Raw genomic sequence first — 72,089 nt, 5'->3', positions numbered from 1 at the left:
TAATTTAGACTCTACGAAATATGAAATGCATTATGAAGGAAATCGTGTACTGTTGCCTACACGGAAAAGGGGTCTTTCTGACCAAAAGTGCACCAGTGTCCCAAAGTATTAATCGAAATCAAGCATAAAAAACAGCGTTAGCATTAATAAAACAATTTTTCCCACGAATTAAGTTGCACGTAAATGTGTGTATTTTCTCACAAATGATGTTCAGAAAATCTCAAACAGTACATAGGCATACAACTACAATGTTTGAAACATTATTAAATAAAGACAACATTTCTGTATATTCATAACTTTTAATTAGCCATAATAAAGAAAATAAAGAAAAATAGGCTATCCGTTTATGGTTGTTGTGTGTTAAATCGCTGTCTTTTCGCACGAATTAAGTAGCACATAAATTCGTGTCTTTTCAAGCAGAAACGCACGAAATCTGATGAAATACATTATGCTACCTGTGGTTTTCTCGAGCACGGTTATATGTCAAACATTTAAACGGCGACGGATAGCGGAAAGCAAACCCCGTATTGAGTCAATACTGTCATCGATTGGTAAACATAATCCTTAACGTAAATATCCCAGGTTCGTACACAACGATTTTCCTTACATGTTGACTTTGCGCGCAGCCTTGGCGGCGAGCTGCATCCTGTAGGCTTTGCCACGGGTGGATTTGCGAGCGGTTTGCTTGGTTCTGGCCATGGCGCTAGCTTCCTTCTTAGACAGTCGGAGTATAGCCTCGAAATGCCCATGTGAAATGTATAAAGCCGGCAGTGGCATCTGCTGATTGGACACCATCTCCCCACCACCCCGATTGGCCCGTTACGGAGGCCTCCTCTGTCGGCTATCGGAAGGGATGCTTTGCTTCTCTTTTTTTTTGACTGCGCACCCAAAACAGTACACTGCGCACCCAAAACAATACACTGCGCGCCCATAAAACACACTGTACGCCAAAAAACAATACACTTTGCGTGCGCCCGCAATAATACACTGCGCGCCCAAAACAATAGATCACTGCTGGCCTTTACACGCAATAATAGTCGCCATAGTCAAGAGTGAAATCTTGTGTTATAATTTAATGCTAGCCTGCTATGTCAAACGAGGCCAATAGTACACTGCGCGGATGCAACTGCACACTCCGCGCAGGCAAAAGCACAATGTGCGCGCAAAAGTACACTGCCGGCCCTTTATGCGCAATAATAGTCGCTGAAGTCAAGAGTGAAATCTTGTGTTATAATTTAATGCTAGCCTGCTATAGCAAACGAGGCCAATAGTCCACTGCGCGCAGGCATTAGGACACTGCCGCGCGATAATATTCGCCAAAGTCAAGAGTGAAATATTTTGTTCTAATCACCACATGTTCAGTAATGGCATTTCCCCCCTTTATTCAAATTACAACCTCTCACTTTCAGTTATTTGAAATGAAATAATCTCTCAAATATCACTATATCTAAAACAAGCCATAGAAAGTTGGTTGCAATTTCAATTAAATCATCCAGAAACGACAGAACAAACTCAAATACACTAATAGGAGAAAATATATATTTATTGATATTGTATGTTGTATAGCCTTACTTGTTGGTATCTCAGACGACCAGAACCTTAATAATAATCACCATACTTACTTCACATAGCACGGACATATAGTAGACTACTGACACTCACTCCTATGGAAAGGGTATGGGGACTGGACACGCCGGGACCCAGACCCTACTGTTGTCGATCTCACATATTAATGTCGTGTTCAGGGTGCTATCAGAGTTATCGGAAATAACTAGTTCCGACTGGGAAGTTTCACTTGAATGACCCTCCAAGTAGGAATTACAAGTGAGAAATAGTGAAAATGTTGTTGCCAATCTTATTGGTTTAAGAATTGTTCCGACTTCAAAACCACTTGAACACAATCATGTGGGAGTTACAACTTCCCATTTTCCACGAGAATGTGAAGTTGGCATAATACAGCATTCAAGTGCTAGTCGGTACTAGGAAACGGACATTTCTGACTTGCTAACTGGTTGAACGCGTTACAATAGCCTAAGTATATAATATGATTGACATAACCACAATAGAAAGGCCTTGGAAGTGCCATAAGTGAAAGCCGACATATTTCATTATTTTTACATTAACCTCTTTAACATGTATTAAATGAATAATGAAGAAAATTGTGTAATTTAGACTCTACGAAATATGAAATGCATTATGAAGAAAATCGTGTACTGTTGCCTACACGGAAAAGGGGGCTTTCTGACCAAAAGTGCACCAGTATCCCAAAAGTATTAATCGAAATCAAGCATAGAAAACAGCGTTAACATTAATAAGGGTGGCAGGTAGGTTAGTGGGTAAGAGCGTTGTGCCAGTAACCGAAAGGTCGCTGGTTCTAGTCCCCGGGCCGACTAGGTGAAAAATCTGTCGATGTGCCCTTAAGCAAGGCACTTAACCCTAAATGCTCCTGTACGTCGCTCTGGATAAGAGCATCTGCTAAATGACTAAAATGTAATAAAACAATTTTTCCCACGTAAATGTGTGTATTTTCTCACAAATTATGTTCAGAAAATCTCAAACAGTACATAGGCATACAACTACAATGTTTGAAACATTATTAAATAAAGACAACATTTCTGTATATTCACAACTATAATAAAGAAAAATAGGCTATCCGTTTATGGTTGTTGTGTGTAGCTTACTGGTTAAATTGGTGTCTTTTCGCACGAATTAAGTAGCACATAAATTCGTGTCTTTTCACACAGAAACGCACGAAATCTGCTGAAATACATTACGCTACCTGTGGCTTTCTCGAGCACGGTTATATGTCAGACATTTGAACGGCTACGGATAGCGGAAAGCAAACCCCGTATTGAGTCAATACTGTCATCTATTGGTAAACATAATCCTTAACGTAAATATCCCAGGTTATTACACAACGATTTTCCTTGCATGTTTTGCTAGGTCCTGCAGGACATCACCCCCTTCATCTTCCTGGAATAAAAAAATCACACACAAACACAGACATTCTTTCAATGTTGGGAACACATTTTACATGAACATTTAAATCAAGATGGATTACGAGATGCCCAGGCTGATGCGCAAAGGCAACTATGCCGAGCGTGTGGGCGCTGTCGCACCAGTCTACCTGGCTGCCGTGCTCGAGTGCCTGACTGCTGAGATCCTGGAGTTGGCCGGAGACATTGCCCGTGCAAACAAGAAGCCTCACATTACACTGATTAACTCTATAGTATTATCCCAGTTTACGGTCTTGCCTACACCTAGCGAACAGTTTTTTAATTGATATGAAAAATAAATATTCCATTTGATTTGGAACAGCAAGCCAGACAAAATTAAACGGGCCTATTTATAAAATGAATATCAATAGAGAGGACAGAATTGATTAAATATTTTAAGCTTGGACCTACCACTAAAAGCTTCAGTCATACAAAAGTTATACTTAAATCCAAACTGGTTCTCTAGAAATGTGTAAGACTGTCTCACCACGTTCAATAAATGGCATTTCCCCCCTTTATTCAGATTACAACCTCTCACTTTCAGTTATTTGAAATGAAATCAATTCTCAAATATCACTATATCTAAAACAAGCCATATAAAGTTGGATGCAATTTCAATTTAATCATCCAGAAACGACAGAACAAACTCAAATACACTAATAGAAAAATACATATGTCTTGATATTGTATAGCCTACTTGTTGGTATCTCAGACGACCAGAACCTTAATAATAATCACCATACTTACTTCACAAACAATAATTATACTAGCTGCCTGCACATAGCACAGACATATCACTGTAAACCCGAATAAGTAAGCAGAACTTTAAGAAAGTGAGGCAATCCGTTGCCACTGTTTTTTTGAGTTCATAAACTCAAACATTTGAGTATATCATTGCTTATATATTTGGAGTTCATGTTAAATGTAATTTTTAATTATAATTAAATGTACTGATTAAGCCAACTCAAACATTTTCAGTTTATGCTACTCAGAATATTTATTCATCTTTCTCATTGCAATATCTCAAGAGAACTTAATAATTTCAAGCATGAAAATGAAACATAAATATCCTGAGTTAACTTAACATTTATTCGTTTTTTCAATCAATCTTCTGATTACCCATAACTCAAAACCATAGACTTGTTACAACTCAAAATCATTTACCACCAAACTTAAAATATTTGTGGCAACTGATTGCCTTAAAAATAATAAGTACTCTTGACTTAAAGGTCAAACAAAAAAACATCATCTATTCAGATGTTTAGTATAAACTTTTCTTGCCCAGTCTTTTAGCAAAAAAATATGAAATAAAAAAACATTAATAAAAAATAACAATTAACAAGTCTACTTCTGGGCATTTCGTTTATACTTTAAGATGAACTATGTAATAGTAGAACATATTCAAACTCAGAAAAGCAAAAATTACATTAAGAAAATATCATTATATCACAAATAGCTTATAAACTGTTAATACAACATTACCAGGAGGGCATCAGCAAGTCTTGGGTGGTGACCAAACATTTGTTTAGAAATATTATTTGCCCACACCTGTGCCTTTTAGCACAAAATGAAACAATCTATTTAATAATAATAGTAATATAACAATAATAGTAATACAAATAATTAAGAATTAAAAAGAGATTTAAATAAACAATTACAAAGCCACGCTTTTGGCCATCTGGTTGTAAACTTGCAGTGCAGCAATGTATAAACAAATTGCTTGTAAATTCTTCACAACTAAAACTGCTAAAATTTAAAAACGGTACATTAACATGTACAAAGGCAGTGTTTAGCCTTCCTTTGGCTATCTGGTTCAAATCTAGCAACTTCAGGGTGCACTGTATAGTTTTAGAAAATTAATTCAAACTCGAAAAGCAAAATTAACAATATGAATAAGACAATAAAAAGTATTTAACCATTTCCATAACTGAATAAACATCCCATCCTCAGAAGAAAATAAAGTCCCTATAACACTGTTTCCAACTAGAAAGGTGGCTACTTTAAAGTAAAGTAGCCTGAAACTTTGAGGACAGTTTATTTATTTATGAAAATGTATCAATGAAGAGCTTTCCTTTCTGATAAAAATGTACTTCCCAAAGCTATATAGTACACCTTTTAAAAACAAAATGCCATAGTGTATAAATATGGAGGATATATTTATTCATAATTCAAATTGAAAGTCCAAAGAGAAAAAGAAGCAAGATCAAATTAATAGTATTATTTTACTACGCTACTAGGAAAAATCATGCCATAATTAAATGTATGATGTAAAAGCTTAAAATGGAAATACTTCAATTAAAATCTAAAATATAATTGTTTTATTTTAGCCTATCCCCTTTATAATTTTCAATTCGACATTTTATCTTTTGAATTTTACGTTTTACATTTGACATTGACATTTTCAGATTCACCTTTTACATTTTGATTTAAGCTTTTCATTTAGAAGTGACAGGTGTCAATTTAAATGAGGAGGCATGGCCCAACTGCTGGTGGGAGGGTCTGAAACGACTTCCAGCTGACAGTTGAAGCTTTGCATTTTCAATTTGACTTTTTAAATTTAATTATGGCATGATTTTTCCTAGTAGTGTAGTAAAATAATAATATTTTTAATTTGATCTCGCTTCGTTTTCCCTTTGGCCTTTCAATTTGAATTATGAATAAAAATATCCTCCATATATAAACACTTAATTCAATCCTGAATTTCAGTTTAACAACAATTAAATGTACATTAAAACGTACAAAGACACTGTGTACTTTGTGCCATTTGGCTGAAAACCCGTTGAGTAGAGCAGCAACTTTAACATAAACAGTTGAACAGTATTCAACATGGACCTGACATGACATATTCTCATTATGGACTATGCTCTAACAGAGTGAGCCATCAGAATCCACCACTCCTTTTTGGATCTTCAGTTACACATACAACATCAGCTCATTTTTAAGATTCTGCAGCTTGGGTGACAGTTTAGAGTCATCAAGACCAAGTAAGATTTTCTGTGTGAACTCAAAAGTGTTTGTCAGTCCCTTGGGATAGCTGAGATGTAGTGCATAAATCAGGCCGAACATTACCAGGAAGGCATCAGCAAGCCTGGGGAGATTGACAACCACATCACCCTCTAGGACGACAGAGACTCTCACTGGGTGGTAGTGAACTGGGCTTGTGGCATCATCACTGACTGTTGTAAAGAGGACCACTGATGCATCCCACAGGTCTGGCTCATCCATATCATCCTTTAAAAAATGAAAGGGAGAACATATACTAATCACATTTACTGAAACTATGGCAATTTTGATTACAGTTGGATGTAGGGGTGGAACGGTACATGTATTTGTATTGAACCGAAATGGTACGGGCGTCTCGGTACGGTACATGAATTTACACGGAGAATACACAGTATAAAAATAAATAAAAATTGAGTGCAAATTAATTAATGTAATGCGGAACTACTGTTAGACAAGCGGTTCTTTAGGGACACCTAATCTGTAGCCCTGCCCTTAGCTCTGAAGCTCCCGAGCCCCGCCTACATGTCGAGTCAATCAGTCCAGTCCAAATGAAGAGTCCACATGAAGCGAACTAGTCCCTTCCAAATACAACCAAACACGGACGTAGCTGTATCCCTTCTCGCCTCGACCACAAATGGCCTCCAGGCCCGTTTGATTCGCTGTTTGCTCCGGTATTAGCTGTTAGCTCCGCCGTTAGCTTCGCCGTTAGCGTGTGAAGCTAACACCAAAACTCACATCATCCCCTGTCACCTGCAGCTGGCCTTCCGTAACGACGAGGACCCAACATCCGGGCGTTGCTACTCCCCAAGAAGACCGATAATGCCGTCAAAGCCAAGTAAATTCGCTACTGCGGCTTCAACTGCGACTACTCAACCCCCAAAGGCTATTTTAAGTGCCAACCAATTGAGTGGGTGTATACACAAAGAACCAGACACCTGGATAGTTCTCGTTGAGGTTCCCCCCGGAAGAGAAATTGTTTCTGACTGCAACAGTGAGTCCTACAACATCTTTAATTATATCAACCCCCTCTCCACTAAGCACCCCAGTTATTTTATGGACACATATCACTTCTTAGAAAATATCAAACACATAGCTGTTCCCTCCCAAACATATACACATATATACAGTATCTCACAAAAGTGAGTACACCCCTCACATTTTTGTAAATATTTGAGTATATCTTTTCATGTGACAACACTGAAGAAATGACACTTTGCTACATTGTAGAGTAGTGAATGTACAGCTTGAATAACAGTGTACATTTGCTGTCCCCTCAAAATAACTCAACACACAGCCATTAATGTCTAAACCGCTGGCAACAAAAGTGAGTACACCTCTAAGTGAAAATGTTCACTCGTTAGTGTTACAAGGTTTCAGGTGTGAATGGGGAGCAGGTGTGTTAAAATTTGGTGTCATCGCTCTCACACTCCCTCATACTGGTCACTGGAAGTTCAACATGGCACCTCATGGCAAAGAACTCTGAGGATCTGAAAAAAAGAATTGTTGCTCTACATAAAGATGGCCTGGGCTATAAGAAGATTGCCAAGACCCTGAAACTGAGCTGCAGCACGGTGGCCAAGACCATACAGCGGTTTAACAAGACAGGTTCCACTCAGAACAGGCCGACCAAATGGTCGACCAAAGAAGTTGAGTGAACGTGCTCAGCGTCATATCCAGAGGTTGTCTTTGGGAAATAGACGTATGAGTGCTGCCAGCATTGCTGCAGCGGTTGAAGGGGTCGGGGGTCAGCCTGTCAGTGCTCAGACCATACACTGCACCAAATTGGTCTGCATGGCTGTCGTCCCAGAAGGAAGCCTCTTCTAAAGATGATGCACAAGAAAGACCGCAAACAGTTTGCTGAAGACAAGCAGACTAAGGACATGGATTACTGGAACCATGTCCTGTGGTCTGATGAGACCAAGATAAACTTATTTGGTTCAGATAGTGTCAAGCGTGTGTGGCGGCAACCAGGTGAGGAGTACAAAGACAAGTGTCTTGCCTACAGTCAAACATGGTGGTGGGAGTGTCATGATCTGGGGCTGCATGAGTGCTGCCGGCACTGGGGAGCTACAGTTCATTGAGGGAACCAAGGTCTCTAACATCCACCAGCTCCGTGATGTCATCATGGCGGAGTGGAAGAGGACTCCAGTGGCAACCTGTGAAGCTCTGGTGAACTCCATGCCCAAGAAGGTTAAGGCAGTGCTGGAAAATGATGGTGGCCACACAAAATATTGACACTTTGGGCCCAATTTGGACATTTTCACTTAGGGGTGTACTCACTTTTGTTGCCAGCGATTTAGACATTAATGGCTGTGTGTTGTGTTATTTTGAGGGGACAGCAAATTTACACTGTTATACAAGCTGTACACTCAATACCTTTCATTGTAGCAAAGTGTCATTTCTTCAGTGATGTCGAATGAAAAGATATACTCAAATATTTACAAAAATGTGAGGGGTGTACTCACTTTTGTGAGATACTGTGTGTGTGTGTGTGTGTGTATATATATATATATACACACACAGTGGGGGAAAAAAGTATTTAGTCAGCCACCAACTGTGCAAGTTCTCCCACTTAAAAAGATGAGAGAGACCTGTAATTTTCATCATAGGTCAACTATGACAGAGAAAATGAGAAGAAAAAAAATCCAGAAAATCACATTGTAGGTTTATTTTTGAATTTATTTGCAAATTATGGTGGAAAATAAGTATTTGGTCAATAACAAAAGTTACTCAATACTTTGTTATATACCCTCTGTTGGCAATGACACAGGTCAAACGTTTTCTGTAAGTCTTCACAAGGTTTTCACACACTGTTACTGGTATTTTGGCCCATTCCTCCATGCAGATCTCCTCTAGAGCAGTGATGTTTTGGGGCTTTCGCTGGGCAACACGGACTTTCAACTCCCTCCAAAGATTTTCTATGGGGTTGAGATCTGGAGACTGGCTAGGCCACTCCAGGACCTTGAAATGCTTCTTACGAAGCCACTCCTTTGTTGCCCGGGCGGTGTGTTTGGGATCATTGTCATGCTGAAAGACCCAGCCACGTTTCATCTTCAATGCCCTTGCTGATGGAAGGAGGTTTTCACTCAAAATCTCACGATACATGGCCCCATTCATTCTTTCCTTTACACGGATCAGTCGTCCTGGTCCCTTTGCAGAAAAACAGCCCCAAAGCATGATGTTTCCACCCCCATGCTTCACAGTAGGTATGGTGTTCTTTGGATGCAACTCAGCATTCTTTGTCCTCCAAACACGACAAGTTGAGTTTTTACCAAAAAGTTATATTTTGGTTTCATCTGACCATATGACATTCTCCCAATCCTCTTCTGGATCATCCAAATGCACTCTAGCAAACTTCAGACGGGCCTGGACATGTACTGGCTTAAGCAGGGGGACACGTCTGGCACTGCAGGATTTGAGTCCCCGGCGGCGTAGTGGGTTACTGATGGTAGGCTTTGTTACTTTGGTCCCAGCTCTCTGCAGGTCATTCACTAGGTCCCCCCGTGTGGTTCTGGGATTTTTGCTCACCGTTCTTGTGATCAGTTTGACCCCACGGGGTGAGATCTTGCGTGGAGCCCCAGATCGAGGGAGATTATCAGTGGTCTTGTATGTCTTCCATTTCATAATAATTGCTCCCACAGTTGATTTCTTCAAACCAAGCTGCTTACCTATTGCAGATTCAGTCTTCCCAGCCTGGTGCAGGTCTACAATTTTGTTTCTGGTTCCTTTGACAGCTCTTTGGTCTTGGCCATAGTGGAGTTTGGAGTGTGACTGTTTGAGGTTGTGGACAGGTGTCTTTTATACTGATAACAAGTTCAAACAGGTGCCATTAATACAGGTAACGAGTGGAGGACAGGGGAGCCTCTTAAAGAAGAAGTCACAGGTCTGTGAGAGCCAGAAATCTTGCTTGTTTGTAGGTGACCAAATACTTATTTCCACCATCATTTGCAAATAAATTCATAAAAAATCCTACAATGTGATTTAATAATAATATGCCATTTAGCAGACGCTTTTATCCAAAGCGACTTACAGTCATGCGTGCATACATTTTTGTGTATGGGTGGTCCCGGGGATCGAACCCACTACCTTGGCGTTACAAGCGCCGTGCTCTACCAGCTGAGCTACAGAGGACCAAATACTTATTTTCCACCATCATTTGCAAATAAATTCATTAAAAATCCTACAATGTGATTTTCTGGAAACAAATTTCTCAATTTGTCTGTCATAGTTGACGTGTATGATGAAAATTACAGATTTTTTTTTATCCACAGAGGGTTCTCCCCAACAAACTGGCAAAGTACACAGACTTACTAGAGAACAACAGAAAGCGTAAGTCCTCCTCTTCCAGTGATACTCTTGTGTAAAATGCAAAAATCACAGCCTTCGCTGCCCCAGGACGGGTAACACAAGCAACGCTTGACAAGCTGGTGCTAAATTTTGTATGTGAGGCCAACCAACCATTTTCTGTGGTTGAGACGCCATCCTTCAAGACTTTGATAGAAACCTTGCAACCTCAAACAGTAATGACAAGGAAAACGTTATGCACAAGAATACAAGAAGCTGCAAAACACAAGAAGAGCATAATCATCAAAAAGCTGAGTGCTGTGAACTATGTTGCTACCACAACAGACTGCTGGTCTGCCAGACAACGTAGCTACTTAGGTGTCACCTGTCACTGGATAGACAACACCTCACTGGAGAGGCACTCCGCTGCATTGGCTTGTAGACCTGTCAAAGGCTCGCACACATTTGATGTCCGTGCTGCTGCATTAGAGGAAATACATTCTGAGTACCACATCAGGGAAAAATTGACCATGGCGACAACAGACAGTGGCTCAAACTTCCTGAAGGCCTTTCGATTATATGGTGAGGAGAAAAAGGAGGAAGCCATCAATGTACAAGAAGAGAGTGACTCCACCCTTGATGATGCAACAGAAGATCAGAGTGAGTCAGAGGTGGAGTGTCAAGATGTGTCTGCTATTCTGGATGACAACACAGGCCTTGAGTACCAACTTCCAAGGCAGCAAAAGTGTGCATGCCATCTCCTCAATCTTATATCCACAGTTGATGCCACTGCTGCAGGAGGAGCTGCAAACGAAACCTACAAGAGGCTGTCTCGGTCTGCTTTTGCAAAGTGTCATGCTCTTTGGAATAAAACCAGCAGGTCAACCATGGCTCATGAAACAGTGGAACGTGAATGCAAGCTGCTGTTTCTCCGACCCAATCAGACACGCTGGAGCTCCCTGTTCCTCGCTGTAGAAAGGATTGTGCGCATTCACCGAGAGCAAGGAGAACAAGCAATTCGCAATGTCTGCACAGCATTAAAGATAAAGATGTAAGTTGACAAAATGTATATTTTGTTTTAAAAGAATAATAAAAATAAATAAGCCTTGCTGATTAATGGGTGATTCCACTTGTCTCAAGTAACTAAGTTTTCTTTGCATGGTGGTGTGACAATTGTGGATGACTTGAATTAAATAATTTAAATAATTTATTTTATTTTTTATTTATTTGTGCATTTAACATGTACAATGCATAATAAACACATCGTACCAGAAATAGCTATAAGTAATTGTTTTATCGTTACATCTTTTATAGGTTCAATCCAGCTGAAATTGGGTTTTTGGTCAAGTATGCTGCTGTGATGAAGCCTGTTGCCATGGTCCTTAATATCCTCCAAGGGGAATCATCTGTGCATATGGGCCTCCTGCTGCCAACACCTTACCAGTTGCGGGACAAGCTGAAGAGGTTGGAGTCAACTTGCAAAATGTGTACACCTCTTGTTCACGCCCTGCAGCAAGGGATCCAGAAACGTTTTGGAGACGTCATGAAAGAGCCTGAGCTGATTGCAGCAGCAGTACTCCTACCAAGATTCAGAACATCCTGGACCACAGAGGAGAACATCTTAAATGCTGGTAAATATAATTGTTTATCAATTCAAATGTGAACCAGTAGACATTGACCTATATAACTCTGTATAATATTACTGTAATTTAGGATTATAGTGTGTCAGTGACAAACCACAGGGTGGCAATATAGTTAGAAGCTCAGGTAGCTTTTAATGTCAAACATCAGCAGCTTGACAGCCTATACAGTAGAAGGGTAAGAATAATGTGCAGACTTAATTCGTTTGAAAAACGATTTATCTTGCCCTAAAACCCACAGGCCTTGACTACATCAGAAATCACCTCAACACCGACTTGGATGATGTCACCAGCGCAAACAGCGGCCTCTCTGATGAAGACGACTTCTTTGCATCCATGGAGTTGGGAAAATCACAAGTAGGAGAGCTGGAGAGGTACCTTTCATGTCTGTCCCCTGCAGGTATGGATCTACTCCACACCTTTCCTCGCATCAAGAAGCTTTCACTCAAAGTCAACACAGGTCTTCCTGCATCTGCAGCCTGTGAGAGACTTTTCAGTCATGCAGGACTCCTGTTCACTGCTAAACGATCACAGCTTCACAGCAAGAACCTTGAGAGCCAGCTACTGTTGAAGCTTAATAGTGACATCACTGAGCGATTCTTTGGTGAAATAGTTTGTTTCTGCATGTTTTGACACACACACACACAAACTCCCAGTGGGGCCTTCAATATAAAAGGGTTTTCATGTTACTGTGCCAAAGAGTTCCTGGAGTGTTGACTGAAGTCAACCAGTCAAAGGGCCAGTGTCAGCCTAAATGTTAGAATATTGCCAAATCTGTTGTCTGTCTGTGGGAGTCTAGATGGGGGAAGCTGCTCCTCTCTCAGCTGCTTTTGAGCAAAGCGTGTAATTCCCTTAACTGTGTAATGGTTGTGCTAGAGAGCACAGAGCTATTAATGTATAACTCCATTGTAAAGACACATCATACATGCTTTATGCTGCTTATCTTGGGGGGGTGGGGACAAGTGACTTTTTTTTTGCTGACTTTTCTTGTTAGATATTGGAGCTGGAAGTAAACATAATGCCCCATCTACAACTACATCACTCTCCTCTGATGCCTTTTAGAGAACATGCATTCAGCTTAATTTGTGTTCTGGGATCAGTGGCGGCTCCTGAAAAAATTCTCAGGGGGGGCAATTTTTCTGATGATTTAGGTGACCTACACACATTTAAAAAAAGATATGTCCAGCAACAACATGAAGACAGGGGCAGCATATAAGTCAATGCCAGAAGCATTTATTGACTGATCTCAAAAGTGTTGGCTTACAAAAGCAAAATAAGTTATCACAGTAAAAATAATCAAGGGTGTACTTTCACATTCCTCAACACTGCATAAACAATATGCATTTCCATAAACAAATGAAATATCAGCTGAAAATACAGCATCTTGGTATTTGTTCAGATTGCAGGATCAACAAGAGCTTTTACCACATTTTTTGCCTCATGGTTGAATTGGAAATATGTGCATCTGAGCATAATTCACAACAAGCAAGCAGGAGCTTTTGATAGAGGCTACTGAAAACATTGATGCAAGTTATTGGTAATAATAATTTTTTATAGACTTCCATATTCTGCCCTCTTGTATAGATTTGTGAAAATGAACAGTGATAGACATTTTGCCTGAAAACAGAATTTGAAAATAATTTCTAGAAAAGGTAAACACAGCTATCTGTATGGCTTTGTAAAAATGAACAACCATATTCTGGCCAATTGTATAGATTTGTAAATATGAACAACCATATTCTGGCCAATTGTATAGATTTGTAAAAATGAACATGAACAGATTATTATTTATTTTTTACTTTTTTTTAAATGAAAAATAACTATTTTAAACAACATCAACTGTGAACTGATTTGGGTGTGTGTGTGTTAAAGAGACAGACAGGGAGGGACAAAGAGAGAGAGGCTACATTACTTGTACTGAAACTGTTCTCTTCTCTCTTTCAATGCAGCAAAGCGGTCAATGACTTTCTCATTGAAATCAGGCATGCTGAGGACTAGTTCACTCTCCATGGAAAGCATGGCCAGTGCATTCAGACGTTCCTGGCCCATTGAATTTCGCAGGAATGTCTTAACTCGTGTCAAAGTTGAGAAACATCTCTCAGCTTCAGCTGTTGTCATGGGAGTAGTTATGAGGATGTTCAACAGAGTCACAGTCTCAGAGAACGTCTCCTGGAGGTTGTAGCTCATGAGAACCTGGTACAGTGCCAGTGCACTACAGTTTGACTTTCACGTCATCGGCAAAAAGACCGTTCAGTCTCTCCAAAAGCACACTGGCGATTGAGACTGAGGTTGATTCCGAGATGGGAAGGAACTCAAAAAAGCGCTCCTGCACTTTGTGGTTGCTATCTATGTACCTCAGCACAAGCACCAGCTGTGTCTGTGTAGAAACGTCCGTGGTCTCGTCAGCTTGGATAGCTACGAAGTTCGCCGACTTCACCTCCTCCACAATATGTTCCCTCATGACCGCTAGCATACACTCCAGTAGCTCGTTTTGAATGGTCTTTGATGTGAACTTCTTTCAAAGAGACAATCGAGTTGCACTGAACGCTAGCCATGTTGATAGTAGTACGTGAATTGATTGACGCTGCTACCCGCTCTTTTCTTAGTTACGTTCATGGTTATGTTACGTATGACGAAAGCGCGTAGGTGCAAGCCCTCAGAAACCCATAGAGATTGTATTGAAAGCTCTGATATTTGAAAAAAATAGATTTTACATGATAGTCTATGAGAGACCCCTGGGCAATTTTCAACCTGACTGAAATCGCCCCAAAAGGGGGGGGGGCCATTTGAAGCACGACTTTAGCCTGATTGGACATTTAGCGGCAGATCAGACATCTAGATTAGAACACTGATAACTACTGTTGCCGTGATATAATTGATTAGAAAAAAAATCCCTTCCTTTTCCTGTTTGGCAGTGCGTCGCCCATATCGCCCTAATGAACACACCGCCCCTTTCTGGGATACTAGGCCTGCAATATTGTTTTATTTGGCCATCTATCATGGACTGGTGCTTTTTCAGTTGATGTGTATTGCTGCTCTTTTCCTCTGCTCAGTGAGATGTGCAGTGTGGCCTAATCACAGATCAGAGTATTAATTTCTAGGCACACAGAAAAGGGCTGTTGCTTGCCATGCAATACAAAGGTACTGAGTAGGCCTAATCAACACCTATTGATTATTTTATGTTGACCGCTTCCTTCTGGTGTGCAGTTTTCTGTTCAGCATACCTGGTATGAAATGTTTGTGTTTCCTTCTGTTGTTCTGTCACTGTGGAGACACACACATACACAGTTTATGAGAGTTTATGGGCTGCCTCATTCTAGTTCTGCCTGGTAAAAAATAGTATAAAGGTTTTGAAATGTGTGTTACTTGTGCTTATTTTTTTATTATTATTATTTTATTTGATAAGTACTTGAATTTACCGGAATTATTTTAATTTAAGCTATTTTGTAATTCATTTTAATTTATTTTATTGTTGGATGAACTATAATTTGCCTAAAGATGATTATTTTGTATTTTTGTCTGTCTGATTGTTGCCTTGTGTTAAAAAATAAACTCAAGTAACTCAACAGTTACTCAGTACTTGAGTAGTTTTTTCACCAAGTACTTTTTTACTCTTACTCAAGTAATTATTTGGATGACTACTTTTTACTTTTACTTGAGTCATATTTGTTATATCTAGCCTAGCTGTAGAAGAACGGACATCTGCACAATTTCACATTGTACATCACTCTGTCGTTTAATGACATGTGCCACACATTCTGACAACCCATTCATCCGTAAAGCAGCACACTGTCGTAAACCATAACAACGTACAGTATGACGTACAGCACGTCGTACCATACATAACATTTCCCCCCCTTTCCAAAACCAGGGACTGGTACCATATATAAAATGTCCATAGGGCAAGAACCTAGAGTGATACCTGTAAGAAATAAACATTAACCCTTAAACGGATGGACTCTCCAAACTAGCCAGTTCAGTCCATTAACCTGGAGGTTGACTAAGACACCTAACGGAGCCTAAGAATGAAAAGAGGTTAAGTAGTCCCCCAGATAAGCAGGGCGAGTTCGTGCCCGCATAGGCCTTTCTTCATCCGCCACCGCTTGTGGATCTGGCCCTTGGGGAGCCCACAGAGGCTGGGGCTCGGGTGGTAGTGGTGGAGGAGGTCCATCCGGTGGCGTCTCTGGCCTGCATGTCTGTTTTGTGTGCCTTTGTGTTCCTCGAGGGGCAGGGACTTTTCTGAGGCGGCTGGCGTGCCAGCGTGATCCATTGCTCATCATGAAATATGGCGGGCCCCAGTTGTCGACTGACCTGCAAGGGGTCCGACCTGAATGAGGGCATTTTGTTGCACTGCTGAGGCCGTCGGGCTCGGACCCAGTTTGACACTTGGATGATCGACAACTTCGAGCTAGTAGCAGGGGCCGAACGACACACTCACTTTCGCAAAGTGATTGTATTTTGAACAGTTCTTGCATATTTTCCCATGGGCTGGGCAGTTTGAAGCCCTTGAATTGTGAGAGCTAGCCCCACAGTTGCCACAGCTACTTCTGTTGGTTTGTCTGTGTGCCTGCTGCACGGGCATGCCGGTGTCTGTGTCCATGCAGCTATCGACGTGGGAGGGCGTGCGCAGCGCGTGATCGTTGTAGTGCGCCTGCTCGGGCTGAAGCTGCTGTGTGAGAATGGCTGGGGGCCGAGTGTATGCTGCAGAGCTGTCTGTTAGCATTGAAGAGCATTCCAACGCCGCTTCAACGTGGAGTGCTATTTTAATAGCTCCATCTAGTTGTAAAGTGGTTCCTGGCGCTGACGGAAACATGGATCACCACTGAAAACACTGCTACTCCTACTGCTCTCTCCTCGTCTGACCATGTGTTCTCGCATACCCCGAGAGCATCTGGTCAGAGGGGTGGTGGTACAGGAATCCTCATCTCTCCCAAGTGGACATTCTCAATTTTTCCCCTAACCCATCTGTCTATCTCCTCATTTGAATTCCATGCTGTCACAGTCACTAGCCCATTTAAGCTTAATATCCTTGTCATCTATCGCCCTCCAGGTTCCCTTGGAGAGTTCATCAATGAGCTTGACGCCTTGATAAGTTCCTTTCCTGAGGATGGCTCACCCCTCACAGTTTTGGGGGATTTCAACCTCCCTATGTCCACATTTGACTCATTTCTCTCTGCCTCCTTCTTTCCACTCCTCTCCTCTTTTGACCTCACCCTCTCACTGTCCCCCCCTACTCACAAGGCAGGCAATACGCTTGACCTCATCTTCACTAGATGCTGCTCCTCTACTAATCTCACTGCAACTCCCCTCCATGTCTCCGACCACTACTTTGTTTCCTTTTCTCTCTCGCTCTCCTCCCACACTACTCACTCTGCCCCTACACAGATGGTAATGCGCCGCCGCAACCTTCGCTCTCTCTCTCCCACTACTCTCTCCTCTTCCATCCTATCATCTCTTCCCTCTGCTCAATCCTTCTCCCTCCAATCTCCTGATTCTGCCTCCTCAACCCTCCTCTCCTCCCTTTCTGCATCCTTTGACTCTCTGTGTCCCCTATCCTCCCGGCCGGCTCGGTCCTCCCCTCCAGCTCCGTGGCTTGATGACTCATTGCGAGCTCACAGAACAGAGCTCCGGGCAGCGGAGCGGAAATGGAAGAAAACTAAACTCCCTGCCGACCTGGCATCTTTTCACTCCCTCCTCTCTACATTTTCTTCATCTGTTTCTGCTGCTAAGGCCACCTTCTACCACTCTAAATTCCAAGCATCTGCCTCTAACCCTAGGAAGCTCTTTGCCACATTTTCCTCCCTCCTGAATCCCCCCCCCCCCCCCCCCCTCTTTCTCCCCTCTTTCTCCAGATAAAATCCTGCGACTTGTGACTGCAGGCCGCCCAACAACCTGCCCGCTTGACCCCATCCCCTCCTCCCTTCTCCAGACCATCTCCGGTGACCTTCTCCCCTACCTCACCTCGCTGATCAACTCATCCTTGACCGCTGGCCATGTCCCTTCCGTCTTCAAGAGAGCGAGAGTTGCTCCCCTTCTCAAAAAACCAACACTCGACCCCACTGATGTCAACAACTACAGACCAGTATCCCTTCTTTCTTTTCTTTCCAAAACTATTGAGCGTGCCGTCTTTAGCCAACTCTCTTGCTATCTCTCTCAGAATGACCTTCTTGATCCAAACCAATCAGGTTTCAGGACTGGTCATTCAACTGAGACTGCTCTTCTCTGTGTCACGGAGACTCTCCGCACTGCTAAAGCTAACTCTCTCTCCTCTGCTCTTGTCCTTCTAGACCTGTCTGCTGCCTTTGATACTGTGAACCATCAGATCCTCCTCTCCACCCTCTCCGAGCTGGGCATCTCCGGCGCGGCTCACTCCTGGATTGCGTCCTACCTGACCGGTCGCTCCTACCAAGTGGCGTGGCGAGAGGCTGTCTCCGCACCACGTGCTCTCACCACTGGTGTCCCCTCGGGCTCAGTTCTAGGCCCTCTCCTTTTCTCCCTATACACCAAGTCACTTGGCTCTGTCATATCCTCACATGGCCTTTCCTATCATTGCTACGCTGACGATACACAACTAATCTTCTCCTTTCCCCCTTCTGATAACCAGGTGGCGAATCGCATCTCTGCATGTCTGGCAGACATATCAGTATGGATGACGGATCACCACCTCAAGCTGAACCCTGGCAAGACGGAGCTGCTCTTCCTCCCGGGGAAGGACTGCCCGTTCCATGATCTCGTCATCACGGTTGACAACTCCGCTGTGTCCTCCTCCCAGAGTGCGAAGAGCCTAGGCGTGACCCTGGACAACACCCTGTCGTTCTCCGCCAACATCAAGGTGGTGACCCGCTCCTGCAGGTTCATGCTCTACAACATTCGGAGAGTACGACCCTGCCTTACACAGGAAGCGGCACAGGTCCTAATCCAGGCACTTGTCATCTCCCGTCTGGACTACTGCAACTCGCTGTTGGCTGGCCTCCCTGCCTGTGCCATTAAACCCCTACAACTCATCCAGAATGCCGCAGCCCGTCTGGTGTTCAACCTTCCCAAGTTCTCTCACGTCACCCCCCTCCTCCGCACACTCCACTGGCTTCCAGTTGAAGCTCGCATCCGCTACAAGACCATGGTGCTTGCCTATGGAGCAGTGAGGGGAACGGCACCTCTGTACCTTCAGGCTCTGATCAGTCCCTACACCCAAACGAGGGCATTGCGTTCATCCACCTCTGGCCTGCTGGCTCCCCTTCCTCTGCGGAAGCATAGTTCCCGCTCAGCCCAGTCAAAACTGTTCGCTGCTCTGGCACCCCAATGGTGGAACAAGCTCCCTCACGACGCCAGGACAGCGGAGTCACTCACCACCTTCCGGAGACATTTGAAACCCCACCTCTTTAAGGAATACCTGGGATAGGATAAAGTAATCCTTCTACCCCCCCCCCCCAATTGCAAAGTGGTTATCCCACTGGCTATAGGGTGAACGCACCAATTTGTGAGTCGCTCTGGCTAAGAGCGTCTGCTAAATGTCGTTAATGTGCCCTTGAGCAAGGCACTTAACCCTAATTGCTCCTGTAAGTCGCTCTGGATAAGAGCGTCTGCTAAATGACTAAAATGTAAATGTAAATGTAATGTAAATTATCCGATTCCAAAAGCAGTTTCTCCCATGTCTTTTCACATAACGTCCCCTCTATCAACTGATCCCTGATGATCTCGTCCTGAAGTGTCCCGTAGTTACAAGAGCTAGCCAAATCCCTCAGATTAGCCACGTAGCTTTGAATGGACTCACCCGGCCGTTGGTGTCTCTTCCGTAGCCGGTAGCGTCGCTCTTTCCCGGCGAAGTGGTTGGAAATGTAGACGTGCGCGTATATAATAATAATATGCCATTTAGCAGACGCTTTTATCCAAAGCGATTTACAGTCATGTGCGCATACATGTTTACGTATGGGTGGTCCCAGGGATGGAACACACTACCCTGGCGTTACAAGCGCCATGCTCTGCCAATTGAGCTACAGAGGACCACGTATAAATAGATCAATTATGCCTTTTTGATGGAAATATTGAGGTGGGATTTTGGAGATCAGTTCATAATTTACGCGCGCTCTCTGCAAATAAGGCGGGCCAGCTCGATGTCCTAGGGCACGATATGCACCCTCTTTGCGTGGATGGCACACAGTTTGGTGTCCTCAAATAGACCGACCAGGTAAGCCTCGCTGGCCTCCTGCAGGGCCATCACGGCGGAGCTCTGGAAGCGCAGGTCGGTCTTGAAGAACAGGGCGATGTTTCTCCCCAGGCGCTGGAAGGGCACATTGCGGATGAGCAGCTCAGTGGAGCTTTGGTAACGACGGATCTCTCTGAGACACGGTGCCGGGCCTGTAACGGGGAGGCTCTCCTGCGCGCAGCCTTGGCGGCGAGCTGCATCCTGTAGGCTTTGCCACGGGTGGATTTGCGAGCGGTTTGCTTGGTTCTGGCCATGGCGCTAGCTTCCTTCTTAGACAGTCGGAGTATAGCCTCGAAATGCCCATGTGAAATGTATAAAGCCGGCAGTGGCATCTGCTGATTGGACACCATCTCCCCACCACCCCGATTTGCCCGTTACGGAGGCCTCCTCTGTCGGTTATCGGAAGGGATGCTTTGCTTCTCTTTTTTTTTGACCGCGCACCCAAAACAGTACACTGCGCACCCAAAACAATATACTGCGCGCCCATAAAACACACTGTACGCCAAAAAACAATACACTTTGCGTGCGCCCGCAATAATACACTGCGCGCCCAAAACAATAGACCACTGCCGGCCTTTACACGCAATAATTGTCGCCAAAGTCAAGAGTGAAATATTGTGTTATAATTTAATGCTAGCCTGCTATGGCAAACGAGGCCAATAGTACACTGCGCGGATGCAACTGCACACTGCGCGCAGGCAAAAGCACAATGTGTGCGCAAAAGTACACTGCCGGCCCTTTATGCGCAATAATAGTCGCTGAAGTCAAGAGTGAAATCTTGTGTTATAATTTAATGCTAGCCTGCTATGGCAAACGAGGCCAATAGTACACTGCGCGGATGCAACTGCACACTGCGCGCAGGCAAAAACACAATGTGCGCGCAAAAGTACACTGCCGGCCCTTTATGCGCAATAATAGTCGCTGAAGTCAAGAGTGAAATCTTATGTTCTAATCTAATGCCAGCCTGCTATGGCAAACGATGCCAATAGTCCACTGCGCGCAGGCATTAGGACACTGCCGCGCGATAATATTAGCCAAAGTCAAGAGTGAAATCTTTTGTTCTAATCACCACATGTTCAGTAATGGCATTTCCCCCCTTTATTCAAATTACAACCTCTCACTTTCAGTTATTTGAAATGAAATAATCTCTCAAATATCACTATATCTAAAACAAGCCATAGAAAGTTGGTTGCAATTTCAATTAAATCATCCAGAAACGACAGAACAAACTCAAATACACTAATAGGAGAAAATATATATTTATTGATATTGTATGTTGTATAGCCTTACTTGTTGGTATCTCAGACGACCAGAACCTTAATAATAATCACCATACTTACTTCACATAGCACGGACATATAGTAGACTACTGACACTCACTCCTATGGAATGGGTATGGGGACTGGACACGCCGGGACCCAGACCCTACTGTTGTCGATCACACATATTAATGTCGTGTTCAGGGTGCTATCAGAGTTATCGGAAATACCTAGTTCCGACTGGGAAGTTTCACTTGAATGACCCTCCAAGTAGGAATTACAAGTGAGAAATAGTGAAAATGTTGTTGCCAATCTTATTGGTTTAAGAATTGTTCCGACTTCAAAACCAATTGAACACAATCATGTGGGAGTTACAACTTCCCATTTTCCACGAGAATGTGAAGTTGGCATAATACAGCATTCAAGTGCTAGTCGGTACTAGGAAACGGACATTTCTGACTTGCTAACTGGTTGAACGCGTTACAATAGCCTAAGTATATAATATGATTGACATAACCACAATAGAAAGGCCTTGGAAGTGCCATAAGTGAAAGCCGACATATTTCATTATTTTTACATTAACCTCTTTAACATGTATTAAATGAATAATGAATAAAATTGTGTAATTTAGACTCTACGAAATATGAAATGCATTATGAAGAAAATCGTGTACTGTTGCCTACACGGAAAAGGGGCCTTTCTGACCAAAAGTGCACCAGAATCCCAAAGTATTAATCAAAATCAAGCATAGAAAACAGCATTAGCATTAATAAAACAATTTTTCCCACGAATTAAGTTGCATGTAAATGTGTGTATTTTCTCACAAATGATGTTCAGAAAATCTCAAACAGTACATAGGCATACAACTACAATGTTTGAAACATTATTAAATAAAGACAACATTTCTGTATATTCATAACGTTTAATTAGCCATAATAAAGAAAATAAAGAAAAATAGGCTATCCGTTTATGGTTGTTGTGTGTTAAATTGCTGTCTTTTCGCACGAATTAAGTAGCACATAAATTCGTGTCTTTTCACACAGAAACGCACAAAATCTGCTGAAATACATTATGCTACCTGTGGTTTTTTCGAGCACGGTTATATGTCAGACATTTAAACGGCGACGGATAGCGGAAAGCAAACCCCGTATTGAGTCAATACTGTCATCGATTGGTAAACATGATCCTTAACGTAAATATCCCAGGTTAGTACACAACGATTTTCCTTACATGTTGTGCTAGGTCCTGCAGGACATCACCCCCTTCATCTTGCTGGGAAAAAAAATTACACACAAACACAGACATTTTTCAATGTTGGGAACAAATTTTACATGAACATTTTAATCAAGATGGATTAAGAGATGCCCAGGCTGATGCGCAAAGGCAACTATGCCGAGCGTTTGGGCGCTGTCGCACCAGTCTACCTGGCTGCCGTGCTCGAGTGCCTGACTGCTGAGATCCTGGAGTTGGCCGGAGACATTGCCCGTGCAAACAAGAAGCCCCCATTACCTACTCCCCAAGAAGACCGTCAAAGCCAAGTAAATTCGCTACTGCGGCTTCAACTTGACAACTCAACCTCCAAAGGCTATTTTAAGAGCCAACCAATTGAGTGGGTGTATACACAATTATGTCGACTATTACTTACATACATGGCACTATATCATGTTCCCATATGAGGCCATGAATGAACAATAACACCTACTAGGCCTCGTTTGCCATAGCAGGCAAGCATTAGATTAGAACACAAGATTTCACTCTGGACTTTGGAGACTAATATTCCGCATAAAGGGCCGTCAGTGTGCTGTTGCGCGCGCACAGTGTGCTTTTGCCGGCGCGCAGTGTGTAGTTGTGTGCAGGCAGTGTACCATTGGCCTCGTTTGCCATAACAGGCTAGCATTAAAATATAACACAAGATTTCACTCTTGACTTTGACGACTATTATTGCGCGCAAAGGGCCAGCAGTGTGCTATTGTACGCACGCGCTTAGTGGACTATTGTTTTGGGCGCCCAGTGTATTGTGTTGGGCGCGCGGTCCTAAAAAAAAGAAGCAAAGCATCCCTTCCAGTAACCGACAGAGGAGTCCTCCGCAATGGGCCAATCGGGGTGGTGGGGAGATGGTGTCCAATCAGCAGATGCCACTGCCGTCTTTATACATTTCACATGGGCATTTCGAGGCTATACTCCGACTGCAAATCCACCCTTGACAAAGCCTACAGGAAGCAGCTCAACGCCAAGTCTGCGCGCAGGAGCGCCTCCCAGTTATAGGCCCGGCACCGTGTCTCAGAGAGATCCGTCGGCCACTGAGATGCTCGTCCGCATTGTGCCCTTCCAGCGCCTGTGGAGAAAAATCGCCGACCTGCGCTTCCAGAGCTCCGCCGTGATGGCCCTGCAGGAGGCTAGCGAGACTTACCTGGTCGGTCTGTTCGAGGACACCAAACTGTGTGCCATCCACGCAAAGAGGGTGACCATCGTGTCCTAGGACATCCAGCTGTCCCGCCTTATTGGCAGAGAGCGAGCTATAAGGAATAAGTCAACTCATCATTCAAGTAATATAGGGAGGGATCTTAGCACCACCTGCTGGATCAGAAGTACTCTTTACCGTAGGCTCAGAGAGCCATCATCTCTCAACCGGTGCAATTTTCATAAGTATGTGGTAAAAAAATAAATACAACAGCTCATCATATAGGCAGTGGTTTCAAAACTCTAAGCACATGTTCAAGTAGAGCACACCAAATCATACAGGTACTTGTTCACCACACTGAATCAGTGTTTAATCTAGAAATACATGCTTCGCATTGCAATACATGTTCTTGTAAAGTCATTGCTTTCCACAATGCAATGCTCACATCACTTTATGTGTGATATTGTTGTTCATTTGTTCAAATGTATTTGACTATGACCTAATCCGACTGCTCTGAATTCATAATCACTTCACGGTTTGGTGTTAACCTACCGATTTTCAACTGCTTTGCCTACTACAGATTAGGAACACTGTCATGAAAATGTATGGTTGGGAAGTCTAAAATGAGGGTAACTCCCCTTAAGGTAAATGTCTGTGTTCTGAGTGGCAAAAAAAAAAAAAATGTTTTATAACATTTAGATATGTGCATACTGGCTTTCCTTAGGCAAACGCATTTAGAAGGGAAAGAAGTGGAACCAATTAATACTTTTCTTGCTCTTCAATCAAAACAAAACCTTCACAAAGTGGTGCGTTTTGTCCCAAAATGACCCCTGAGGATTAGTGTGTTCTCATTTGTCAGTAATTGACCCTGACATACTCCCTTTAAATTGTACTATTTTACTCAAATATATACTGTAATGTACTACTATTATGATGATGACTATTATGATTTTACTTCACGGTAAGTAGAGCAAAATGTTCCTTTTTCAAACTCCCCGACGGTAGATGGCGCTGATGAGCGCCACTGAACCATATGCGCTGCACCCCGAAGTTAGTGACAGAAGAAGAGATACTATTGCTGCGAAATACAAAAACGTCACTACCTCAAGAAGTCTGATAATAACTTGATCTGAGACGAGACTAGGTATGTAACAATGAAATGTCGTCCAATTGAGTACTCACTCTCTTAAACTTTAAATCTTGAAGTAAATTATTTGTTTGTGCGTGTGAACATGATTTAGTGTGGTGAATGTATTCCAAATAATTTAACATAAATACAGGAAATGATGCGCAAAAATCAGCCGCTTTTGCAAGTCAAATCTATGCTGGACAAATGCACATTATTTTAATGACAGTTTTTGGATTACATGTTTTGTCTGCGCATTTGTTGGGTCGTATGTGACCGATGGTTAGCGAGCTCTCGTTTGGCCATGTGTTACTTGGCCATGTGTTACTAGCTAACGTAGCCTAGACTAGCTAGCTAGCTAGATATTTGCACGACAAAAGACAGGAAGTGATCAACCTTTTGCTAATATAGGATACTTGGATCGGTGATTTCATAGATTTCACATGCACAGATTGAATCCTATGAGATCAATGATTTTATTCTATATCAGGGTCATGATGTGAGTTCAGTGAGGAAATATTGTTCAGCTTTACTGGAGGTGGCCTCATTAAAGACTACCATGTGGGGCCAATAAAGCATTTTCAGCCATGAATATTCCATCACGTGTGTGTGTGTGTGTGTGTGTGAGAGGGAGAGAATGTTCACTGCAATCTGATAACGAATAAGGGCATGTCGTAATCCAGGTGGAATAAACTGTGTCCCCCACATTGACAGAATGTCTGTATTTTTGTGTTATTTATTTTACAGGAAGCTGAGGGGGGTCATTTCCTGCGAGACCTTGCGCAACATGTAAAGGAAATGTATGCGATCAACGAGGAGGGTGCCGTGGCGAGTGATGGTCCAGAGGAGGTAGGCGTCATCCGTAAGTGATCACCGGTCGGAGTTTTGCAAAGGCTTCTGCAATTCTTCTTGGCGTGACATATGCTCTGAATCTCAGCCACCCCTAAAAGGCGGAGTACACGTTCAAGACATTCCAGAAAGTGTTTGTGGAGCTGGACTGCTCAAAGCACACAGTCAAGATGACAGGCCTCAAGAACAAATGACTGTCTTAAGCAGAATGCCAGGCCAGAGGACAATTGTCATAGACTGAATGTCAGGGTTAGTTTGTAACACCTTCGTAGTTAAACGCTGAGGTGCCTTTTGGAACTCTTCTATCCCTTCATTTTTTCTGGTAGCAGGTCAGGAACGGTGTCCTCTACCGCAGGCCCGCTTGTTGTTGGTGAAGCTGCCTGGCCCACAGAATCTGTGCTGGGACCAATCTCTGCCTACCGGGGGATGGTCACCGAGAGGCGGGACTCGAGCACATTGCGGTCTGGGACCCCGTCCCCGATGGGCCCGTGGCGGTCATCTACGCTAAAGAAGTTAGAGGGTAAGGAAGACACGTTTATTCTGCAAGGTGTGTTTTAAAGGGTCACTGCCACTGTATTTTCCATTGCGTTTTTGTATACGAAAGATACAAAAGAGGTGTTTTTAATGAAGGATGTCATTGTGAAATGTAATGTCCATTTTGTTCCCGTACAGTTGCGGTTTGAAATTTCCTTTTTGGAATCCGTTGTATCATTTTGAGGTTTCATCAAGGTCACACACCTTTTACCACTGGTATTTTGACAATTCTACCATCAATCAATTAAGTGGATCTATAAAGCCCTTTTTACATCAACAGATGTCACAAAGTGCTATACAGAAACCCGGCCTAAAACCCCAAACGGCAAGCGATGCAGATGTAGAAACGCGGTGGCTAGGAAAAACTCCTTAGAAAGGCACAAACCTAGATAACAACCAGGCTCTGAGGGGTGGCCAGTGCCCTTCTGCCTGTGCCGGGTGGAGATTATAACAGTATACGTGGCCATTAAGGGCACATTTTTCTCCAAGATGTTCAAACGTTCATAGATGACCAGCAGGGTCAAATAATAAGCACAGTGGTTGTAGAGGTTGCAACAGGTCAGTCAGTACATCAGGAGTAAATGTCACTTGTTGTTAGTGTTGTAGTTCCTATTTCTACGGTGTTGCCTACCTGCAGCAATCAGGATTTACCTGCAGTGTTGATAGCAATTCAGTAATTTGTCAACTCATAATAACAGATGTTTTGCAAACCGTTGATGTTTAAATAAATGGATTCCCGGTGTCCGGATACCTTTTCTCTTAAGGGATGTGATTGAGTGAATCCAAAGTAAGTTGGTCTAAATACATAATAGGATGAATCATTCAGGTAAAATAACACAATGTCTATTTGAGTCGAATCAACGTAATATAATCATTTTTACGTCTCTATCATCTTTACTCAATGTATTGGACCACATCAACTCAACTTACTCAAGCTTATCTACTCATAAAAACAAGCAAAAAGATCTACTCAACAATATGACGTGTGCTTTTGTTGACTGTAATAGCTTGAGTACATTCCACAAAGTCATTTTTTACAGTGTATCTAAAGACACGTTTGTTGTGGTGATGCACTTTTTCTTTGACGTTGAACTTGCATTGAACAGACAAATCCACTTCGTTACAACCCTTTTGTAGTATGACTTAGGAATATTTGTTGATGATCCTAATGTCTATGCGTGAATAGTGATTGGTTGTTGGTGAAATATTGCTGAGAACCCATCGTTTCCTGGCCTTTTTTCACTATTGAGCAATTTTGAAACATTTGTTTTGCTATTGGATTCATAATGGTGACCTGGGACAAGTAATTAGTGAAAACCAGAGTTCAGCAGTTGCCATTAAAGCGATCGAACCAAGTCATCCTAATAGGCTAGTATTAGCCTAAAGCAGGGTTTCCCAAACTCGGGCCACGTTTTGGGAGTTTTTGCCCTAGCACTACACAGCTGATTCAAATAATAAACTCATCATCATCAAGCTGGAGTATTAGAATCAGTTGTGGAGTGCTAGGGCAAAACGCAAAACGCGCACCCCTTGGGGACCCCAGGACCGCGTTTGGGAAACGCTGGCCTAAAGAGCAAATGCTGAAAGGGAATCACCATGAGGTGCAGTACCCACATTTAACCACAAGATGGCCTCCGTGCTCCACTGTAAAGTTTGGGCCTCTGCATGACAGTTTTTTGGATGACATGTTTTGTCTGCACATTTGTTGGGTCGTATGTGACCGATGGTTAGCGAGCTCTCGTTTGGTCATGTGTTACTAGCTAACGTAGCCTAGCCTAGACTAGCTAGCTAACTTGTAGCTAATTTTCCCCAAACCTCTGACACTCTCTAGCGGTAGGATGACTAAATCGCTGCGAGGTCAACGTTTAAATTCAACGGTACGTTTTGCTTCTAACGACACCCTTCTAGCTAGCTGACCACCCATTTTCAGTGCAATTTGAGAAAGTGAAGGCAGGTTTTGAGCGTTTTCAAATAAGTTATATGTACACATTTAGTGGAACACGCTGCGTATTCTAAAATTTGACTGCGCGACAGACCACACATCATGTAATATCCATCTGTTTACCTCTGAAAAATAGCTAACGGATTTTCTAATGTTACTAGCTTAGTTGCTAAATGTTGATAGAAGTGCTAAGACAGCAAAAAGGGAAAACATTTAAAGCGTTAGATAATACATATCACGAAAACAGCGGAATGTGGTCAAGCTTTATCGTATCAGACGGAGGCGTTTTGCACAATCTGCAAAAATGTATTTGGAACTTTGACCCGTGAACTGTTTGACACCTATCACTGTTGGGTATGTTTCGTCTTACAACAGCTACATCGAGGTAGTATTTAGTCAAATTGTACAATGTATCCATCAATATTAAACTCATTGGGACACTAATTGTCATTACAGATAACATCACACAAAAAACTTGGGTACACTTTTAGCTATTGTGTAAACGTTCATCACCTTTCAATGCCTTGGCTGTGAAATGTAAATGTGTATACATATTCAGATATCTTTCCAAAATGTGTATAGTATGCCAAGTTATTTAGGTACATGTATTAACACCACAGCGTGGAGAAAGTCAAGAGGAAGCAATGGACGTGTTCCGTGCCATGGAGGACTGCTGGGCAGGGATGGCTATCCCCCAGGCTGCCAAGGTTAGGCTTATTTTGTTATTAGGAGAGTACCGTGTGTATGTGATGTTTATCTGCTAGTAACAGTTTGGTTTTCTTATCTACCAAGGTGCGTGGTGTACCTCGGCAGACCCTGGCGGACAGGCTGAGCGGCCTGGTGACCGGTGGTTGTCGCAGTGGACCGCCCACGTTGCTTGCACCAGAGGATGAAAATTCTCTGGTGCAGTACTGTATCTACTGCGTCGGCCGTGGGATCCCCTTCACCAGACAGAGGCTGATGAAATACGCCGACAAAATATGCAGGTATTTGGTGTTCTCTGTATTTATGTATGTAGACTGGTGGACTGACTGTTCTCAATGTGTGTGATGTAAATGTGGATGTGTATGGTGATGCCAAAACAAACATTTTCATCCTGGATGGACACTTATATGTATTCTATTCTATTGTAGGTTTCGGCACCCATGGGAAACAATCCCACCACTGGGGAAGCGGTGGTGGGAAATGTTCAGGAGGAGCCACGAGAACCTGCGCGTGAGGAGGCCGGACACCCAGGACAGGGGGAGTGCTGAGTGTGGCACGCGTCTGACGATGGACACCTTCTTCGCTTCTTATGAGAAGCACTTGAAGGAGAGTGGGTTGAGGGAGAAACCCAGACAAATCTATAACTGCGATGAGTCTGGGTTTCGTAGCGACCAGAGCAGGCACAAAGTGCTTGCTCCCCGGCCCGCAAAACACGTGTACCAGCAGGCTCCTGGGACCAAGGAGCACATCACAGTGCTGGCCTGCGTCAACCCAGCTGGGGAGGATGTCCCCCCCCCCCAATCCTCCCCCCTCCCCCTTTATCATCTACCCCAAGTGTTTCCCCGGTGGCCACTACACACTTGGATGCCCCCCCCCCCAAGCCTTGGCTAGCGGTGGCTACATTGACGGGGACCATGTTCAGGAAGTGGTTTCTGCACTTCATTAAGCATGCAGTGAAGGAGCGCCCTCTCCTTCTCCTCTTCGATGGGCACAATAGCCACATGGACCCGGAGGTGCTCGCGGCGGCACTAAGGGAAGGGGTTCTACTTCTTTGTCTTCCACCACACTGCACCCGTGTCCTGCAGCCGCTGGACGTGGCATACTTTGGCCCTTTAAAGGCTGAGTTCTCCAAGGTAGCTGGAGACCTTAGCCATTTTGACCACTCCTACATGGTAAACAAATCAGAATTTGCCAGAGTATTCCGCTACTCGTACCATGCGCTATGTGGTGGAAGGGTTTAATAAGTGTGGCCTCTTCCCTTTTTGACCCTTCAGCCATTGAAGGGTCCCGTTTAATGTTGTCTCTGTCCCTACTGTGTCCCACCACCGTCTCTCCTGGAACCAGCAGCACTGTGCCATCTGTCAGCGCCTCCTCCCCAGCGACCACAGGAGGACCCTCAGCCCCATCTCCAGTCCCAGTCCCAGGCCTAGCTCTAGAAGAGCACCCCCTAATAGAGGGTGGGCTGATAGCGAAGGACCTGGTGCACATCCTTACTGTCCTGAAGTATCGGATGGACCGATACAGAAGAGTCGCTGTGGTCGCCACGTGCCTCACCGGGGAGGAATACACGCGCCGGTGGCAGGAGAGGGGTGAGAAGGAGAGGGCCGAGACAGAGGAGAAAGAGCGTCGGGCAGCCCTCAGAACACAGAGGGCACAGGAGAGGCCTGCCGTGGATGAGACCATTGGCGCCATCGCCTCTGCGGGACCCCCTGCCGGAACCACTCCTGACAGCTGTATCACCACTGCCAGTGCCTCCCGGTGTGCAACACCTGTAGGAGCCGCCGGAGTCCCCAGCTGCAGAAGGCCACGTGCCTACTCTCCCGGCCACACCGTCGTCGGCCCCTCAACCCCACCGTTACAAACACCGGCTCCTCCAAGCCATCGTCGGCGGTTTTGTCCACCGCCACCGCCCTGTCTGTCACCACCAACACGGCCTCCTCTGGACCAACTGCCTAATCAGACTCCCCTGGTCACACCACCGTAGCGGCCTCATCTGGTGTCCCTGGCCCCCTGCAATTTGAATACCGCCACCTCCACAGGTAAACGCGTGTTAAATTACATAAAAATGACTGTTTGTTATCTGTTTTATACAACAGCAATGTAAACAACAGAATATCTCTTTACATATCTACAGTGCATAGCACCAGCCCTCAAGTCATCTCCACCTCCTCCAAAACCTCTGCGGCTTCCTCCAGAGGTGTTGGTGTAAAAAAGTGGAAAAGGGTTTTCATGAAACATGCTCTGTCTAACAGTACTTTTTCTCAAACTGCAGCACAGAAAAGGAAGAGAAAAGCTCCACCGGTCACGTCGGTCACGCCACCCATGGCACCGCTCTCAGGTACTTCATCTGTTTTTCTCTCTCTCTCTCTCTCTCTCTCTCAGTTGTATCAATTACTATTGTTGCTGAAGAACTTCTACATTTTGTAAAACCATATTAATCCATCTATTATTTGGTATAAAAGAAGACCACCTGCTGTGCTCGCTGCGGGGAGCGTGATCCGCCTGCAAGCTCCTCTCAGGAGTGTAGATCCGAGGTGCCATGGTTGTGCTGTGACTTCTGCCAGCACTGGTTCCACTGCAGGTGTGTGCAGTGGGATCAAGAGGTAGCGGTGGAGCTGGAATATTATTGTGATTTTTGTGACAATATAAGGATGGAGGTCGAGATTTAATTGTTTGTGTTCATAAGAAATTATTTATTTGTACAAAAAAATAAGTCTAAAATGCTATATATATATATGGAACCACTCTTGTGTAGTTCTTCCTTTACTTTCCAAGTGCATCTCTGCAACAAACTCCAAGTGTTTTCATTGTTTATGTCAATGCACATCACTGAAAATAAAGGTTTATTTGATGTAAATTATTAATACTCATATTTTAGATTTAAACTGTTATCTACTTTCTCAAAACATAAGATGAATCTATAAGACAAATGATGAGACATTGTAGCTGATGGACCATTTTTTAATCGTCCTCAAGAGGGCGCACCGGGCCACGCAATGAAAACTGGACAGGAAATTCATTATTTTTTACCGGAAGCCTAGCCAACTAGTCAAACACTTCCGGTACGCGGGCCGTGTGTCTCTTGAACGGATATATCTTGTAATGGAACTGAATAGTAAGGTGGCCAACAACTGGGGCCCGAATGGCGATAATACGTGAGGTTTTTTTTCTCAAAACCGCTCATCAAAAAGCTGAAAATAGTATTTTCACTGAAATTTCAAACTTGCTAATTGCTAACATTTTGACATCACCAAAAATCACCTAACATTGATGGCTTGATCACAAGATAACATTGTTGAAGGTAATGCATTATTTAAATGCTGTTGAATATGCCGAGAATACGGCGTCCCACGCTACGTTTCCGCGTCCCCTTATTTGTGTCATACTACCTTTAGCTAGTAGGTAGCTAGCTAGGTTACTTTCTAAGCTAAGCTAACGTTAGCTAATTTAGGTTTGTCTGTATTAGCGCGAACTAGCTAGTAGCGTATCAACCGTGTTGAGACAGATAGCCTGCTCTGTTTAGAAGCCTCTCAGGTGAGTCGGCAGGCAAAAAAAGAAAATGCCAAATGATGTCTTCACTATGACAAACCTCTTTGTTATGAGCCTTGCTTGATGATATTTCAGTATTTGTCTTTCAGATCAATGAACAATTCCACAGGCTCACCGCAAAGCATCTTGAGGCAAGGTTTATGCAGGACACCCCTAAGCCCCTAAGTCCTTATTCCATTCCAAGGGAGGAGTACTTTCAGACAGATTGCGGGTCATGCTGGATGGTAAAGTATCCTCAGGAAAAATGCACTGTTTTGTATTTAGCTGGCTGATGTTCGGTGCTGCAATTTAAGCCACGGGCCCCACTGTGCTATTGTACACCTTTTGCTAAAATAGGATACTTGGGTCAGTGATTTCATATATTTCACATGCACAGATTGAATCCAATGAGATCAGTGATTTTATTCTATATCAGGGTCATGATGTGAGTTCAGTGAGGAATTATTGTTCAGCTTTACTGGAGGTGGCCTCATTAAAGACTACCGTGTGGGGGCAATAAAGCATTTTCATCCATGGATATTCGATCACGTGTGTGAGTGTGTGAGAGAGGGAGAGAATGTTCACTGCAATCTGATAACAAATAAGGGCATGTCGTAATCCAGGTGGAATAAAATGTGTTCCCCACATTGACAGAATGTCTGTATTTGTGTGTTATTTATTCTACAGGAAGCTGAGGGGGGTCATTTCCTGCAAGACCTTGCGCAACATGTAAAGCAAATCTATGCGATCAACGAGGAGGGTGCCGTGGCGAGTGATGGTCCAGAGGAGGTAGGCGTCATCCTTAAGTGATCACCGGTCTGAGTTTTGCAAAGGCTTCTGCCATTCTTCTTGGCATGACATACAGTGAGGGGAAAACAGTAATTGATCCCCTGCTGATTCTGTACGTTTGCCCACTGACAAAGAAATGATCAGTCTATAATTTGAATGGTAGGTTTATTTGAACAGTGAAAGACAGAATAACAGCAAAAACTTCCAGAAAAAAACGCATGTCCAAAATGTTATGAATTGATTAGCATTTTAATGAGGGAAATAAGTAGTTGACCCCCTCTCAATCAGAAAGATGTCTGGCTCCCAGGTGTCTTTTATACAGGTAACGAGCTGAGATTAGGAGCACACTCATAAAGGGAATGCTCCTAATCTCAGCGTGTTACCTGTATAAAAGACACCGGTCCACAGAAGCAATCAATCAATCAGATTCCATACTCTCCGCCGTGGCCAAGACCAAAGACCTCTCCAAGGATGTCAGGGACAAGATACTTATTTCCCTCATTAAAATGCAAATGAATTTATAACATTTTTGACATGCGTTTTTCTGGATTGTTTTGTTGTTATTCTGTCTCTCAATGTTCAAATAAACCTACCATTACAATTATAGACTGATCATGTCTTTGTCAGTGGGCAAACGTACAAAGTCAGCAGGGGATCAAATACTTTTTCCCCTCACTGTATGCTCTGAATCTCAGCCACCCCCAAAAGCCGGAGTACACGTTCAAGGCATTCAAGAAAGTGTTTGTGGAGCTGGACTGCTCAAAGCTCACAGTCAAGATGACAGGCCTCAAGAACAAATGACTGTCTTAAGCAGAATGCCAGGCCAGAGGACAATTGTCATAGACTGAATGTCAGGGTTACTTTGTAACACCTTCGTAGTTAAACGCTGAGGTGCCTTTTGGAACTCTTCTCTCCCTTCATTTTCTCTGGTAGCAGGTCAGGAACGGTGTCCTCTACCACAGGCCCGCTTGTTGTTGGTGAAGCCGCCTGGGGCACAGAATCTGTGCTGGGACCAACCTCTGCCTACCGGGGGATGGTCACCGAGAGGCGGGGCTCGAGCACATTGCGGTCAGGGACCCCGTCCCCGATGGGCCTGTGGCGGTCATCTAGGCTAAAGAGGTTAGAGGGTAAGGAAGACACGTTTATTCTGCAAGGTGTGTTTTAAAGGGTCACTGCCACAGTATTTTCCATTGTGTTTTTGTATACAAGAGATACCAAATAGGTGTTTTTAATGAAGGATGTCATTGTAAAATGTAATGTCCATTTTGTTCCCATACAGTTGCGGTTTGAAATGTCCATTTTTGAATCCGTTGTACGTACCATTTTGAGGTTTCATCAAGGTACACACCTTTTACCACTGGTATTTTGACAATTCTACCATCAATCAATCAATCAATCAATGAAGTGGATCTATAAAGCCCTTTTTACATCAACAGATGTCACAAAGTGCTATGCAGAAACCCAGCCTAAAACCCCAAACGGCAAGCGATGCAGATGTAGAAACGCGGTGGCTAGGAAAAACTCCCTAGAAAGGCACAAACCTAGAGAACAACCAGGCTCTGAGGGGTGCCCAGTGCCCTTCTGCCTGTGCCGGGTGGAGATTACAACAGTACGTGGCCATTAAGGGCACATTTCTCTCCAAGATGTTCAAACGTTCATAGAAGACCAGCAGGGTCAAATAATAAGCACAGTGGTTGTAGAGGTTGCAACAGGTCAGTCGGTACAGTCGGTACATCAGGAGTAAATGTCACTTGGCTTTTCATAGACCATTTAGAGGTTGAAATAGCAGCAGGTGCGGTACAGATTTCTATTGGGAACTGTTGAAAAAAGGCGCACCTACAACATTAATGGGTTAAAGGAAAAATGACCAAAGTAATATACAGTGGGGAAAAAAAGTATTTAGTCAGCCACCAATTGTGCAAGTTCTCCCACTTAAAAAGATGAGAGAGGCCTGTAATTTTCATCATAGGTACACGTCAACTATGACAGACAAAATGAGATTTTTTCTCTCCAGATAATCACATTGTAGGATTTTTAATAAATTTATTTGCAAATTATGGTGGAAAATAAGTATTTGGTCAATAACAAAAGTTTCTCAATACTTTGTTATATACCATTTGTTGGCAATGACACAGGTCAAACGTTTTCTGTAAGTCTTCACAAGGTTTTCACACACTGTTGCTGGTATTTTGGCCCATTCCTCCATGCAGATCTCCTCTAGAGCAGTGATGTTTTGGGGCTGTCGCTGGGCAACACGGACTTTCAACTCCCTCCAAAGATTTTCTATGGGGTTGAGATCTGGAGACTGGCTAGGCCACTCCAGGACCTTGAAATGCTTTTTACGAAGCCACTCCTTCGTTGCCCGGGCGGTGTGTTTGGGATCATTGTCATGCTGAAAGACCCAGCCACGTTTCATCTTCAATGCCCTTGCTGATGGAAGGAGGTTTTCCCTCAAAATCTCACGATACATGGCCTCATTCATTCTTTCCTTTACACGGATCAGTCGTCCTGGTCCCTTTGCAGAAAAACAGCCCCAAAGCATGATGTTTCCACCCCCATGCTTCACAGTAGGTATGGTGTTCTTTGGATGCAACTCAGCATTCTTTGTCCTCCAAACACGACAAGTTGAGTTTTTACCAAAAAGTTATATTTTGGTTTCATCTGACCATATGACATTCTCCCAATCCTCTTCTGGATCATCCAAATGCACTCTAGCAAACTTCAGACGGGCCTGGACATGTACTGGCTTAAGCAGGGGGACACGTCTGGCACTGCAGGATTTGAGTCCCCGGCGGTGTAGTGGGTTACTGATGGTAGGCTTTGTTACTTTGGTCCCAGCTCTCTGCAGGTCATTCACTAGGTCCCCCCGTGTGGTTCTGGGATTTTTGCTCACCGTTCTTGTGATCAGTTTGACCCCACGGGGTGATATCTTGCGTGGAGCCCCAGATCGAGGGAGATTATCAGTGGTCTTGTATGTCTTCCATTTCATAATAATTGCTCCCACAGTTGATTTCTTCAAACCAAGCTGCTTACCTATTGCAGATTCAGTCTTCCCAGCCTGGTGCAGGTCTACAATTTTGTTTCTGGTTCCTTTGACAGCTCTTTGGTCTTGGCCATAGTGGAGTTTGGAGTGTGACTGTTTGAGGTTGTGGACAGGTGTCTTTTATACTGATAACAAGTTCAAACAGGTGCCATTAATACAGGTAACGAGTGGAGGACAGGGGAGCCTCTTAAAGAAGAAGTTACAGGTCTGTGAGAGCCAGAAATCTTGCTTGTTTGTAGGTGACCAAATACTTATTTTCCACCATAATTTGCAAATAAATTCATAAAAAATCCTACAATGTGATTTTCTGGAAACAAATTTGTCAATTTGTCTGTCATAGTTGACGTGTATGATGAAAATTACAGATTTTTTTTTATCCACAGAGGGTTCTCCCCAACAAACTGGCAAAGTACACAGACTTACTAGAGAACCACAGAAAGCGTAAGTCCTCCTCTTCCAGTGATACTCTTGTGAAAAATGCAAAAATCACAGCCTTCGCTGCCCCAGGACGGGTAACACAAGCAACGCTTGACAAGCTGGTGCTAAATTTTGTATGTGAGGCCAACCAACCATTTTCTGTGGTTGAGACGCCATCCTTCAAGACTTTGATAGAAACCTTGCAACCTCAAACAGTAATGACAAGGAAAACGTTATGCACAAGAATACAAGAAGCTGCAAAACACAAGAAGAGCATAATCATCAAAAAGCTGAGTGCTGTGAACTATGTTGCTACCACAACAGACTGCTGGTCTGCCAGACAACGTAGCTACTTAGGTGTCACCTGTCACTGGATAGACAACACCTCACTGGAGAGGCACTCCGCTGCATTGGCTTGTAGACCTGTCAAAGGCTCGCACACGTTTGATGTCCGTGCTGCTGCATTAGAGGAAATACATTCTGAGTACCACATCAGGGAAAAAGTGACCATGGCGACAACAGACAGTGGCTCAAACTTCCTGAAGGCCTTTCGATTATATGGTGAGGAGAAAAAGGAGGAAGCCTTCAATGTACAAGAGGAGAGTGACTCCACCCTTGATGATGCAACAGAAGATCAGAGCGAGTCAGAGGTGGAGTGTCAAGATGTGTCTGCTATTCTGGATGACAACACAGGCCTTGAGTACCAACTTCCAAGGCACCAAAAGTGTGCATGCCATCTCCTCAATCTTATATCCACAGTTGATGCCACTGCTGCAGGAGGAGCTGCAAACGAAACCTACAAGAGGCTGTCTCGGTCTGCTTTTGCAAAGTGTCATGCTCTTTGGAATAAAACCAGCAGGTCAACCATGGCTCATGAAACAGTGGAACGTGAATGCAAGCTGCTGTTTCTCCGACCCAATCAGACACGCTGGAGCTCCCTGTTCCTCGCTGTAGAAAGGATTGTGCGCATTCACCGAGAGCAAGGAGAACAAGCAATTCGCAATGTCTGCACAGCATTAAAGATAAAGATGTAAGTTGACAAAATGTATATTTTGTTTTAAAAGAATAATAAAAATAAATAAGCCTTGCTGATTAATGGGTGATTCCACTTGTCTCAAGTAACTAAGTTTTCTTTGCATGGTGGTGTGACAATTGTGGATGACTTGAATGAAATCATTTAACTAATTTATTTTATTTTTATTTATTTGTGCATTTAACATGTACAATGCATAATAAACACATTGTACCAGAAATAGCTATAAGTAATTTTTTTATCGTTACATCTTTTATAGGTTCAATCCAGCTGAAATTGGGTTTTTGGTCGAGTATGCTGCTGTGATGAAGCCTGTTGCCATGGTCCTTAATATCCTCCAAGGGGAATCATCTGTGCATATGGGCCTCCTGCTGCCAACACCTTACCAGTTGCGGGACAAGATGAAGAGGTTGAAGTCAACTTGCAAAATGTGTACACCTCTTGTTCACGCCCTGCAGCAAGGGATCCAGAAACGTTTTGGAGACGTCATGAAAGAGCCTGAGCTGATTGCAGCAGCAATACTCCTACCAAGATTCAGAACATCCTGGACCACAGAGGAGAACATCTTAAATGCTGGTAAATATAATTGTTTATCAATTCAAATGTGAACCAGTAGACATTGACCTATATAACTCTGTATAATATTACTGTAATTTAGGATTATAGTGTGTCAGTGACAAACCACAGGGTGGCAATATAGTTAGAAGCTCAGGTAGCTTTTAATGTCAAACATCAGCAGCTTGACAGCCTATAGAGTAGAAGGGTAAGAATAATGTGCAGACTTAATTCGTTTGAAAAACGATTTATCTTGCCCTAAAGCCCACAGGCCTTGACTACATCAGAAATCACCTCAACACCGACTTGGATGATGTCACCAGCGCAAACAGCGGCCTCTCTGATGAAGACGACTTCTTTGCATCCATGGAGTTGGGAAAATCACAAGTAGGAGAGCTGGAGAGGTACCTTTCACGTCTGTCCCATGCAGGTATGGATCTACTCCACACCTTTCCTCGCATCAAGAAGCTGTCACTCAAAGTCAACACAGGTCTTCCTGCATCTGCAGCCTGTGAGAGACTTTTCAGTCATGCAGGACTCCTGTTCACTGCTAAACGATCACAGCTTCACAGCAAGAACCTTGAGAGCCAGCTACTGTTGAAGCTTAATAGTGACATCACTGAGCGATTCTTTGGTGAAATAGTTTGTTTCTGCATGTTTTGACACACACACACAAACTCCCAGTGGGGCCTTCAATATAAAAGGGTTTTCATGTTACTGTGCCAAAGAGTTCCTGGATTGTTGACTGAAGTCAACCAGTCAAAGGGCCAGTGTCAGCCTAAAGGTTACAATATTGCCAAATCTGTTGTCTGTCTGTGGGAGTCTAGATGGGGGAAGCTGCTCCTCTCTCAGCTGCTTTTGAGCAAAGCGTGTAATCCCCTTAACTGTGTAATGGTTGTGCTAGAGAGCACAGAGCTATTAATGTATAACTCCATTGTAAAGACACATCATACATGCTTTATGCTGCTTATCTTGGAGGGGTGGAGACAAGTGTGACTTTTTTTTTGCTGACTTTTCTTGTTAGATATTGGAGCTGGAAGTAAACATAATGCCCCATCTACAACTACATCACTCTCCTCTGATGCCTTTTAGAGAACATGCATTCAGCTTAATTTGTGTTCTGGGATCAGTGGCGGCTCCTGAAAAAATTCTCAGGGGGGGCAATTTTTCTGATGATTTAGGTGACCTACACACATTTTAAAAAAGATATGTCCAACAACAACATGAAGACAGGGGCAGCATATAAGTCAATGCCAGAAGCATTTATTGACTGATCTCAAAAGTGTTGGCTTACAAAAGCAAAATAAGTTATCACAGTAAAAATAATCAAGGGTGTTCTTTCACATTCCTCAACACTGCATAAACAATATGCATTTCCATAAACAAATGAAATATCAGCTGAAAATACAGCATCTTGGTATTTGTTCAGATTGCAGGATCAACAAGAGCTTTTACCACATTTTTTGCCTCATGGTTGAATTGGAAATATGTGCACCTGAGCATAATTCACAACAAGCAAGCAGGAGCTTTTGATAGAGGCTACTGAAAACATTGATGCAAGTTATTGGTAATAAGAATTTTTTATAGACTTCCATATTCTGCCCTCTTGTATAGATTTGTGAAAATGAACAGTGATAGACATTTTGCCTGAAAACAGAATTTGAAAATAATTTCTAGAAAAGGTAAACACAGCTATCTGTATGGCTTTGTAAAAATGAACAACCATATTCTGGCCAATTGTATAGATTTGTAAATATGAACAACCATATTCTGGCCAATTGTATAGATTTGTAAAAATGAACATGAACAGATTATTATTTATTTTTTACTTTTTTTAAAATGAAAAATAACTATTTTAAACAACATCAACTGTGAACTGATTTGGGTGTGTGTGTGTTAAAGAGACAGACAGGGAGGGACAAAGAGAGAGAGGCTACATTACTTGTACTGAAACTGTTCTCTTCTCTCTTTCAATGCAGCAAAGCGGTCAATGACTTTCTCATTGAAATCAGGCATGCTGAGGACTAGTTCACTCTCCATGGAAAGCATGGCCAGTGCAGTCAGACGTTCCTGGCCCATTGAATTTCGCAGGAATGTCTTAACCCGTGTCAAAGTTGAGAAACATCTCTCAGCTTCAGCTGTTGTCATGGGAGTAGTTATGAGGATGTTCAACAGAGTCACAGTCTCAGAGAACGTCTCCTGGAGGTTGTAGCTCATGAGAACCTGGTACAGTGCCAGTGCACTACAGTTTGACTTTCACGTCATCGGCAAAAAGACCGTTCAGTCTCTCCAAAAGCACACTGGCGATTGAGATTGAGGTTGATTCCGAGATGGGAAGGAACTCAAAAAAGCGCTCCTGCACTTTGTGGTTGCTATCTATGTACCTCAGCACAAGCACCAGCTGTGTCTGTGTAGAAACGTCCGTGGTCTCGTCAGCTTGGATAGCTACGAAGTTCGCCGACTTCACCTCCTCCACAATATGTTCCCTCATGACCGCTAGCATACACTCCAGTAGCTCGTTTTGAATGGTCTTTGATGTGAACTTCTTTCAAAGAGACAATCGAGTTGCACTGAACGCTAGCCATGTTGATAGTAGTACGTGAATTGATTGACGCTGCTACCCGCTCTTTTCTTAGTTACGTTCATGGTTATGTTACGTATGACGAAAGCGCGTAAGTGCAAGCCCTCAGAAACCCATAGAGATTGTATTGAAAGCTCTGATATTTGAAAAAAATAGATTTTACATGATAGTCTATGAGAGACCCCTGGGCGATTTTCAACCTGACTGAAATCGCCCCAAAAGGGGCGGGGCCATTTGAAGCACGACTTTAGCCTGATTGGACATTTAGTGGCAGATCAGACGTCTAGATTAGAACACTGATAACTACTGTTGCCGTGATATAATTGATTAGAAAAAAAATCCCTTCCTTTTCCCGTTTGGCAGTGCGTCGCCCATATCGCCCTAATGAACACACCGCCCCTGTCTGGGATACTAGGCCTGCAATATTGTTTTATTTGGCCATCTATCATGGACTGGTGCTTTTTCAGTTGATGTGTATTGCTGCTCTTTTCCTCTGCTCAGTGAGATGTGCAGTGTGGCCTAATCACAGATCAGAGTATTAATTTCTAGGCACACAGAAAAGGGCTGTTGCTTGCCATGCAATACAAAGGTACTGAGTAGGCCTAATCAACACCTATTGATTATTTTATGTTGACCGCTTCCTTCTGGTGTGCAGTTTTCTGTTCAGCATACCTGGTATGAAATGTTTGTGTTTCCTTCTGTTGTTCTGTCACTGTGGAGACACACACATACACAGTTTATGAGAGTTTATGGGCTGCCTCATTCTAGTTCTGCCTGGTAAAAAATAGTATAAAGGTTTGGAAATGTGTGTTACTTGTGCTTATTTTTTTATTATTATTATTTTATTTGATAAGTACTTGAATTTACCGGAATTATTTTAATTTAAGCTATTTTGTAATTCATTTTAATTTATTTTATTGTTGGATGAACTATAATTTGCCTAAAGATGATTATTTTGTATTTTTGTCTGTCTGATTGTTGCCTTGTGTTAAAGAATAAACTCAAGTAACTCAACAGTTACTCAGTACTTGAGTAGTTTTTTCACCAAGTACTTTTTTACTCTTACTCAAGTAATTATTTGGATGACTAATTTTTACTTTTACTTGAGTCATATTTGTTATATCTAGCCTAGCTGTAGAAGAACGGACATCTGCACAGTTTCACATTGTACATCACTCTGTCGTTTAATGACATGTGCCACACATTCTGACAACCCATTCATCCGTAAAGCAGCACACTATCGTAAACCATAACAACGTACAGTATGACGTACAGCACGTCGTACCATACATAACATTTCCCCCCCTTTCCAAAACCAGGGACTGGTACCATATATAAAATGTCCATAGGGCAAGAACCTAGAGTGATACCTGTAAGAAATAAACATTAACCCTTAAATGGATGGACTCTCCAAACTAGCCAGTTCAGTCCATTAACCTGGAGGTTGACTAAGACACCTAACGGAGCCTAAGAATGAAAAGAGGTTAAGTAGTCCCCCAGATAAGCAGGGCGAGTTCGTGCCCGCATAGGCCTTTCTTCATCCGCCACCGCTTGTGGATCTGGCCCTTGGGGAGCCCACAGAGGCTGGGGCTCGGGTGGTAGTGGTGGAGGAGGTCCATCCGGTGGCGTCTCTGGCCTGCATGTCTGTTTTGTGTGCCTTCGTGTTCCTCGAGGGGCAGGGACTTTTCTGAGGCGGCTGGCGTGCCAGCGTGATCCACTGCTCATCATGAAATATGGCGGGCCCCAGTTGTCGACTGACCTGCAAGGGGTCCGACCAGAATGAGGGCATTTTGTTGCACTGCTGAGGCCGTCGGGCTCGGACCCAGTCTGACACTTGGATGATCGACAACTTCGAGCTAGTAGCAGGGGCCGAACGACACACTCACTTTCGCAAAGTGATTGTATTTTGAACAGTTCTTGCATATTTTCCCACGGGCTGGGCAGTTTGAAGCCCTTGAATTGTGAGAGCTAGCCCCACAGTTGCCACAGCTACTTCTGTTGGTTTGTCTGTGTGCCTGCTGCACGGGCATGCCGGTGTCTGTGTCCATGCAGCTATCGACGTGGGAGGGCGTGCGCAGCGCATGATCGTTGTAGTGCGCCTGCTCGGGCTGAAGCTGCTGTGTGAGAATGGCTGGGGGCCGAGTGTATGCTGCAGAGCTGTCTGTTAGCATTGAAGAGCATTCCAACGCCGCTTCAACCTGGAGTGCTATTTTAATAGCTCCATCTAGTTGTAAATTATCCGATTCCAAAAGCAGTTTCTCCCATGTCTTTTCACATAACGTCCCCTCTATCAACTGATCCCTGATGATCTCGTCCTGAAGTGTCCCGTAGTTACAAGAGCTAGCCAAATCCCTCAGATTAGCCACGTAGCTTTGAATGGACTCACCCGGCCGTTGGTGTCTCTTCCGTAGCCGGTAGCGTCGCTCTTTCCCGGCGAAGTGGTTGGAAATGTAGACGTGCGCGTATATAATAATAATATGCCATTTAGCAGACGCTTTTATCCAAAGCGATTTACAGTCATGTGCGCATACATGTTTACGTATGGGTGGTCCCACGGATGTAACCCACTACCCTGGCGTTACAAGCACCATGCTCTACCAATTGAGCTACAGAGGACCACGTATAAATAGATCAATTATGCCTTTTTGATGGAAATATTGAGGTGGGATTTTGGAGATCAGTTCATAATTTACACGCGCTCTCTGCAAATAAGGCGGGCCAGCTCGATGTCCTAGGGCACGATATGCACCCTCTTTGCGTGGATGGCACACAGTTTGGTGTCCTCAAACAGACCGACCAGGTAAGCCTCGCTGGCCTCCTGCAGGGCCATCACGGCGGAGCTCTGGAAGCGCAGGTCGGTCTTGAAGAACAGGGCGATTTTTCTCCCCAGGCGCTGGAAGGGCACATTGCGGATGAGCAGCTCAGTGGAGCTTTGGTAACGACGGATCTCTCTGAGACACGGTGCCGGGCCTGTAACGGGGAGGCTCTCCTGCGCGCAGCCTTGGCGGCGAGCTGTATCCTGTAGGCTTTGCCACGGGTGGATTTGCGAGCGGTTTGCTTGGTTCTGGCCATGGCGCTAGCTTCCTTCTTAGACAGTCGGAGTATAGCCTCGAAATGCCCATGTGAAATGTATAAAGCCGGCAGTGGCATCTGCTGATTGGACACCATCTCCCCACCACCCCGATTGGCCCGTTACGGAGGCCTCCTCTGTCGGCTATCGGAAGGGATGCTTTGCTTCTCTCTTTTTTTGACCGCGCACCCAAAACAGTACACTGCGCACCCAAAACAATACACTGCGCGCCCATAAAACACACTGTACGCCAAAAAACAATACACTTTGCGTGCGCCCGCAATAATACACTGCGTGCCCAAAACAATAGATCACTGCTGGCCTTTACACGCAATAATAGTCGCCATAGTCAAGAGTGAAATCTTGTGTTATAATTTAATGCTAGCCTGCTATGGCAAACGAGGCCAATAGTAAACTGCGCGGATGCAACTGCACACTGCGCGCAGGCAAAAGCACAATGTGCGCGCAAAAGTACACTGCCGGCCCTTTATGCGCAATAATAGTCGCTGAAGTCGAGTGAAATCTTGTGTTATAATTTAATGCTAGCCTGCTATGGCAAACGAGGCCAATAGTACACTGCGCGGATGCAACTGCACACTGCGCGCAGGCAAAAGAACAATGTGCGCGCAAAAGTACACTGCCGGCCCTTTATGCGCAATAATAGTCGCTGAAGTCAAGAGTGAAATCTTATGTTCTAATCTAATGCCAGCCTGCTATGGCGAACGATGCCAATAATCCACTGCGCGCAGGCATTAGGACTCTGCCGCGCGATAATATTCGCCAAAGTCAAGAGTAAAATCTTTTGTTCTAATCACCACATGTTCAGTAATGGCATTTCCCCCCTTTATTCAAATTACAACCTCTCACTTTCAGTTATTTGAAATGAAATAATCTCTCAAATATCACTATATCTAAAACAAGCCATAGAAAGTTGGTTGCAATTTCAATTAAATCATCCAGAAACGACAGAACAAACTCAAATACACTAATAGGAGAAAATATATATTTATTGATATTGTATGTTGTATAGCCTTACTTGTTGGTATCTCAGACGACCAGAACCTTAATAATAATCACCATACTTACTTCACATAGCACGGACATATAGTAGACTACTGACACTCACTCCTATGGAATGGGTATGGGGACTGGACACGCCGGGACCCAGACCCTACTGTTGTCGATCACACATATTAATGTCGTGTTCAGGGTGCTATCAGAGTTATCGGAAATACCTAGTTCCGACTGGGAAGTTTCACTTGAATGACCCTCCAAGTAGGCGGTCCTCTGTAGCTCAGCTGGTAGAGCACGGCGCTTGTAACGCCAAGGTAGTGGGTTCGATCCCCGGGACCACCCATACACAAAAAAATGTATGCACGCATGACTGTAAGTCGCTTTGGATAAAAGCGTCTGCTAAATGGCATATTATTATTATTATTATTATTATTAGGAATTACAAGTGAGAAATAGTGAAAATGTTGTTGCCAATCTTATTGGTTTAAGAATTGTTCCGACTTCAAAACCACTTGAACACAATCATGTGGGAGTTACAACTTCCCATTTTCCACGAGAATGTGAAGTTGGCATAATACAGCATTCAAGTGCTAGTCGGTACTAGGAAACGGACATTTCTGACTTGCTAACTGGTTGAACGCGTTACAATAGTCTAAGTATATAATATGATTGACATAACCACAATAGAAAGGCCTTGGAAGTGCCATAAGTGAAAGCCGACATATTTCATTATTTTTACATTAACCTCTTTAACATGTATTAAATGAATAATGAAGAAAATTGTGTAATTTAGACTCTACGAAATATGAAATGCATTATGAAGAAAATCGTGTACTGTTGCCTACACGGAAAAGGGGGCTTTCTGACCAAAAGTGCACCAGTGTCCCAAAGTATTAATCGAAATCAAGCATAGAAAACAGCGTTAGCATTAATAAAACAAATTTTCCCACGAATTAAGTTGCACGTAAATGTGTGTATTTTCTCACAAATGATGTTCAGAAAATCTCAAACAGTACATAGGCATACAACTACAATGTTTGAAACATTATTAAATAAAGACAACATTTCTGTATATTCATAACGTTTAATTAGCCATAATAAAGAAAATAAAGAAAAATAGGCTATCCGTTTATGGTTGTTGTGTGTTAAATTGCTGTCTTTTCGCACGAATTAAGTAGCACATAAATTCGTGTCTTTTCACACAGAAACGCACGAAATCTGATGAAATACATTATGCTACCTGTGGTTTTCTCGAGCACGGTTATATGTCAGACATTTAAACGGCGACGGATAGCGGAAAGCAAACCCCGTATTGAGTCAATACTGTCATCGATTGGTAAACATAATCCTTAACGTAAATATCCCAGGTTCGTACACAACGATTTTCCTTACATGTTGACTTTGCGCGCAGCCTTGGCGGCGAGCTGCATCCTGTAGGCTTTGCCACGGGTGGATTTGCGAGCGGTTTGCTTGGTTCTGGCCATGGCGCTAGCTTCCTTCTTAGACAGTCGGAGTATAGCCTCGAAATGCCCATGTGAAATGTATAAAGCCGGCAGTGGCATCTGCTGATTGGACACCATCTCCCCACCACCCCGATTGGCCCGTTACGGAGGCCTCCTCTGTCGGCTATCGGAAGGGATGCTTTGCTTCTCTTTTTTTTTGACCGCGCACCCAAAACAGTACACTGCGCACCCAAAACAATACACTGCGCGCCCATAAAACACACTGTACGCCAAAAAACAATACACTTTGCGTGCGCCCGCAATAATATACTGCGCGCCCAAAACAATAGATCACTGCTGGCCTTTACACGCAATAATAGTCGCCATAGTCAAGAGTGAAATCTTGTGTTATAATTTAATGCTAGCCTGCTATGGCAAACGAGGCCAATAGTACACTGCGCGGATGCAACTGCACACTGCGCGCAGGCAAAAGCACAATGTGCGCGCAAAAGTACACTGCCGGCCCTTTATGCGCAATAATAGTCGCTGAAGTCAAGAGTGAAATCTTGTGTTATAATTTAATGATAGCCTGCTATGGCAAACGAGGCCAATAGTCCACTGCGCGCAGGCATGAGGACACTGCCGCGCGATAATATTCGCCAAAGTCAAGAGTAAAATCTTTTGTTCTAATCACCACATGTTCAGTAATGGCATTTCCCCCCTTTATTCAAATTACAACCTCTCACTTTCAGTTATTTGAAATGAAATAATCTCTCAAATATCACTATATCTAAAACAAGCCATAGAAACTTGGTTGCAATTTCAATTAAATCATCCAGAAACGACAGAACAAACTCAAATACACTAATAGGATAAAATATATATTTATTGATATTGTATGTTATATAGCCTTACTTGTTGGTATCTCAGACGACCAGAACCTTAATAATAATCACCATACTTACTTCACATAGCACGGACATATAGTAGACTACTGACACTCACTCCTATGGAATGGGTATGGGGACTGGACACGCCGGGACCCAGACCCTACTGTTGTCGATCACACATATTAATGTCGTGTTCAGGGTGCTATCAGAGTTATCGGAAATACCTAGTTCCGACTGGGAAGTTTCACTTGAATGACCCTCCAAGTAGGAATTACAAGTGAGAAATAGTGAAAATGTTGTTGCCAATCTTATTGGTTTAAGAATTGTTCCGACTTCAAAACCACTTGAACACAATCATGTGGGAGTTACAACTTCCCATTTTCCACGAGAATGTGAAGTTGGCATAATACAGCATTCAAGTGCTAGTCGGTACTAGGAAACGGACATTTCTGACTTGCTAACTGGTTGAACGCGTTACAATAGCCTAAGTATATAATATGATTGACATAACCACAATAGAAAGGCCTTGGAAGTGCCATAAGTGAAAGCCGACATATTTCATTATTTTTACATTAACCTCTTTAACATGTATTAAATGAATAATGAAGAAAATTGTGTAATTTAGACTCTACGAAATATGAAATGCATTATGAAGAAAATCGTGTACTGTTGCCTACACGGAAAAGGGGGCTTTCTGACCAAAAGTGCACCAGTGTCCCAAAGTATTAATCGAAATCAAGCATAGAAAACAGCGTTAGCATTAATAAAACAAATTTTCCCACGAATTAAGTTGCACGTAAATGTGTGTATTTTCTCACAAATGATGTTCAGAAAATCTCAAACAGTACATAGGCATACAACTACAATGTTTGAAACATTATTAAATAAAGACAACATTTCTGTATATTCATAACGTTTAATTAGCCATAATAAAGAAAATAAAGAAAAATAGGCTATCCGTTTATGGTTGTTGTGTGTTAAATTGCTGTCTTTTCGCACGAATTAAGTAGCACATAAATTCGTGTCTTTTCACACAGAAACGCACGAAATCTGATGAAATACATTATGCTACCTGTGGTTTTCTCGAGCACGGTTATATGTCAGACATTTAAACGGCGACGGATAGCGGAAAGCAAACCCCGTATTGAGTCAATACTGTCATCGATTGGTAAACATAATCCTTAACGTAAATATCCCAGGTTCGTACACAACGATTTTCCTTACATGTTGACTTTGCGCGCAGCCTTGGCGGCGAGCTGCATCCTGTAGGCTTTGCCACGGGTGGATTTGCGAGCGGTTTGCTTGGTTCTGGCCATGGCGCTAGCTTCCTTCTTAGACAGTCGGAGTATAGCCTCGAAATGCCCATGTGAAATGTATAAAGCCGGCAGTGGCATCTGCTGATTGGACACCATCTCCCCACCACCCCGATTGGCCCGTTACGGAGGCCTCCTCTGTCGGCTATCGGAAGGGATGCTTTGCTTCTCTTTTTTTTTGACCGCGCACCCAAAACAATACACTGCGCGCCCATAAAACACACTGTACGCCAAAAAACAATACACTTTGCGTGCGCCCGCAATAATACACTGCGCGCCCAAAACAATAGATCACTGCTGGCCTTTACACGCAATAATAGTCGCCATAGTCAAGAGTGAAATCTTGTGTTATAATTTAATGCTAGCCTGCTATGGCAAAGGAGGCCAATAGTACACTGCGCGGATGCAACTGCACACTGCGCGCAGGCAAAAGCACAATGTGCGCGCAAAAGTACACTGCCGGCCCTTTATGCGCAATAATAGTCGCTGAAGTCAAGAGTGAAATCTTATGTTCTAATCTAATGCCAGCCTGCTATGGCGAACGATGCCAATAGTCCACTGCGCGCAGGCATTAGGACACTGCCGCGCGATAATATTCGCCAAAGTCAAGAGTAAAATCTTTTGTTCTAATCACCACATGTTCAGTAATGGCATTTCCCCCCTTTATTCAAATTACAACCTCTCACTTTCAGTTATTTGAAATGAAATAATCTCTCAAATATCACTATATCTAAAACAAGCCATAGAAAGTTGGTTGCAATTTCAATTAAATCATCCAGAAACGACAGAACAAACTCAAATACACTAATAGGAGAAAATATATATTTATTGATATTGTATGTTGTATAGCCTTACTTGTTGGTATCTCAGACGACCAGAACCTTAATAATAATCACCATACTTACTTCACATAGCACGGACATATAGTAGACTACTGACACTCACTCCTATGGAATGGGTATGGGGACTGGACACGCCGGGACCCAGACCCTACTGTTGTCGATCACACATATTAATGTCGTGTTCAGGGTGCTATCAGAGTTATCGGAAATACCTAGTTCCGACTGGGAAGTTTCACTTGAATGACCCTCCAAGTAGGAATTACAAGTGAGAAATAGTGAAAATGTTGTTGCCAATCTTATTGGTTTAAGAATTGTTCCGACTTCAAAACCACTTGAACACAATCATGTGGGAGTTACAACTTCCCATTTTCCACGAGAATGTGAAGTTGGCATAATACAGCATTCAAGTGCTAGTCGGTACTAGGAAACGGACATTTCTGACTTGCTAACTGGTTGAACGCGTTACAATAGCCTAAGTATATAATATGATTGACATAACCACAATAGAAAGGCCTTGGAAGTGCCATAAGTGAAAGCCGACATATTTCATTATTTTTACATTAACCTCTTTAACATGTATTAAATGAATAATGAAGAAAATTGTGTAATTTAGACTCTACGAAATGCATTATGAAGAAAATCGTGTACTGTTGCCTACACGGAAAAGGGGGCTTTCTGACCAAAAGTGCACCAGTGTCCCAAAGTATTAATCGAAATCAAGCATAGAAAACAGCGTTAGCATTAATAAAACAATTTTTCCCACGAATTAAGTTGCACGTAAATGTGTGTATTTTCTCACAAATGATGTTCAGAAAATCTCAAACAGTACATAGGCATACAACTACAATGTTTGAAACATTATTAAATAAAGACAACATTTCTGTATATTCATAACGTTTAATTAGCCATAATAAAGAAAATAAAGAAAAATAGGCTATCCGTTTATGGTTGTTGTGTGTTAAATTGCTGTCTTTTCGCACGAATTAAGTAGCACATAAATTCGTGTCTTTTCACACAGAAACGCACGAAATCTGATGAAATACATTATGCTACCTGTGGTTTTCTCGAGCACGGTTATATGTCAGACATTTAAACGGCGACGGATAGCGGAAAGCAAACCCCGTATTGAGTCAATACTGTCATCGATTGGTAAACATAATCCTTAACGTAAATATCCCAGGTTCGTACACAACGATTTTCCTTATATGTTGACTTTGCGCGCAGCCTTGGCGGCGAGCTGCATCCTGTAGGCTTTGCCACGGGTGGATTTGCGAGCGGTTTGCTTGGTTCTGGCCATGGCGCTAGCTTCCTTCTTAGACAGTCGGAGTATAGCCTCGAAATGCCCATGTGAAATGTATAAAGCCGGCAGTGGCATCTGCTGATTGGACACCATCTCCCCACCACCCCGATTGGCCCGTTACGGAGGCCTCCTCTGTCGGCTATCGGAAGGGATGCTTTGCTTCTCTTTTTTTTTGACCGCGCACCCAAAACAATACACTGCGCGCCCATAAAACACACTGTACGCCAAAAAACAATACACTTTGCGTGCGCCCGCAATAATACACTGCGCGCCCAAAACAATAGATCACTGCTGGCCTTTACACGCAATAATAGTCGCCATAGTCAAGAGTGAAATCTTGTGTTATAATTTAATGCTAGCCTGCTATGGCAAAGGAGGCCAATAGTACACTGCGCGGATGCAACTGCACACTGCGCGCAGGCAAAAGCACAATGTGCGCGCAAAAGTACACTGCCGGCCCTTTATGCGCAATAATAGTCGCTGAAGTCAAGAGTGAAATCTTATGTTCTAATCTAATGCCAGCCTGCTATGGCGAACGATGCCAATAGTCCACTGCGCGCAGGCATGAGGACACTGCCGCGCGATAATATTCGCCAAAGTCAAGAGTAAAATCTTTTGTTCTAATCACCACATGTTCAGTAATGGCATTTCCCCCCTTTATTCAAATTACAACCTCTCACTTTCAGTTATTTGAAATGAAATAATCTCTCAAATATCACTATATCTAAAACAAGCCATAGAAAGTTGGTTGCAATTTCAATTAAATCATCCAGAAACGACAGAACAAACTCAAATACACTAATAGGAGAAAATATATATTTATTGATATTGTATGTTGTATAGCCTTACTTGTTGGTATCTCAGACGACCAGAACCTTAATAATAATCACCATACTTACTTCACATAGCACGGACATATAGTAGACTACTGACACTCACTCCTATGGAATGGGTATGGGGACTGGACACGCCGGGACCCAGACCCTACTGTTGTCGATCACACATATTAATGTCGTGTTCAGGGTGCTATCAGAGTTATCGGAAATACCTAGTTCCGACTGGGAAGTTTCACTTGAATGACCCTCCAAGTATGAATTACAAGTGAGAAATAGTGAAAATGTTGTTGCCAATCTTATTGGTTTAAGAATTGTTCCGACTTCAAAACCACTTGAACACAATCATGTGGGAGTTACAACTTCCCATTTTCCACGAGAATGTGAAGTTGGCATAATACAGCATTCAAGTGCTAGTCGGTACTAGGAAACGGACATTTCTGACTTGCTAACTGGTTGAACGCGTTACAATAGCCTAAGTATATAATATGATTGACATAACCACAATAGAAAGGCCTTGGAAGTGCCATAAGTGAAAGCCGACATATTTCATTATTTTTACATTAACCTCTTTAACATGTATTAAATGAATAATGAAGAAAATTGTGTAATTTAGACTCTACGAAATGCATTATGAAGAAAATCGTGTACTGTTGCCTACACGGAAAAGGGGGCTTTCTGACCAAAAGTGCACCAGTGTCCCAAAGTATTAATCGAAATCAAGCATAGAAAACAGCGTTAGCATTAATAAAACAATTTTTCCCACGAATTAAGTTGCACGTAAATGTGTGTATTTTCTCACAAATGATGTTCAGAAAATCTCAAACAGTACATAGGCATACAACTACAATGTTTGAAACATTATTAAATAAAGACAACATTTCTGTATATTCATAACGTTTAATTAGCCATAATAAAGAAAATAAAGAAAAATAGGCTATCCGTTTATGGTTGTTGTGTGTTAAATTGCTGTCTTTTCGCACGAATTAAGTAGCACATAAATTCGTGTCTTTTCACACAGAAACGCACGAAATCTGATGAAATACATTATGCTACCTGTGGTTTTCTCGAGCACGGTTATATGTCAGACATTTAAACGGCGACGGATAGCGGAAAGCAAACCCCGTATTGAGTCAATACTGTCATCGATTGGTAAACATAATCCTTAACGTAAATATCCCAGGTTCGTACACAACGATTTTCCTTATATGTTGACTTTGCGCGCAGCCTTGGCGGCGAGCTGCATCCTGTAGGCTTTGCCACGGGTGGATTTGCGAGCGGTTTGCTTGGTTCTGGCCATGGCGCTAGCTTCCTTCTTAGACAGTCGGAGTATAGCCTCGAAATGCCCATGTGAAATGTATAAAGCCGGCAGTGGCATCTGCTGATTGGACACCATCTCCCCACCACCCCGATTGGCCCGTTACGGAGGCCTCCTCTGTCGGCTATCGGAAGGGATGCTTTGCTTCTCTTTTTTTTTGACCGCGCACCCAAAACAGTACACTGCGCGCCCATAAAACACACTGTACGCCAAAAAACAATACACTTTGCGTGCGCCCGCAATAATACACTGCTCGCCCAAAACAATAGATCACTGCTGGCCTTTACACGCAATAATAGTCGCCATAGTCAAGAGTGAAATCTTGTGTTATAATTTAATGCTAGCCTGCTATGGCAAACGAGGCCAATAGTACACTGCGCGGATGCAACTGCACACTGCGCGCAGGCAAAAGCACAATGTGCGCGCAAAAGTACACTGCCGGCCCTTTATGCGCAATAATAGTCGCTGAAGTCAAGAGTGAAATCTTGTGTTATAATTTAATGCTAGCCTGCTATGGCAAACGAGGCCAATAGTACACTGCGCGGATGCAACTGCACACTGCGCGCAGGCAAAAGCACAATGTGCGCGCAAAAGTACACTGCCGGCCCTTTATGCGCAATAATAGTCGCTGAAGTCAAGAGTGAAATCTTGTGTTCTAATCTAATGTCAGCCTGCTATGGCGAACGATGCCAATAGTCCACTGCGCGCAGGCATTAGGACACTGCCGCGCGATAATATTCATCAAAGTCAAGAGTAAAATCTTTTGTTCTAATCACCACATGTTCAGTAATGGCATTTCCCCCCTTTATTCAAATTACAACCTCTCACTTTCAGTTATTTGAAATGAAATAATCTCTCAAATATCACTATATCTAAAACAAGCCATAGAAAGTTGGTTGCAATTTCAATTAAATCATCCAGAAACGACAGAACAAACTCAAATACACTAATAGGATAAAATATATATTTATTGATATTGTATGTTGTATAGCCTTACTTGTTGGTATCTCAGACGACCAGAACCTTAATAATAATCACCATACTTACTTCACATAGCACGGACATATAGTAGACTACTGACACTCACTCCTATGGAATGGGTATGGGGACTGGACACGCCGGGACCCAGACCCTACTGTTGTCGATCACACATATTAATGTCGTGTTCAGGGTGCTATCAGAGTTATCGGAAATAACTAGATCCGACTGGGAAGTTTCACTTGAATGACCCTCCAAGTAGGAATTACAAGTGAGAAATAGTGAAAATGTTGTTGCCAATCTTATTGGTTTAAGAATTGTTCCGACTTCAAAACCACTTGAACACAATCATGTGGGAGTTACAACTTCCCATTTTCCACGAGAATGTGAAGTTGGCATAATACAGCATTCAAGTGCTAGTCGGTACCAAGAAACGGACATTTCTGACTTGCTAACTGGTTGAACGCGTTACAATATACAATAGCCTAAGTATATAATATGATTGACATAACCACAATAGAAAGGCCTTGGAAGTGCCATAAGTGAAAGCCGACATATTTCATTATTTTTACATTAACCTCTTTAACATGTATTAAATGAATAATGAAGAAAATTGTGTAATTTAGACTCTACGAAATATGAAATGCATTATGAAGAAAATCGTGTACTGTTGCCTACACGGAAAAGGGGGCTTTCTGACCAAAAGTGCACCAGTGTCCCAAAGTATTAATCGAAATCAAGCATAGAAAACAGCGTTAGCATTAATAAAACAAATTTTCCCACGAATTAAGTTGCACGTAAATGTGTGTATTTTCTCACAAATGATGTTCAGAAAATCTCAAACAGTACATAGGCATACAACTACAATGTTTGAAACATTATTAAATAAAGACAACATTTCTGTATATTCATAACGTTTAATTAGCCATAATAAAGAAAATAAAGAAAAATAGGCTATCCGTTTATGGTTGTTGTGTGTTAAATTGCTGTCTTTTCGCACGAATTAAGTAGCACATAAATTTGTGTCTTTTCACACAGAAACGCACGAAATCTGATGAAATACATTATGCTACCTGTGGTTTTCTCGAGCACGGTTATATGTCAGACATTTAAACGGCGACGGATAGCGGAAAGCAAACCCCGTATTGAGTCAATACTGTCATCGATTGGTAAACATAATCCTTAACGTAAATACCCCAGGTTCGTACACAACGATTTTCCTTACATGTTGACTTTGCGCGCAGCCTTGGCGGCGAGCTGCATCCAGTAGGCTTTGCCACGGGTGGATTTGCGAGCGGTTTGCTTGGTTCTGGCCATGGCGCTAGCTTCCTTCTTAGACAGTCGGAGTATAGCCTCGAAATGCCCATGTGAAATGTATAAAGCCGGCAGTGGCATCTGCTGATTGGACACCATCTCCCCACCACCCCGATTGGCCCGTTACGGAGGCCTCCTCTGTCGGCTATCAGAAGGGATGCTTTGCTTCTCTTTTTTTTTGACCGCGCACCCAAAACAGTACACTGCGCGCCCATAAAACACACTGTACGCCAAAAAACAATACACTTTGCGTGCGCCCGCAATAATACACTGCGCGCCCAAAACAATAGATCACTGCTGGCCTTTACACGCAATAATAGTCGCCATAGTCAAGAGTGAAATCTTGTGTTATAATTTAATGCTAGCCTGCTATGGCAAACGAGGCCAATAGTACACTGCGCGGATGCAACTGCACACTGCGCGCAGGCAAAAGCACAATGTGCGCGCAAAAGTACACTGCCGGCCCTTTATGCGCAATAATAGTCGCTGAAGTCAAGAGTGAAATCTTGTGTTATAATTTAATGCTAGCCTGCTATGGCAAACGAGGCCAATAGTACACTGCGCGGATGCAACTGCACACTGCGCGCAGGCAAAAGCACAATGTGCGCGCAAAAGTACACTGCTGGCCCTTTATGCGCAATAATAGTCGCTGAAGTCAAGAGTGAAATCTTGTGTTCTAATCTAATGTCAGCCTGCTATGGCGAACGATGCCAATAGTCCACTGCGCGCAGGCATTAGGACACTGCCGCGCGATAATATTCATCAAAGTCAAGAGTAAAATCTTTTGTTCTAATCACCACATGTTCAGTAATGGCATTTCCCCCCTTTATTCAAATTACAACCTCTCACTTTCAGTTATTTGAAATGAAATAATCTCTCAAATATCACTATATCTAAAACAAGCCATAGAAAGTTGGTTGCAATTTCAATTAAATCATCCAGAAACGACCGAACAAACTCAAATACACTAATAGGATAAAATATATATTTATTGATATTGTATGTTGTATAGCCTTAGTTGTTGGTATCTCAGACGACCAGAGCCTTAATAATAATCACCATACTTACTTCACATAGCACGGACATATAGTAGACTACTGACACTCACTCCTATGGAATGGGTATGGGGACTGGACACGCCGGGACCCAGACCCTACTGTTGTCGATCACACATATTAATGTCGTGTTCAGGGTGCTATCAGAGTTATCGGAAATAACTAGATCCGACTGGGAAGTTTCACTTGAATGACCCTCCAAGTAGGAATTACAAGTGAGAAATAGTGAAAATGTTGTTGCCAATCTTATTGGTTTAAGAATTGTTCCGACTTCAAAACCACTTGAACACAATCATGTGGGAGTTACAACTTCCCATTTTCCACGAGAATGTGAAGTTGGCATAATATAGCATTCAAGTGCTAGTCGGTACCAAGAAACGGACATTTCTGACTTGCTAACTGGTTGAACGCGTTACAATATACAATAGCCTAAGTATATAATATGATTGACATAACCACAATAGAAAGGCCATGGAAGTGCCATAAGTGAAAGCCGACATATTTCATTATTTTTACATTAACCTCTTTAACATGTATTAAATGAATAATGAAGAAAATTGTGTAATTTAGACTCTACGAAATATGAAATGCATTATGAAGAAAATCGTGTACTGTTGCCTACACGGAAAAGGGGGCTTTCTGACCAAAAGTGCACCAGTGTCCCAAAGTATTAATCGAAATCAAGCATAGAAAACAGCGTTAGCATTAATAAAACAAATTTTCCCACGAATTAAGTTGCACGTAAATGTGTGTATTTTCTCACAAATGATGTTCAGAAAATCTCAAACAGTACATAGGCATACAACTACAATGTTTGAAACATTATTAAATAAAGACAACATTTCTCTATATTCATAACGTTTAATTAGCCATAATAAAGAAAATGAAGAAAAATAGGCTATCCGTTTATGGTTGTTGTGTGTTAAATTGCTGTCTTTTCGCACGAATTAAGTAGCACATAAATTCGTGTCTTTTCACACAGAAACGCACGAAATCTGATGAAATACATTATGCTACCTGTGGTTTTCTCGAGCACGGTTATATGTCAGACATTTAAACGGCGACGGATAGCGGAAAGCAAACCCCGTATTGAGTCAATACTGTCATCGATTGGTAAACATAATCCTTAACGTAAATATCCCAGGTTCGTATACAACAATTTCCCTTACATGTTGACTTTGCGCGCAGCCTTGGCGGCGAGCTGCATCCTGTAGGCTTTGCCACGGGTGGATTTGCGAGCGGTTTGCTTGGTTCTGGCCATGGCGCTAGCTTCCTTCTTAGACAGTCGGAGTATAGCCTCGAAATGCCCATGTGAAATGTATAAAGCTGGCAGTGGCATCTGCTGATTGGACACCATCTCCCCACCACCCCGATTGGCCCGTTACGGAGGCCTCCTCTGTCGGCTATCGGAAGGGATGCTTTGCTTCTCTTTTTTTTTGACCGCGCACCCAAAACAGTACACTGCGCACCCAAAACAATACACTGCGTGCCCATGAAACACACTGTACGCCAAAAAACAATACACTTTGCGTGCGCCCGCAATAATACACTGCGCGCCCAAAACAATAGATCACTGCTGGCCTTTACACGCAATAATAGTCGCCATAGTCAAGAGTGAAATCTTGTGTTATAATTTAATGCTAGCCTGCTATGGCAAACGAGGCCAATAGTACACTGCGCGGATGCAACTGCACACTGCGCGCAGGCAAAAGCACAATGTGCGCGCAAAAGTACACTGCCGGCCCTTTATGCACAATAATAGTCGCTGAAGTCAAGAGTGAAATCTTGTGTTATAATTTAATGCTAGCCTGCTATGGCAAACGAGGCCAATAGTACACTGCGCGGATGCAACTGCACACTGCGCGCAGGCAAAAGCACAATGTGCGCGCAAAAGTACACTGCCGGCCCTTTATGCGCAATAATAGTCGCTGAAGTCAAGAGTGAAATCTTGTGTTCTAATCTAATGTCAGCCTGCTATGGCGAACGATGCCAATAGTCCACTGCGCGCAGGCATTAGGACACTGCCGCGCGATAATATTCATCAAAGTCAAGAGTAAAATCTTTTGTTCTAATCACCACATGTTCAGTAATGGCATTTCCCCCCTTTATTCAAATTACAACCTCTCACTTTCAGTTATTTGAAATGAAATAATCCCTCAAATATCACTATATCTAAAACAAGCCATAGAAAGTTGGTTGCAATTTCAATTAAATCATCCAGAAACGACAGAACAAACTCAAATACACTAATAGGATAAAATATATATTTATTGATATTGTATGTTGTATAGCCTTACTTGTTGGTATCTCAGACGACCAGAACCTTAATAATAATCACCATACTTGCTTCACATAGCACGGACATATAGTAGACTACTGACACTCACTCCTATGGAATGGGTATGGGGACTGGACACGCCGGGACCCAGACCCTACTGTTGTCGATCACACATATTAATGTCGTGTTCAGGGTGCTATCAGAGTTATCGGAAATACCTAGTTCCGACTGGGAAGTTTCACTTGAATGACCCTCCAAGTAGGAATTACAAGTGAGAAATAGTGAAAATGTTGGTGCCAATCTTATTGGTTTAAGAATTGTTCCGACTTCAAAACCACTTGAACACAATCATGTGGGAGTTACAACTTCCCATTTTCCACGAGAATTTGAAGTTGGCATAATACAGCATTCAAGTGCTAGTCGGTACTAGGAAACGGACATTTCTGACTTGCTAACTGGTTGAACGCGTTACAATATACAACAGCCTAAGTATATAATATGATTGACATAACCACAATAGAAAGGCCATGGAAGTGCCATAAGTGAAAGCCGACATATTTCATTATTTTTACATTAACCTCTTTAACATGTATTAAATGAATAATGAAGAAAATTGTGTAATTTAGACTCTACGAAATATGAAATGCATTATGAAGAAAATCGTGTACTGTTGCCTACACGGAAAAGGGGGCTTTCTGACAAAAAGTGCACCAGTATCCCAAAGTATTAATCGAAATCAAGCATAGAAAACAGCGTTAGCATTAATAAAACAATTTTTCCCACGAATTAAGTTGCACGTAAATGTGTGTATTTTCTCACAAATGATGTTCAGAAAATCTCAAACAGTACATAGGCATACAACTACAATGTTTGAAACATTATTAAAAAAAGACAACATTTCTGTATATTCATAACGTTTAATTAGCCATAATAAAGAAAATAAAGAAAAATAGGCTATCCGTTTATGGTTGTTGTGTGTTAAATTGCTGTCTTTTCGCACGAATTAAGTAGCACATAAATTCGTGTCTTTTCACACAGAAACGCACGAAATCTGATGAAATACATTATGCTACCTGTGGTTTTCTCGAGCACGGTTATATGTCAGACATTTAAACGGCGACGGATAGCGGAAAGCAAACCCCGTATTGAGTCAATACTGTCATCGATTGGTAAACATAATCCTTAACGTAAATATCCCAGGTTCGTACACAACGATTTTCCTTACATGTTGACTTTGCGCGCAGCCTTGGCGGCGAGCTGCATCCTGTAGGCTTTGCCACGGGTGGATTTGCGAGCGGTTTGCTTGGTTCTGGCCATGGCGCTAGCTTCCTTCTTAGACAGTCGGAGTATAGCCTCGAAATGCCCATGTGAAATGTATAAAGCCGGCAGTGGCATCTGCTGATTGGACACCATCTCCCCACCACCCCGATTGGCCCGTTACGGAGGCCTCCTCTGTCGGCTATCGGAAGGGATGCTTTGCTTCTCTTTTTTTTTGACCGCGCACCCAAAACAGTACACTGCGCACCCAAAACAATACACTGCGCGCCCATAAAACACACTGTACGCCAAAAAACAATACACTTTGCGTGCGCCCGCAATAATACACTGCGCGCCCAAAACAATAGATCACTGCTGGCCTTTACACGCAATAATAGTCGCCATAGTCAAGAGTGAAATCTTGTGTTATAATTTAATGCTAGCCTGCTATGGCAAAGGAGGCCAATAGTACACTGCGCGGATGCAACTGCACACTGCGCGCAGGCAAAAGCACAATGTGCGCGCAAAAGTACACTGCCGGCCCTTTATGCGCAATAATAGTCGCTGAAGTCAAGAGTGAAATCTTGTGTTATAATTTAATGCTAGCCTGCTATGGCAAACGAGGCCAATAGTACACTGCGCGGTGCAACTGCACACTGCGCGCAGGCAAAAGCACAATGTGCGCGCAAAAGTACACTGCCGGCCCTTTATGCGCAATAATAGTCGCTGAAGTCAAGAGTGAAATCTTATGTTCTAATCTAATGCCAGCCTGCTATGGCGAACGATGCCAATAGTCCACTGCGCGCAGGCATTAGGACACTGCCGCGCGATAATATTCGCCAAAGTCAAGAGTAAAATCTTTTGTTCTAATCACCACATGTTCAGTAATGGCATTTCCCCCCTTTATTCAAATTACAACCTCTCACTTTCAGTTATTTGAAATGAAATAATCTCTCAAATATCACTATATCTAAAACAAGCCATAGAAAGTTGGTTGCAATTTCAATTAAATCATCCAGAAACGACAGAACAAACTCAAATACACTAATAGGAGAAAAAATATATTTATTGATATTGTATGTTGTATAGCCTTACTTGTTGGTATCTCAGACGACCAGAACCTTAATAATAATCACCATACTTACTTCACATAGCACGGACATATAGTAGACTACTGACACTCACTCCTATGGAATGGGTATGGGGACTGGACACGCCGGGACCCAGACCCTACTGTTGTCGATCACACATATTAATGTCGTGTTCAGGGTGCTATCAGAGTTATCGGAAATACCTAGTTCCGACTGGGAAGTTTCACTTGAATGACCCTCCAAGTAGGAATTACAAGTGAGAAATAGTGAAAATGTTGTTGCCAATCTTATTGGTTTAAGAATTGTTCCGACTTCAAAACCACTTGAACACAATCATGTGGGAGTTACAACTTCCCATTTTCCACGAGAATGTGAAGTTGGCATAATACAGCATTCAAGTGCTAGTCGGTACTAGGAAACGGACATTTCTGACTTGCTAACTGGTTGAACGCGTTACAATAGCCTAAGTATATAATATGATTGACATAACCACAATAGAAAGGCCTTGGAAGTGCCATAAGTGAAAGCCGACATATTTCATTATTTTTACATTAACCTCTTTAACATGTATTAAATGAATAATGAAGAAAATTGTGTAATTTAGACTCTACGAAATATGAAATGCATTATGAAGAAAATCGTGTACTGTTGCCTACACGGAAAAGGGGGCTTTCTGACCAAAAGTGCACCAGTGTCCCAAAGTATTAATCGAAATCAAGCATAGAAAACAGCGTTAGCATTAATAAAACAATTTTTCCCACTAATTAAGTTGCACGTAAATGTGTGTATTTTCTCACAAATGATGTTCAGAAAATCTCAAACAGTACATAGGCATACAACTACAATGTTTGAAACATTATTAAATAAAGACAACATTTATGTATATTCATAACGTTTAATTAGCCATAATAAAGAAAATAAAGAAAAATAGGCTATCCGTTTATGGTTGTTGTGTGTTAAATTGCTGTCTTTTCGCACGAATTAAGTAGCACATAAATTCGTGTCTTTTCACACAGAAACGCACGAAATCTGATGAAATACATTATGCTACCTGTGGTTTTCTCGAGCACGGTTATATGTCAGACATTTAAACGGCGACGGATAGCGGAAAGCAAACCCCGTATTGAGTCAATACTGTCATCGATTGGTAAACATAATCCTTAACGTAAATATCCCAGGTTCGTACACAACGATTTTCCTTACATGTTGACTTTGCGCGCAGCCTTGGCGGCGAGCTGCATCCTGTAGGCTTTGCCACGGGTGGATTTGCGAGCGGTTTGCTTGGTTCTGGCCATGGCGCTAGCTTCCTTCTTAGACAGTCGGAGTATAGCCTCGAAATGCCCATGTGAAATGTATAAAGCCGGCAGTGGCATCTGCTGATTGGACACCATCTCCCCACCACCCCGATTGGCCCGTTACGGAGGCCTCCTCTGTCGGCTATCGGAAGGGATGCTTTGCTTCTCTTTTTTTTTGACCGCGCACCCAAAACAGTACACTGCGCACCCAAAACAATACACTGCGCGCCCATAAAACACACTGTACGCCAAAAAACAATACACTTTGCGTGCGCCCGCAATAATACACTGCGCGCCCAAAACAATAGATCACTGCTGGCCTTTACACGCAATAATAGTCGCCATAGTCAAGAGTGAAATCTTGTGTTATAATTTAATGCTAGCCTGCTATGGCAAACGAGGGCAATAGTACACTGCACGGATGCAACTGCACACTGCGCGCAGGCAAAAGCACAATGTGCGCGCAAAAGTACACTGCCGGCCCTTTATGCGCAATAATAGTCGCTGAAGTCAAGAGTGAAATCTTGTGTTATAATTTAATGCTAGCCTGCTATGGCAAACGAGGCCAATAGTCCACTGCGCGCAGGCATTAGGACACTGCCGCGCGATAATATTCGCCAAAGTCAAGAGTGAAATATTTTGTTCTAATCACCACATGTTCAGTAATGGCATTTCCCCCCTTTATTCAAATTACAACCTCTCACTTTCAGTTATTTGAAATGAAATAATCTCTCAAATATCACTATATCTAAAACAAGCCATAGAAAGTTGGTTGCAATTTCAATTAAATCATCCAGAAACGACAGAACAAACTCAAATACACTAATAGGAGAAAATATATATTTATTGATATTGTATGTTGTATAGCCTTACTTGTTGGTATCTCAGACGACCAGAACCTTAATAATAATCACCATACTTACTTCACATAGCACGGACATATAGTAGACTACTGACACTCACTCCTATGGAATGGGTATGGGGACTGGACACGCCGGGACCCAGACCCTACTGTTGTCGATCACACATATTAATGTCGTGTTCAGGGTGCTATCAGAGTTATCGGAAATACCTAGTTCCGACTGGGAAGTTTCACTTGAATGACCCTCCAAGTAGGAATTACAAGTGAGAAATAGTGAAAATGTTGTTGCCAATCTTATTGGTTTAAGAATTGTTCCGACTTCAAAACCACTTGAACACAATCATGTGGGAGTTACAACGTCCCATTTTCCACGAGAATGTGAAGTTGGCATAATACAGCATTCAAGTGCTAGTCGGTACTAGGAAACGGACATTCCTGACTTGCTAACTAGTTGAACGCGTTACAATAGCCTAAGTATATAATATGATTGACATAACCACAATAGAAAGGCCTTGGAAGTGCCATAAGTGAAAGCCGACATATTTCATTATTTTTACATTAACCTCTTTAACATGTATTAAATGAATAATGAAGAAAATTGTGTAATTTAGACTCTACGGAATATGAAATGCATTATGAAGAAAATCGTGTACTGTTGCCTACACGGAAAAGGGGGCTTTCTGACCAAAAGTGCACCAGTGTCCCAAAGTATTAATCGAAATCAAGCTTAGAAAACAGCGTTAGCATTAATAAAACAATTTTTCCCACGAATTAAGTTGCACGTAAATGTGTGTATTTTCTCACAAATGATGTTCAGAAAATCTCAAACAGTACATAGGCATACAACTACAATGTTTGAAACATTATTAAATAAAGACAACATTTCTGTATATTCATAACGTTTAATTAGCCATAATAAAGAAAATAAAGAAAAATAGGCTATCCGTTTATGGTTGTTGTGTGTTAAATTGCTGTCTTTTCGCACGAATTAAGTAGCACATAAATTCGTGTCTTTTCACACAGAAACGCACGAAATCTGATGAAATACATTATGCTACCTGTGGTTTTCTCGAGCACGGTTATATGTCAGACATTTAAACGGCGACGGATAGAAAGCAAACCCCGTATTGAGTCAATACTGTCATCGATTGGTAAACATAATCCTTAACGTAAATATCCCAGGTTCGTACACAACGATTTTCCTTACATGTTGACTTTGCGCGCAGCCTTGGCGGCGAGCTGCATCCTGTAGGCTTTGCCACGGGTGGATTTGCGAGCGGTTTGCTTGGTTCTGGCCATGGCGCTAGCTTCCTTCTTAGACAGTCGGAGTATAGCCTCGAAATGCCCATGTGAAATGTATAAAGCCGGCAGTGGCATCTGCTGATTGGACACCATCTCCCCACCACCCCGATTGGCCCGTTACGGAGGCCTCCTCTGTCGGCTATCGGAAGGGATGCTTTGCTTCTCTTTTTTTTTGACCGCGCACCCAAAACAGTACACTGCGCACCCAAAACAATACACTGCGCGCCCATAAAACACACTGTACGCCAAAAAACAATACACTTTGCGTGCGCCCGCAATAATACACTGCGCGCCCAAAACAATAGATCACTGCTGGCCTTTACACGCAATAATAGTCGCCATAGTCAAGAGTGAAATCTTGTGTTATAATTTAATGCTAGCATGCTATGGCAAACGAGGGCAATAGTACACTGCGCGGATGCAACTGCACACTGCGCGCAGGCAAAAGCACAATGTGCGCGCAAAAGTACACTGCCGGCCCTTTATGCGCAATAATAGTCGCTGAAGTCAAGAGTGAAATCTTGTGTTATAATTTAATGCTAGCCTGCTATGGCAAACGAGGCCAATAGTCCACTGCGCGCAGGCATTAGGACACTGCCGCGCGATAATATTCGCCAAAGTCAAGAGTGAAATATTTTGTTCTAATCACCACATGTTCAGTAATGGCATTTCCCCCCTTTATTCAAATTACAACCTCTCACTTTCAGTTATTTGAAATGAAATAATCTCTCAAATATCACTATATCTAAAACAAGCCATAGAAAGTTGGTTGCAATTTCAATTAAATCATCCAGAAACGACAGAACAAACTCAAATACACTAATAGGAGAAAATATATATTTATTGATATTGTATGTTGTATAGCCTTACTTGTTGGTATCTCAGACGACCAGAACCTTAATAATAATCACCATACTTACTTCACATAGCACGGACATATAGTAGACTACTGACACTCACTCCTATGGAATGGGTATGGGGACTGGACACGCCGGGACCCAGACCCTACTGTTGTCGATCACACATATTAATGTCGTGTTCAGGGTGCTATCAGAGTTATCGGAAATACCTAGTTCCGACTGGGAAGTTTCACTTGAATGACCCTCCAAGTAGGAATTACAAGTGAGAAATAGTGAAAATGTTGTTGCCAATCTTATTGGTTTAAGAATTGTTCCGACTTCAAAACCACTTGAACACAATCATGTGGGAGTTACAACTTCCCATTTTCCACGAGAATGTGAAGTTGGCATAATACAGCATTCAAGTGCTAGTCGGTACTAGGAAACGGACATTTCTGACTTGCTAACTGGTTGAACGCGTTACAATAGCCTAAGTATATAATATGATTGACATAACCACAATAGAAAGGCCTTGGAAGTGCCATAAGTGAAAGCCGACATATTTCATTATTTTTACATTAACCTCTTTAACATGTATTAAATGAATAATGAAGAAAATTGTGTAATTTAGACTCTACGAAATGCATTATGAAGAAAATCGTGTACTGTTGCCTACACGGAAAAGGGGGCTTTCTGACCAAAAGTGCACCAGTGTCCCAAAGTATGAATCGAAATCAAGCATAGAAAACAGCGTTAGCATTAATAAAACAATTTTTCCCACGAATTAAGTTGCACGTAAATGTGTGTATTTTCTCACAAATGATGTTTAGAAAATCTCAAACAGTACATAGGCATACAACTACAATGTTTGAAACATTATTAAATAAAGACAACATTTCTGTATATTCATAACGTTTAATTAGCCATAATAAAGAAAATAAAGAAAAATTGGCTATCCGTTTATGGTTGTTGTGTGTTAAATTGCTGTCTTTTCGCACAAATTAAGTAGCACATAAATTCGTGTCTTTTCAAACAGAAACGCACGAAATCTGATGAAATACATTATGCTACCTGTGGTTTTCTCGAGCACGGTTATATGTCAGACATTTAAACGGCGACGGATAGCGGAAAGCAAACCCCGTATTGAGTCAATACTGTCATCGATTGGTAAACATAATCCTTAACGTAAATATCCCAGGTTCGTACACAACGATTTTCCTTACATGTTGACTTTGCGCGCAGCCTTGGCGGCGAGCTGCATCCTGTAGGCTTTGCCACGGGTGGATTTGCGAGCGGTTTGCTTGGTTCTGGCCATGGCGCTAGCTTCCTTCTTAGACAGTCGGAGTATAGCCTCGAAATGCCCATGTGAAATGTATAAAGCCGGCAGTGGCATCTGCTGATTGGACACCATCTCCCCACCACCCCGATTGGCCCGTTACGGAGGCCTCCTCTGTCGGCTATCGGAAGGGATGCTTTGCTTCTCTTTTTTTTTGACCGCGCACCCAAAACAGTACACTGCGCACCCAAAACAATACACTGCGCGCCCATAAAACACACTGTACGCCAAAAAACAATACACTTTGCGTGCGCCCGCAATAATACACTGCGCGCCCAAAACAATAGATCACTGCTGGCCTTTACACGCAATAACAGTCGCCATAGTCAAGAGTGAAATCTTGTGTTATAATTTAATGCTAGCCTGCTATGGCAAACGAGGCCAATAGTACACTGCGCGGATGCAACTGCACACTGCGCGCAGGCAAAAGCACAATGTGCGCGCAAAAGTACACTGCCGGCCCTTTATGCGCAATAATAGTCTCTGAAGTCAAGAGTGAAATCTTGTGTTATAATTTAATGCTAGCCTGCTATGGCAAACGAGGCCAATAGTCCACTGCGCGGATGCAACTGCACACTGCGCGCAGGCAAAAGCACAATGTGCGCGCAAAAGTACACTGCCGGCCCTTTATGCGCAATAATAGTCGCTGGAGTCAAGAGTGAAATCTTATGTTCTAATCTAATGCCAGCCTGCTATGGCGAACGATGCCAATAGTCCACTGCGTGCAGGCATTAGGACACTGCCGCGCGATAATATTCGCCAAAGTCAAGAGTAAAATCTTTTGTTCTAATCACCACATGTTCAGTAATGGCATTTCCCCCCTTTATTCAAATTACAACCTCTCACTTTCAGTTATTTGAAATGAAATAATCTCTCAAATATCACTATATCTAAAACAAGCCATAGAAAGTTGGTTGCAATTTCAATTAAATCATCCAGAAACGACAGAACAAACTCAAATACACTAATAGGAGAAAATATATATTTATTGATATTGTATGTTGTATAGCCTTACTTGTTGGTATCTCAGACGACCAGAACCTTAATAATAATCACCATACTTACTTCACATAGCACGGACATATAGTAGACTACTGACACTCACTCCTATGGAATGGGTATGGGGACTGGACACGCCGGGACCCAGACCCTACTGTTGTCGATCACACATATTAATGTCGTGTTCAGGGTGCTATCAGAGTTATCGGAAATACCTAGTTCCGACTGGGAAGTTTCACTTGAATGACCCTCCAAGTAGGAATTACAAGTGAGAAATAGTGAAAATGTTGTTGCCAATCTTATTGGTTTAAGAATTGTTCCGACTTCAAAACCACTTGAACACAATCATGTGGGAGTTACAACTTCCCATTTTCCACGAGAATGTGAAGTTGGCATAATACAGCATTCAAGTGCTAGTCGGTACTAGGAAACGGACATTTCTGACTTGCTAACTGGTTGAACGCGTTACAATAGCCTAAGTATATAATATGATTGACATAACCACAATAGAAAGGCCTTGGAAGTGCCATAAGTGAAAGCCGACATATTTCATTATTTTTACATTAACCTCTTTAACATGTATTAAATGAATAATGAAGAAAATTGTGTAATTTAGACTCTACGAAATGCATTATGAAGAAAATCGTGTACTGTTGCCTACACGGAAAAGGGGGCTTTCTGACCAAAAGTGCACCAGTGTCCCAAAGTATTAATCGAAATCAAGCATAGAAAACAGCGTTAGCATTAATAAAACAATTTTTCCCACGAATTAAGTTGCACGTAAATGTGTGTATTTTCTCACAAATGATGTTCAGAAAATCTCAAACAGTACATAGGCATACAACTACAATGTTTGAAACATTATTAAATAAAGACAACATTTCTGTATATTCATAACGTTTAATTAGCCATAATAAAGAAAATAAAGAAAAATAGGCTATCCGTTTATGGTTGTTGTGTGTTAAATTGCTGTCTTTTCGCACGAATTAAGTAGCACATAAATTTGTGTCTTTTCACACAGAAACGCACGAAATCTGATGAAATACATTATGCTACCTGTGGTTTTCTCGAGCACGGTTATATGTCAGACATTTAAACGGCGACGGATAGCGGAAAGCAAACCCCGTATTGAGTCAATACTGTCATCGATTGGTAAACATAATCCTTAACGTAAATATCCCAGGTTCGTACACAACGATTTTCCTTACATGTTGACTTTGCGCGCAGCCTTGGCGGCGAGCTGCATCCTGTAGGCTTTGCCACGGGTGGATTTGCGAGCGGTTTGCTTGGTTCTGGCCATGGCGCTAGCTTCCTTCTTAGACAGTCGGAGTATAGCCTCGAAATGCCCATGTGAAATGTATAAAGCCGGCAGTGGCATCTGCTGATTGGACACCATCTCCCCACCACCCCGATTGGCCCGTTACGGAGGCCTCCTCTGTCGGCTATCGGAAGGGATGCTTTGCTTCTCTTTTTTTTTGACCGCGCACCCAAAACAGTACACTGCGCATCCAAAACAATACACTGCGCGCCCACAAAACACACTGTACGCCAAAAAACAATACACTTTGCGTGCGCCCGCAATAATACACTGCGCGCCCAAAACAATAGATCACTGCTGGCCTTTACACGCAATAATAGTCGCCATAGTCAAGAGTGAAATCTTGTGTTATAATTTAATGCTAGCCTGCTATGGCAAACGAGGGCAATAGTACACTGCGCGGATGCAACTGCACACTGCGCGCAGGCAAAAGCACAATGTGCGCGCAAAAGTACACTGCCGGCCCTTTATGCGCAATAATAGTCGCTGAAGTCAAGAGTGAAATCTTGTGTTATAATTTAATGCTAGCCTGCTATGGCAAACGAGGCCAATAGTCCACTGCGCGCAGGCATTAGGACACTGCCGCGCGATAATATTCGCCAAAGTCAAGAGTGAAATATTTTGTTCTAATCACCACATGTTCAGTAATGGCATTTCCCCCCTTTATTCAAATTACAACCTCTCACTTTCAGTTATTTGAAATGAAATAATCTCTCAAATATCACTATATCTAAAACAAGCCATAGAAAGTTGGTTGCAATTTCAATTAAATCATCCAGAAACGACAGAACAAACTCAAATACACTAATAGGAGAAAATATATATTTATTGATATTGTATGTTGTATAGCCTTACTTGTTGGTATCTCAGACGACCAGAACCTTAATAATAATCACCATACTTACTTCACATAGCACGGACATATAGTAGACTACTGACACTCACTCCTATGGAATGGGTATGGGGACTGGACACGCCGGGACCCAGACCCTACTGTTGTCGATCACACATATTAATGTCGTGTTCAGGGTGCTATCAGAGTTATCGGAAATACCTAGTTCCGACTGGGAAGTTTCACTTGAATGACCCTCCAAGTAGGAATTACAAGTGAGAAATAGTGAAAATGTTGTTGCCAATCTTATTGGTTTAAGAATTGTTCCGACTTCAAAACCACTTGAACACAATCATGTGGGAGTTACAACTTCCCATTTTCCACGAGAATGTGAAGTTGGCATAATACAGCATTCAAGTGGTAGTCTGTACTAGGAAACGGACATTTCTGACTTGCTAACTGGTTGAACGCGTTACAATAGCCTAAGTATATAATATGATTGACATAACCACAATAGAAAGGCCTTGGAAGTGCCATAAGTGAAAGCCGACATATTTCATTATTTTTACATTAACCTCTTTAACATGTATTAAATGAATAATGAAGAAAATTGTGTAATTTAGACTCTACGAAATATGAAATGCATTATGAAGAAAATCGTGTACTGTTGCCTACACGGAAAAGGGGCCTTTCTGACCAAAAGTGCACCAGTATCCCAAAGTATTAATCGAAATCAAGCATAGAAAACAGCGTTAACATTAATAAGGGTGGCAGGTAGGTTAGTGGGTAAGAGCGTTGTGCCAGTAACCGAAAGGTCGCTGGTTCTAGTCCCCGGGCCGACTAGGTGAAAAATCTGTCGATGTGCCCTTAAGCAAGGCACTTAACCCTAAATGCTCCTGTAAGTCGCTCTGGATAAGAGCATCTGCTAAATGACTAAAATGTAATAAAACAATTTTTCCCACGTAAATGTGTGTATTTTCTCACAAATTATGTTCAGAAAATCTCAAACAGTACATAGGCATACAACTACAATGTTTGAAACATTATTAAATAAAGACAACATTTCTGTATATTCACAACTATAATAAAGAAAAATAAGTCTATTCGTTTATGGTTGTTGTGTGTAGCTTACTGGTTAAATTGGTGTCTTTTCGCACAAATTAAGTAGCACATAAATTCGTGTCTTTTCACACAGAAACGCACGAAATCTGCTGAAATACATTACGCTACCTGTGGCTTTCTCGAGCACGGTTATATGTCAGACATTTGAACGGCTACGGATAGCGGAAAGCAAACCCCGTATTGAGTCAATACTGTCCTCTATTGGTAAACATAATCCTTAACGTAAATATCCCTGTCACGGTTTCGGCCGAGGCTGCCTCTCTCCCTTGTTCGGGCAGGCTTCGGCGTTCGTCGTCTCCGGAATTCTAGCTGCCACCGCTATATGTTTCATGTTCGTTTGCTTTTGTCTGTTTGTTTCCACACCTGTTTCTGTTTTGACGTAATTAGTGTCCTATAAGTTTCTCGTTGTGTTTGTCTAGTGTTGTGTGTGATTGTTTCCGTCAGTGTTGTGTTTTGCTCGGTTGAGCGTATTTCTCCACTGTGCTGGAGCTTATTTGCACCTGTGTGTGCACCGTTACATTTTGTCGCACCTGTTAGTGCGCATTTACCTTTCGCCTTCGTGCGTGGTTTTGCTGTCGGGCTTAGTTGTCCTGTTGCCTGTGTTGGGCCAGTAATACAGCCTTTGGAACATTCAGTCTGCGTCCTGCGTTTGATTCCTACACTACACCTACCACACGCCCTGACAGAATCACACACCGTCAATGGAATCAGCAGGAGCCGAAGCAGCCCAGACGAGACTGGAAGCCCAGGTTCGGGACCAGCAAGAGCAGCTCCTGCAGATGGGGACCGCCCTGCAGGAGGTGATTACCACACTCCGAGGCTGGGGTTCGCCTCCACCGCCGCCCGCCCTGCCAGCACCATCGGCCAGCCCGCCCATTCCAGCGCCGGAACCTCGAGGAGTCCGACTATCTCTCCCGAGGGCCTACGACGGGACCGCGGCTGGGTGTCAGGGATTCCTGCTCCAGGTAGAGCTATACCTGGCCACAGTGCACCCGGCACCTTCAGGGCATGAGAGCGTGTCCGCCCTGATCTCCTGTGTTATGATTGCGTAATTCAAATCTGGTATTGGAATAAGAATCAAGAGATCTTCAATCCAAGCTTAATTTATTATATGCAAAATGTATGTATGATAAGTATGAAAGTTCGTATACGGGCTCACTGACAAACCACGCAGGGCCGACAGAGAACTAAAATTATTGTTTACAGATTCTTTCTCAAATACTCTGACAGAAAGTTTCCACCTCTTCTGTTGGCCAACCAGAGCAAAGGACTGAGTGTGGTCCAGACTCCATTTCAGCCAA

At 42.7% G+C, this 72,089-nt stretch overlaps 1 protein-coding gene and 2 long non-coding RNA genes across 3 annotated transcripts; all 3 read left to right on the top strand.

The window, feature by feature from the left end:
• Positions 1-24,891: 24,891 nt before the first annotated feature.
• LOC311115578 (uncharacterized protein) lies at positions 24,892-30,237 on the top strand (the record flags this gene model as incomplete). Its single annotated transcript, XM_084190736.1, has 7 exons — positions 24,892-24,930; positions 25,660-25,774; positions 26,091-26,281; positions 28,858-28,944; positions 29,030-29,223; positions 29,371-29,707; positions 30,217-30,237. Exons 4-7 carry the CDS (start codon positions 28,882-28,884, stop codon positions 30,235-30,237), a joined length of 615 nt encoding a protein of 204 aa, XP_084046862.1. The 5' UTR covers positions 24,892-24,930; positions 25,660-25,774; positions 26,091-26,281; positions 28,858-28,881.
• Positions 30,238-31,288: 1,051 nt separating this feature from the next.
• Positions 31,289-34,322, top strand: LOC311115581. Its single transcript, XR_014611289.1, has 3 exons — positions 31,289-32,715; positions 33,158-33,259; positions 34,193-34,322. It is a non-coding gene; the product is annotated as an uncharacterized lncRNA (long non-coding RNA).
• A 34-nt stretch (positions 34,323-34,356) lies between these two features.
• On the top strand, positions 34,357-38,818 carry LOC311115582. The gene is made up of 3 exons (XR_014611290.1): positions 34,357-34,386; positions 38,012-38,328; positions 38,572-38,818. It is a non-coding gene; the product is annotated as an uncharacterized lncRNA (long non-coding RNA).
• The last annotated feature ends 33,271 nt before the right edge of the window (positions 38,819-72,089 follow it).

Source organism: Coregonus lavaretus, assembly GCF_964263955.1.
Source record: "Coregonus lavaretus genome assembly, contig: HAP1_SCAFFOLD_294, whole genome shotgun sequence".
Classification (NCBI taxonomy): domain Eukaryota; kingdom Metazoa; phylum Chordata; class Actinopteri; order Salmoniformes; family Salmonidae; genus Coregonus; species Coregonus lavaretus.
The sequence above is the reverse complement of the archived record's forward strand: the minus strand, read 5'-3'. Positions and strand labels throughout refer to the sequence as shown.